We start from the raw sequence: 65,466 nt of genomic DNA on the forward strand, positions 1-65,466 counted from the left end.
TCAAAACATTAGAAAAAGAAAAGATTTTTTAAAAGATCCAATAATGGCCTTGATAACCAGAATTGGGTTCGGGGTTCGGTTACGTGTAAGGAAGGTATTAAGCACCCTTACAACGCCCTAAATTGGTACCCTATGATGAAGTTAATGCGATAAGAAATAATAAATTAAATATTATGTCCCCTTTTATCGATGATTATTTACATGATTTAAAATTTAAATTAAACAATTGACTCTAAAATATCTACATGATTGCTCTTATTATAAACAATATTTATCAAATATAAGAAATAAAAGAGAGAGAAGAAAATTGATTAAAATACCTCGTAGCAAGCTTTGTTAGATCTTCCAATATGGAAATTGTAGGCACTTTATGGCAACCTTTCACACTACACAAATGCCTCACAATACTCAAGAAATATAATGGGAGAGAGAGAGAGAAAAAGTGAGAGATTTCGAGCTCTAGAGAGTGCTGCACAAAATTTTCTGGTCCTCAGAAATGAACCCCCAACTGTCTATTTATAGACTTCGGGGAGGGGGTCCAGAACGGCCCGTTTCAAAATCGGAACGGCCGTTTTGGATATGGCCGTTGTGGGTTAATTTGGACCCTGGAACGACCCGTTCTGAAACTGAAACGGCCCATTCCGAGGAACCAGAACGACCCGTTCTGATTTCAGACGGCCTGTTCTGGGGGCCAAATTAAGCCCACATGGTTGGTCTGGAACGGCCCGTTCCAGATTTAGGAACAGCCCGTTCCAGCCCCGTTCCAGTTAAACCTTTAACCCTTTTTGGAGGAGTTTGGAATGGTCCATTCCGATTTTGGAACGGCCCGTTCCAATTTGGGTTTTGTGGCCCCTTTAAAATACTTGGAACGGCCCGTTCCAAATCTAGAACGGCCCGTTCCGGACCTTGGAACGGCCCGTTCCGAGTTTAGAACGGCCCGTTCTGGGCCAATAAAAATTTTGAGCCTTTTTTAAAGCCTTGTCTTCTTGTTGGCATGCTTCGGGAGCTCCTTCCCTTCACAACAGAGGTCCATATCCTTGTTTGTATGCCCCCCGGACGAAATTGGGTGTCTACAGCTGCCCCTCTTTACTTGTCCTTTGGAATAGTAATGTGTTGCTTTTCCAAAGGCAAGGAAAGACGTAGACGTTTCTTCCGGGTTTTCTCTTCGTCTCTTTGGTGCTTTTGCATCGTTTCCCTTGTGATGGTGAGGTGAAAATTTGGATCTTCACTCTTGTTTTGACGATATATTCCTTCACGTTATTTCCTTCAGGTAGACGGTGTTCCATATATCCTTGCCCCTTGGAGCAACTGAGTGTTGGATTGTATGCTCTATTGGGTGTCAGGGATGGTGAACCGAAACATCTAGGCTTCAAGATCTATGTGAATGCCCTATGTCACTTGTTATGTTTGAATCTTCTCCTTTACTTCAGCAGTGTAGATGCCCCCACGTCATTTCCTTCGGGTAGATGGTGTTTACTTGTATCCTTGTCCCTAAGAGCGACTGAGTGTTGGTTTATATGCTCCGTCGGGTGATAAGGATGCTAAACCGAAACATCTAGGCTTCTGGTCTTGATGTAGATGCTTCCTACTGCTTCTGCTTGTCTCATGGTAGTGTGTCTCTTTATTTGTGGCTTGTTAAAAAGGAAGTATATTTTGAGCTCAGCCTCTCCAAGCTGGACTGATATTTAGGGCTTCAGCCGACCCACTGCTAGTTTTAGGGTCTAGCAACCCTTACCGATCTTGTACTAGTTTTAGGGATCTATCAACCCTTACTGATCTTGTACTAGTTTTAGGGATCTAGCAACCCTTACTGATCTTGTACTAGTTTTAGGGATCTAGCAACCCTTACTGATCTTGTACTAGTTTTGAGGATCTAGCAACCTTTACTGATCTTGTACTAGTTTTAGGGATCTAGCAACCCTTACTGATCTTGTACTAGTTTTAGGGATCTAGCAACCCTTACTGATCTTGTACTAGTTTTAGGGATCTAGCAACCCTTACTGATCTTGTACTAGTTTTGAGGATCTAGCAACCTTTACTGATCTTGTACTAGTTTTAGGGATCTAGCAACCCTTACTGGTCTTGTACTTGATATCTTCTTGTTGGTGATGTGAGATGAAAGACTGCCCCCAGGTTGATGGGCAGGAGATGTTTGATGTGCCCCTGTGTTGGTGGGCAGAGAAGTGGATGACTGGCAGAGATTCCAATGTTGCTCTTGCCGCTTGAGTATTGTGATGCCTCTCCAGACACTTCTTGTTGTAGGTTTTTTTTCATTTCTTTGTTTAGCTTCGGCTTTTTCACATTTAAAGCTTGCCTTTTTCTGCTATATATATATTTTTTTAAATGCTTCGGCTTTTCAACATGTACGAAGCTTGCCTTTTTTTGTCTATGGCTGGTCATTGTAAAGGATTTACTTGACCCTGTCTGATCTTTTGTCGTGAAGGAAGAGTTTTGCCCCTTCACACGTGGCTCCTTTCTTGATTGCTTTCTTCAGAGATTTTATTCATGATGCATGCATGGATCGAAAATGTTTGTAACCTACTGCCTTTTTGGATAATTCCCTTTTAATGTGAAAAGTTGTTTATTTCAAGTGCGCGCTTTTCTGTATGCCATACATATACATTTAAGCTTTTTAGAAATCTATTGGTATCAAGTGGCTTCTCTTTACCCCCCCCCCCCCGTTTTTTTTTTTTGAAGATTTGCACATAACTTTTGCTTGCTTTAGAGGCCCGTATAGGATTGTCTCATCTATTTAACTGCCTTTTTGCTTGGTTATTTTGATTTTTCTCTTTTATACCAAAATATGTCATTTAAAGATAAAGGTTGAAAGAGCTGAGAAAAATGGTATTTTATTACCATTTAGAAAATTTTAAGGAGGGTTACAAGAGGAGGTTTTGAAACACTGACAGAGGTTGGCCGGTGTCTGGGCTTGAGTGATCATGACTTTCAGAAACGAAGCTTGGCATCCTCCTAGTCGTCTGATTAGCACTACCTCAAGTAATTTCTTGACTTCTATAGAGGGTGATAGGGCTTCTAGGCCATCAGTTCGTCTTGCTTTAACGCCCTTTTTTTTTTTGCGCTTAAGCATAGAACTTCTTCACGGCATCAGAGTTTACTGGGTAAGCGAGTTCTTCACCATCCATGCTAATAAGGATCAATGCTCCTCTAGAAAAGGCTCGCTTGACCACGTATGGGCCTTCCATTTCCCTATCTTATCCTTCTGTGCTGGTAGAAGTTTCCTGAGTACTAGGTCCCCCTCTTCAAATGGTCGCGGTTGGACTCTCTTGTCGAAGGCTCTCTTGATTCTCCTTTGATATGTTTTCCCGTGACAAATGGCGTCTAACCTTTTCTCTTCTATGAGATTTAGTTGGTCAAATTTGGTTTGAACCCATTCAGTTTCTGGGAGCTTTGCCTCCGTGAGTAATCTCAAAGAAGGAATTTCCACCTCGATAGGCAAGACTGCTTCCATCCCGTATACTAAGGAAAAAAGGGTAGCGCCCGTCGATGTGCGAACGGATGTTCTGTACCCATGCAATGCGTAAGGTAGCATCTCATGCCAATCTTTATGTGTAACGACCATTTTTTGAATGATCTTTTTGATATTCTTGTTGGCTGCCTCAACTGCCCCATTCATTTTTGGCCTATAAGGGGAGGAGTTATGATGTTGAATCTTGAAAGAGTCACATAATTCAGTCATCATCTTGTTGTTGAGGTTAGACCCATTGTCTGTTATAATTTTTTCAGGTATTCCATAACGACATATTATGTTTTTTCTGACAAAATTGACCACCACTTTACGGGTTACATGTGCGTATGACGTGGCTTCAACCCATTTGGTGAAGTAATCAATAGCCACTAGAATGAATCTATGTCCGTTTGAGGCCTTGGGTTCAATAGGTCCAATGACATCCATGCCCCACATCAAGAAAGGCTAGGGTGAGGCCATTACATTGAGCTCACTTGGTGGGACTTGGATATTATCAGCATATATTTGGCATTTGTGGCACCTCCTAGCATATATGATGCAATCCTTCTCCATAGTGGACCAAAAGTATCCTGCCCTCATGATCTTTTTGGCCATGACCTGTCCAGCTATATGGGTACCGAAGGTTCTTTCGTGGACTTCTTTCATTAATGATTGAGACTACTTCTGACCAATACATCTTAACAAGATGGAATCAAAACTCTTCTTGTACAGGATGTTCTCATGTAATACGAATCCGACAACCCTTCGTCTGATTGTTTTCTTGTCATTGTCAGATGCCCCGACTAGGTATTTCCCTTCTTTGATGTATTGATGGATGTCAAAATACCAAGGATGGCCATCTTCCTCTTCTTCCAGTGTGCAACAATGAGCTTGTGTCTCATGTCATCTGATTCTGATGACTGGTATTTCACATCCCTCTTTTATAGCAAACATGGAAGCCAGTGTGACCAGCGCATCTGCTAACTGATTCCCTTCTCTTGGGGTATGCTCAAAGTTAATGGATTCAAATTGAGACATCAAATCCTGAACGTATGCACGATAGGGGATTAATTTGTAGTCCTTCGTTTCCCATTCATCTCGTAGCTAGTATATCACCAGAGCTGAATCGCCGTAGACTTCTAGTTCGGTGACTTCGTTACCGAGCGCAGCCTGTAGACCCAGTATACAAGCTTCATATTCAGCCATGTTGTTGGTGCATTCAAAGTCCAACCTTGCCGTCACCGGGATATGTTTTCCTTGGGACGATATCAGTATGGCTCCTATTCCGTGCCCCATTATATTGGAGGCGCCGTCGAAGAACATCGACTAGGATTCATTTTGACTTTGCTTTTTTGGCTCATCCTTCAAGGTCAATATTTCTTCATCGGGGAATTCCTCCTTGACCATGTATTCGTCCTTGATCGGTCCGTTTGCTAAATGATCGACCAAGACACTACCTTTGATTGCTTTTGCGAGACATATACAATATCATATTCTAATAGCAGGACTTGCCATCTGGCAATTCTCCTAACCAGAACAGACTTTTCAAGTAGGTACTTGATAGAATCCATTTTGGATATCAGCTGGGTGGTATGTCTCAGCACGTACTGTCTTAGCCGCCGGGTGGCACACACCAAGGTGCAACATGTTTTTTCTAAAGGAGAATACCGAGCTTCGTAATCAGTAAATTTCTTGCTCAAGTAATAGATAGCTCTCTTTTGGTTATCAGTCTTGTTTAATTGTCCTAGCATACATCCCATGGAATCTTCCAAGATCGTGAGGTATAGGATGAGAGGTTCTCCTTTAATAGGAGGCATCAATATTGGTGGATTGATGAGACATTGCTTAATCTTATCGAAAGCGATTTGGCATTCCTCATTCCATTCCACGGGTTGATTCTTTCGGAGCAGCTTAAAGATAGGAGCACATGTGTCAGTCAACTGAGATATGAAACGAGCTATATAATTCACCCTACCAAGAAATCCCCTGACTTCCTTTTCTGTCCTAGGGGGCGGCATTTCGATTGTGGCTCTGGCTTTGTCTGGATCCACTTCTATCACTTTTTCACTAACGATGAACCCAAGGAGTTTTCCTGATCGGACTCCAAAAGTACATTTGGTAGGATTTAGCTTCAATTTGTATTTACGAAGCCGATTGAACAGTTTTCTTAGGTGGATAAGATGATCATTTTCATCTTTCGACTTAGCAATCATGTCATCTACATACACCTCTACCTCCTTGTGGATCATGTCATGGAATAGGGTTACCATTGCTCTTTGAAAGGTTGCCCCTGCGTTTCTCAAACCGAAAGGCATCACCCGGTAACAGAAGGTGCCCCAAGGGGTGATGAAAGAAGTTTTCTCTTGATCTTCGATGGCCATCTTGATCTGGTTGTATCCCGAATATCCGTCCATAAATGAGAAAATAGTGTTCGTAGATGTGTTGTCTACGAGCACGTCAATGTGTGGTAGTGGGAAGTCATCTTTGGGACTGGCTCGATTTAGATCTCGATAGTCTACACAAACTCGTATCTTCCCGTTCTTCTTTAGTACATGCACTATGTTCGCAAGCCATTCAGGATACCAAGATACAACCAAAAACCCAGCGTCTAGTTGTTTTTAAACTTCTTCCTTTATTTTGAGGGACCACTCAGGTTTAATCCTTCGAAGTTTTTGCTTTACCGGAGGAATTTTGTTTTTTATGGGCAATTTGTGTTCAACGATTTCGTAGTCTAATCCTGGCATGTCGTGATAAGACCAAGCGAAAACATCAACATATTCCTTCAAGAGGTCGATCAATTGATGACTCCTGACCTCCTTTGCCATCCTCGTGCCGATTGATATTTCCTTCCTATCTTCTTCTTGCCCTAGATTAATCTGTTCAACTTCTTCTTGGTAGGGTTGGATTATACGATTCTCTTGGTCCATCAACCTTTGTATTTCGGGGGATAGATTCTCTTCATGCTCAAGCGATACATCACACGAGTTTAGATTTTGCTCAACTTCGTTTCCTTCGGCCATGTTCACTAGGTTCTGTATTTAGGTTTATAATTTTATTGCATGGATGGCAAAAAAAGAAGAAAATAAAGAGAGAAAATAGGATAGACACAACTTCTAAATGACGTATTTTATTATAAAAGAAAATTCATTACACCCTTTATTGTAGAAACTCACAACCTTGGGCAGAGTTATGAGTTAGAAACAGTGAAATAATAAAACTCATGATGAAGAAAACATGAATCCCTAATGGACATCCCTATTCAGGCGGTCTTCCAACAACACCGTTTCACTGGTCTTAATCTTCATGCTTGGGAAGCGGCTGCTTGTCGATACTAGGTGTGTCCGTGTCAAACTTTAACCACCCGGCGTCAATTAGGCCTTGGACTCGAAGCTTGAGGGCGCTGCATCGTTCCACATAATGCCCCGGGGAACTGGAGTGATAATCACATCGCTCTTCGGGGTTGTACCATGTAGGAAAGGGGGGATTGAATCTTTTTAGCGGCGGAAGTCGTACAAGCATCGAGGCTTCCAAGAGTTTAGGAAGTAGTTCGGTATAGGTGGTAGGAATCTTATCCACTGCCTTCTCTTTCCACGGTTCAGATTGGGATGTGCCTCTATTGTTGGAGGTGCCAGTAGTTATGGTAACAGCGTTAACTCCTTCTTCCTTTTTATTCCCGTAGGACTTCTTAGGATCGTGGCTCGTCGGTGTCCTTCCTATTCTCTGACTCTTCAAGCCTTACTCGACCCTTTCACCTATGGTGACTATGTCAGCGAAAAGGGTCAAGGTATTCCCTATCATCTTATCATAATAGGGGCCGGTTAAAGAGTTGATGAACAAGGTCACCATTTCCTTGTCGGACAGCGAGGGCTCTACTTGTGCTGCCAGCTCTCTCCACCTCTGCGCATAAGCTTTGAAAGGTTCATCCCCCTTCTTGCTTAACCCTTGTAAGTTAGATCTGTCGGGGACAAGGTCAATATTGTATTTGTACCATTGCAAGAAGGCGTTAGCGAGCTGCTTCCATGTTTGGATCCTACCTTCCTCCAGCTGTATGTACCAGTTGAGGGCCGTATCCGATAAGCTTTCTTGAAAATAGTGTATCAGGAGCTTCTCATTGTTCACATGGGCGGCCATCTTCCGGCAGTACATTGTCAGATGCCTTTTGGGGGAACTGGATCCCGTATACTTTTGGAAGTCGGGACTTTAAAACTTGGGCAGAAATTGGATATCCTGTACCAAGCACATTTCAGCGGCCTCCTGAATGTCAAAGCTCTGACCTTCCACCGCTCTTAACCTCTCTTCTAAAGCATTTAGGTGGTCCTTGGATGCGTCTCCTACGTGACTAGCACTGTGGTCCTCATGTTGGAGCTTGCTCATAGTTTCGCACATTCGAGCCATTTGCTCCCTAAGCTGCTTAAGCTCTTCATCCAGCTCGCGGTTCCTTTCCGTTAGTGCCTCCATAGCTTGTATTTTTTGGGTCCTCGTGAGTACGGAGTACTGAGAAGCCACCTTCGAGGGATAACAATAGATTTCTATTATGCTTGTTTATAGATCTATTGAAGGAGATTACTGACAGGATGACTCTTGCCCTTATGAAGGTAGGTGTCCCTTTTCGTAATATTTTACGATATGACAAAGGTTACACCACACCTTAGAAGGTCAGTCATCATCGGTGCCCGTCGAGTATTCCTACTAGTTCTAACATATGTATAGCATATAAGCGCTTCATTATATTTTTTGTTCATATTTTTAGACAAAAGAAAGGGATTATGACAAAAGGCAGACGAACTATTTTATTAATATTTTTTATACAAACAACTATGCAACAATCATATGCTCAATCAATTATACATCCATGAGCGGTATAAATCGATGGTCTGTGGTTCCTGTCGAGAAAAGTGCATTGTATAGGACGGTTCTAATCTCACTGGTCTTAAGGCCCCCAAGGTGCCCCCTTTATAGGGACCCAGTATCTCTGTCGCCGTCACCTAGCAAACTCTAAGGTCTGTCGCAGTATTTCAGGCTAGAGTAACCGGTTATCACCTTGAGTGTGATTTTTGACAAGGCTCGCAGGCTCTAAGGCCAAACTTGGGCCGGTCGTACGTCAACCACTCCCTATGTGTATTACCCTCATGCCCCCGGGTGTAGGGGGAACTGTTGTGTGCAAAGGATTGTGTACAATTTTTATTCCAACCAAGTACCTAATTTAAACAAGCAAACAAATATAAAAGCCAAACAAATAAAACAAACAAGGTAAAGGGAAAAATATTTAAATTATTATTTTTATTTTGTTAACTTCATCAATTAAATGGGCCTGACCCTCTTAAAACGTCCCTAGTGGAGTCGCCATCTGTCGCAACCCAAAAATTTCCGATCTCGCGACTAATGGTTTAGACATCCTTTAAAAGTCTCATCAATTAAGGAATGTCCGGACACCAAACTAATCCTTAATCAATGGTTTTGAAAATGAGTTCTATGGAGTCGCCACCAATGTTTTACTGAAAACATTGGAAAAAGAAAAGATTTTTTAAAAGATCCAATAATGGCCTTGATAACCAGAATTGGGTTCGGGGGTCGGTTACGTGTAAGGGAGGTATTAAGCACCCTTACAACCCCCTAAATTGGTACCCTATGATGAAGTTAATGCGATAAGAAAAAATAAATTAAATATTATATCCCCTTTTATCGATGATTATTTACATGATTTAAAATTTAAATTAAACAATTGACTCTAAAATATCTACATGATTGCTCTTATTATAAATAATATTTATCAAATATAAGAAATAAAAGAGAGAGAAGAAAATTGATTAAAATACCTCGTAGCAAACTTTGTTAGATCTTCCAATATAGAAATTGTAGGCGCTTTATGGCAACCTTTCACACTACACAAATGCCTCACAATACTCAAGAAATACAATGGGAGAGAGAGAGAAAAAAAGTGAGAGATTTCGAGCTCTAGAGAGTGCTGAACGAAATTTTTCGGTCCTCAAAAATGAGCCCCCAGCTATCTATTTATAAACTTCGGGGAGGGGGTCCAGAACGGCCCGTTCCAAAATCGGAACGGTCGTTCTGGATATGGCCGTTGTGGGTTAGTTTGGACCCTGGAACGACCCATTCTAAAACCAGAACGGCCCGTTCCGGGGAACCAGAACGACCCGTTCTGATTTCAGAACGGCCCGTTCTGGGAGCCAAATTAAGCCCACATGGTTGGTCTAGAACAACCTTAGAACGAGCCGTTCCAGATTTAGGAACGGCCCGTTCCAGCCCCGTTCCAGTTAAACCTTTAATCCTTTTTGGAGGAGCTTGAAACGGTCCGTTCTGATTTTGGAACGACCTGTTCCAATTTGGGTTTTGTGCCCCCTTTAAAAGACTTGGAACGGCCTGTTCCAAATCTAGAACGGCCCGTTCTGGACCTTGGAACGGCCCGTTCTGGGTCAATAAAAATTTTGAGCCTTTTTTAAAGCCCTATCTTCTTGTTGGCATGCTTCAGGAGCTCCTTCCCTTCACAACAGAGGTCCATGTCCTTGTTTGTATGCCCCCTGGACAAATTTGGGTGTCTACACTACACTTGGCAAAATCACAATTTAGACTTAAACCACCTGAAATCCTTTTCCAATCCAACATGCAACTCACGAAACAACACAATATAATATAAGCAACTCAAATGTTTAGAAAATTTCAACATGCAACCAACAAGAATTCACAAATCACTAACTTCCTCTCACTTACCAAAAACAACAAAAGAATCAAAACACCGCGGTTTCCACCTCTTGATTCAACAACACAACCACAATTTCATGAATTTAGGTAATCTACAACTCATGCAACACAGGATCAATTTTACAAGCTTCCCTTACCTTGATTGCTCTTAAAAACAAGGAGGAAGGGACAAAAATTCGAGAAACTCCAAAACTCCCGTATGACAACTTCTCCTTCTAATGCTTAACTCCTTAGTTTGAATCTTAACATAACAACTCAATCTAAGCTTCAAGGAAGGATCATTTTTGAATCTAAACATAGCAACTCAATATAAGTTTTAGGGAAAGGTTAGAGCTCTACTATAGAGTGAGAAGGAACTAAGATCACTAATGGCTCTTGTAACATCCTATTTTTTAGAAAATATTATTATTATTAATATTATATTTTTCTTATATTTTTGGGGTTAGAAATATTTAATTATTATTATTAAAGGAAACATATTTTTCTATTATTATTTATATATATTTTATTAAATTATTTTGAGAAAAAGGAGAAGCAGGCCAGGAAAGGTAATGAGTTGGGTTGACTTGACCCGAGGGAATGTAAAGAAAGGGTTAGTAGATTAACCCTCATTAGTCTTATTTTTTTGGCATTATGAAGAATAAGGAAAGGGAAGAGGAGAAATAAGAACTCTGAGGAGGAGTGCTCAAGAAGTGATTAGGGATGATCTTTATTGCATCAAGAGTATTCTGATTAATGAAACTAGGTGTGGGGAAAAATGGATCTTTGTATGTGAAATCACATGAAGGAATAGGTAGAGGGAAAGTTCCCTAGGATTTTAGTAATTCTATACTTGTTTCTGTTTGGACGTTTGATGGTTCAAATATTTTTTGTATGAGATTATGATTGTATTTTTGGTTATGATTGTTGAAAATGGATGTCAGAGGTGTGAGATTGAATTGTTGAAATGTGCTTGTGAGTTAGGGTTCGTAAGGGAAGCTAGAACATTGGATTTTGATAGAATCATTAAACTATTGAATGAATTAAAAGCTTATTATTGATACAATCTCTGAAATTTGTAGTTATGGGGATGGATTCAAGGGGTTGCATGTTGAATTTTCTGAGTTTTAGGTGTGGAGGTAAAAAAAATCTAGTGAAGAACATGGATGCCCTCTATCATCAAACGGTTAAGTCATTTGAAAAGGTTGAGCCCTTTGGGGGCTGCATAACAAGGGAGGATCCCTGGAGGAAAAGGGTAAGCCATTGGAAATGGTTGAATGCTTTTGAAAGGGCTGAGCCCTTCGGGGGTCGCATGATAGGGGGAGAATCCCTGGAGGTAAAGCACTGAACGCTTTGGGAAGCGCTGAGCGGTCTGGTACTTTCCGAATTAGACTTTGTTGTGTTCATAAAAGTTGTAGCATTGGATGTCAGCTTTCCAATGGCATTAGAATCACCTAAAAAGGAGATCTAGAACTCTAGTTATGGCTATTTTAGTGAACAGGGGTCAAGTTGTCAGCATGGATTATATCTATTTCGTTTTTGGAAATTTTTAACTAAGTAGATATTTTTTTAGAATTTCATGTCTTCACAAGAGTTATAGATTATCCTCTTATATTTCTTTTGAGATAGGTTTGAGTTTATTTGGATGAGTATAACTCTCTGTATGTTGTTTTCTTTGACAGTTGTCGAAGGGAGATGCATATTATTTTGATGTTCTAAGGTGTTATCATGTGGATTGAAAAAATGTTTAAAGTAGTATGATACTATATTGTAAAGTTGGTCCGTATATGTATGATATATGATGTAAATTGGTGCTTGATTCATATGTATGCTTTGTAATGATATTGATGTGTATTAGGATGTAGTGCAAGTTTTGTGTATGATCCATTAGTTTATGTGGAAATGTTGGTTGTGTAAGTGGTATTGAGTTTGATTGAGAAATGTAGTGTGATACTTTGGCATAGTTATGTGTGTGACACGATGCTAGACGTGAGATGCATTAGCATAGGCATGTGCGTGATACGGTGCTAGCTATGTGATTATTTTGTTCACGGTCGTATGCGTGACACGGTACTGGATGTGTAATGCATCGATACAGTCGTGTGCATGATACGATGCTAGTAGTGGAATGCATTGGCACAATTGTGTGCGTGGCACGATGCTAGATGTGTGATACGTCAGCATGGGCGTGTGCGTGATACGGTGCTAGATGTGTGACACGTATAGTGTATATATAAATTTGTGATGTGGAAGTAGAATGGATTAACTTTAGAGTTAATGATGTTAAATATATTAGATTCGGATATGAGTGACATTCAAGGTGTAAATAATTGAGTCATGAGATTACTCTAATAGTGTGACATCGGGTTAGAGTGCGACGTCGGGGCAAGGGATTTTAGAACGTTGATTTCATTGTTATTGGAGTTTATGCTACTTTAGTTAAATTTATGAACTTATATTTAATAAATATTTGTTTTAAATCATTTGGCAGAAGCACTCTAAGTAAAAAAAAAACTCATTGAAAGCTTGATTAAGAGATCTTTGGTCCAATTGGCAATGATTTCATAGTTTCTATAGTCTAAGAGCCTTTCTTGAGTGATTGAGAGGTTCTTGTAGAGTGAGGAGTTTGCCGGAAAGCACCTTCAGTTTTCTTTTTCTATAAAAGCTTGCTTTAGAGGTTATGAAATCTCTCTCTTTCTATTTATGGCTTTAATTTATCACTTTCCTAAGATTAGAGCATAATGTAGCTAGTTCATTATTGTGTATACATAATTATGGGGTAAAAATATTAATCTTTGCTTTGCTTTATTGATAAATACGTCATAGGGTACTAATTTTAGGCATTGTGGGTTGCCTAACACCTTCTCCACACGTAATCAACTCCCTTACTCAACTCTAATTTCGAAAACCATTTCTTTTTTTAATGTCTTAAGCAAAATATCGGTGACAACTCCAAGAACCATTTTCAAAACCATTGACGGAGGTTTAGTTAGGTTATCAGACATTCCAATGTCAATGAGATTTAAAAAGGGAAGTTAAACAAGCCATCTAAAAGAACAAAATTAAATTAAAAAAATTTAGGTCGGGTTCCGACAATGCTAGGGTAAACTCACAATAATAAACATCATAAAATAAGCATAAACTTAATACCACATTTCATCTTTCAACATCAACTACAAGCAACAACTTTATCAACACATGCAACATAATATACAACTGAAATGCAACAACATAGACAACATCCATGCAACATCAACTAATGTGTCATCATGCATATACAACTAGGAGATCTCTAACAACTGAGGTTGAGCAGTCTAGATGGCATACCTACCGAATCTAGCATTAGTTCTATCTCAACCAGGTCAGTTATAGGGCATTGTTAGGAACTCTAAAGAGAACCAGGTATAGACAATAATTGTTGATTTCTCAAGTGTGCCACTCAGACTCAAAGGTCTAGTACTACTATTAGGACATAAGGGTTTAGGTGTGGGCCTACCACGACCTTGGCTTGCATCACCAATCCACATATGGAGTTAGCCCACCCACTACCCTCCAAGTACCACGCACCCTCCAGTACCTAGTCAAAGACTACATCTCTAACTAGCTAGATACCTTACTCAAATTGGTCAATCAACTAGAACATGGATCGACTACTTCCATGTCGCCCACACATTACTAAGGGATTCAACTTTTAGAAAACAACTTTTAACTTATCATGTTAGTACTATGTATCTCAACACAGGACATATATCTTAATCATATGTCCCCAACTTAACAACTATACAACAATAGGCATCTTAACAACTTTACAACAATAGACATCTTAATATAACTTGAGTAAACAACTTGAGCAACTATAAGCATCATATTACCACTTCAACAACTATAGGCAACTTAACAACTTTGATCAACTTAACAACATATAACCAACTTGAATTTTCAACTTGATCAACTGTTATCAGCACAATATCAATAGTACAATAATAAGCAACTTTCAACATTTCAACATATTCATCATACAACTTTACATCTTTTAAACAACTTACAAAAACATTTAATCAACTTTCATAAACAACTGAAACAACTTATAATTATCTCTACAATACAACACCCTCATCAATAATAGTCAACATGTATACAACTTATTCTACATTATACAATTCGTGCCCGGCACAAGCAAGCACATGCCCAGCACTAGGGAAATAGGGCATTCCCTGGTACTTACACGCCTAGTGCAACTACCCCTGCACCTGGTGCACCCCAAGTTAGGGACTCCTCTAGGGGTCCCACACCTGATGCACCACAACCCGCGCCCGATGCCACTAAGTCAGAGACTTACCCTCTGAATTGCGCTCAAAAAAATTAGAATTTCGCTTGAAGTATTCCAATATGAGGTTTTCTACCTTAACCGCACCCAGCGTGGGCTTCCCACGCTCAACGCAAAAAGAGAGTGAGACTCTCTACCAAGGTTGCACCCGATGCATCCTCCACTATGCCTGGCGTGACCTCAACAGAGAGTTCATATTACAATTTACTAATATCGTGCCTGACGTGTCTCATCCCGTGCCCGGTGCCCTTCAGCCAAAGACTCAATTTCAAGTTCCCGCCTGACGTGACTAACCTTGCCCCAACATGAACTAGGAAATTGCCTATTTGCCAAAGGCTCGCCCAGCGCCATGAATGCGCGCCCGGTGCATGCTCAAAAACCAGCAAAAACCCAACTTCAATTTTTCATCCAAACCTGAAATCCAACAAATCCTAAAGCATGCAACAAGTTCCAAACACTTACTATTATACTAAACAGCTAAAAATAATGTAAAACATCAACATGCATCTATAATCCTTCCCACACTTTAGCAAGTTCACCACAACATCAAAAACCCAACTCCTCCCTTCTCAACAACTCAGTAATCACACACACCCAATTCACCTTAACAACTGACCTACACAAGCACAATTGTAAACTTCCCTATCCTAATTAAAGCTCAAGATGAGAATGTGAGGAGAGTGAAGAACTAGATTCAATTTCGACTCTAAGGATTTTTCGCTTCACTAGTGTTCAACCTTAGAGAATGAGAGGGAAAATTGTTCAGAATTTGTAAAAGAGGAAGTGAAAGTGAGGGTGGAAAAAGAAAAGGAAAAGTTTGGGGCATCACAAGAATCATTTGAATCAGTGACTTGATTTACATTGGGAGTGGATTTCTTGTAACCTCTAGGGTATCCATGCTTTTTATAACATTTGTTTTCTGTTTGGCCAAGCATTTTATAGTAGCTGCATTTGGGTCTTTCCTTTTTGTTTGATCCAGATTGGTGAGGTTTAGAGTTGGATCGAGGAACAACAAAAGCAATTGGTGATGGTTGCTATGTGGCAATGCCAACTTGTTGTCTTTTTTCTTCTTAAACCTCAAGGGAAAAAACTTGACTTGTTGAAGGAATAAGATCCATTAGTAAGATCTGACAACTGATCTGAGAATAGTTTTCATTGAGACCCATTAAAAAAGACATCATATACTTAAAATGAAGGTACTCAAGCAAAAGATTTACTCCCTCACATGTGCAAGAGTGAGGTGGTTGAAAACCACTCAATCCTTCCCAAAAACTCTTGATCTTGGCAAAATACTAGCTGACAGACATTGAACCTTTATTGCAAGAAAAGATTGCTTTCTTCAATTGGAAAACCTGAGGCCCATTTTGTTTCCTATATTTGGAGTTTAAATCTTCCCAAAAGATTGCGACTGTGATGGTGTAAATGACACTCGTAGTAATGTTTTTGTTAACTAAATTGAGAAGCCAAGATCTTACAATGCTATTATTTCTTTTCCACAAAGAAATTTTAGTTGGATTAGTTGGCTTCGGGATTGAACCATCAGCAAATCCCATCTTGTTCTTGGATTCAAGTGCGATAACAACAACACATCTCTAAGAATCGAAATTGTCACCGTTCAAAGGTGTGGACACGATGCTTTTACTTAGATGATCAGCATGGTGAATGAAAAGAGGATCATGTTGATCAATCTGAATTGGAAAAGCATCAACCATGGTGATCACAAGAAAAAAAAATCAGAATCAAAGTATGCAGAAGGGGATCAAAAATCTTCTGATACCATATCAAAGTTTCTTCAATGGTGAAGGATATGAGCGAAGAACAAAGAGAAAGAAAGAAATATACTGAATGAAATATTACTCATTGATGACAAAAGAAGAAATACAAAGCTATATATATATATATATATATATATATATATATATAACCTAAGGATAAAATAGAACAAGAAACAAACTAACGTACACAAGTTACCTGTTAAACTAGTTTACACTAACAACTTAAATAAAATAACAATTAATAAAAGGAGAATGGAATATTGTAATAGTGTAGGATGCATATAAAAGAAGTGAAATTGTTGCTGTTGAGGGAATTGATTCTGAAACTGAAAATTGCCTGGAGCATCATAATTGGGATCAAAACGATGATAGCAATTGGTAGCAATGTGGCCAATTTTATTGCATACTTGACATTGAACATTGCTATGACCATCATGGCCACCTCTTCGGCCAAAGCAACCTCGTTTACCATTGCCACCGTGACCAAATTGAGTGCACACTTTAGGAGAGGTCGACCTAACAACACATACACTTTCATCATCACTAGAAACAATTTCATTCTTATTTGATGTTTGGTAGTGCTCCATGTGTTCATCTATTGCTTCGTATATGAGATAAACTGTTATCTTTTTCACAATTAATTTGCTCTCATAAACAACAACAATTTCCACTTCGTTTTTAGGATCTATATTTGATAGTACTTTTTGCCACTTCTCATTGTCACAGAAAAGTAATGCATCTCTCTTAAAAACTTGAATGGTGGTCTTTGTGTGATTTATCACCAGTAAGTTTTTCAAGCCGGTTGATTTTATATTGTTTGGTGAAGAATAATGAACATGACACATCATTGTCTTCAAGTTGTGTCCATTTACTTCAGGGACTTCAAAAATCACAGAAGAACCTTGGTTGTCAAATGTTAACCATTCTGGATAATTATCACCAGGGAGCACATAATTGCAATCACCAGTACTTTTATTCTGTAAAATGAAAATAGATATGCTTAAAGTTTTTATTTTAGGTAACGGGATAAAAGAATATATGCTTAAAAGTTTATTGAACAATACGTTAATAACCTTCACAATTAATTCAACAGTTGAAGATATAAAAAGATTATAACTCATTCTCATCAACAAAAGTAATCTTTTGAGTACCGAAAAAGTATAATGAATGAATATAGCTTGATAAAAATATTAATGTTGTGAATACAATATTTGCTCATATTAGATAAACAAAGATTGTTAGTCCAACAAAAAAATTCCATACCTCAAAAAAATGAAAATGTGACAATACTTTTAATTTAAAATTTGATTTTATATAGTGACAAGCTATTTATAATAGAAACACATAATAAAAAAAATGGTCAAGCAACACTCTTAAAAAATATTTTCTCTTTCCTCTAGTGTTCTATGTGGAAAAATTGAGATATGAAAATAATTAAAAATAAACAAGAAAAAAAAAATAGAAAAGAGGTTTTGCTGGAGTGTTCAAAACCCTTATAATATACAAATTCGGGGTTTTCCAATCATATGTTATCACATGCAACATCAACGTAATTTCTTATATGCTAAAAAAAAACAAAACTCTTCTAATACTAATTACTTATTTGGAATATATATATATATATATATATATATATATAGAGAGAGAGAGAGAGAGAGATCCATTTACTCTAGGAATAGTCTACCTAGACTTACTTCGTTCAATAACTTATGCTCTATATTAAATCTAAACGATCCAACTGTTAAATTTAAAATTTTTAATGCACAGATCGATTACGCAATTTTTTTAAAAATCTAAAAATTATTTGATAGATCGTTTAATTAATTCAAATTGACGGATAACATGTTTTTATGATTATCCGTCAATTTGAATTAACGAAACAAAGTATCAAATAATTTTTAAATTTTTAAAAAAAATTGCATATTTGATGTATGTATTAAGAACTTTAAATTCAATGGTATATATATATATATATATATATATATATATATATATATATATATAAGGAGGGATCCGTTTACGCTAGGAGTAAGTCTACCTACACTTACTACGTTCAATAACCCATGCTCTATATCAAACCAAAAGGATTAAACCATTGAATTTAAAGTTCTTAATATATATATATATATATATATATATATATATATATATATATATATATATATATATATATATATATATATATATATATATATATATATATATATATATATATATATATATATATATATATATATATATATATATATATATATATATATATATATATAGGGAGCATATCAAGTGAGCGAGAATTTATTATGAGAGATGAGATGGTTAAAATATAACCCTTAGATTAACATTCTCTCACTTGATTAAACCCCAAATTTTCTCTCACTTGATTAATCTAAGGGTTATATTTTAACCCTCTCATCTCTCATAATAAATTCTCTCTCACTTGATATGCTCCCTATATATATAAATATATATATATGAGGAGGGATTAAATGAATTCAAGAGTAACTCTCGCTTAAGTTATTTCATTCAATAACTCATGATCTATGTTGAATTTCAATAATTCGACTGTTAAATCAATGTATAAAATATTTTTATGATTATTTGCCAATTTGAATTAAAAAAAATGAAGTATCAAATAATTTTCAAAAAAAGTTTAAAACTTTTAGAATTGATCTATGCATTAAGAACTTTTAATTTAATAGTTGGTTCATTGAAATTCAATATAAATCATGAATTATTGAGTGAAGTAACTTAAGCAAGAGTCACTCTTGGAGTCATTTGATCCCAATCTCTCTCTCTCTCTCTCTCTCTATATATATATATATATATATATATATATATATATATATATATATATAAGAAGTCTGGAAAATATCAAGTAAGTAAACCTAGACCCAAATTCTCTAAATTTAGGCCTAGACAAACCAATAACCAACATAATAGGCCACCTATTACTAAACCTACGCCTCAGGGTCCGAATCCTAGTAACAGGCCTAGAGAAACTAGGACTTGTTTCAAATGTGGCCGCCAAGGTCATTTAGCAAAATTCTGTAGGGTCTCCTCTAAGGTTAGAGAACTCAACCTTGATCCTACTATCCTTGACCAGCTCAATAATCTTTTTATCAATTCTTCTGATAGTGATGAAGATGATAAACAATCGTCTGATGATGACGTCCAAGCTGATGATGACCTCTCCTCTTCAGATGATGGCTCTGAATCTCCTATTATCAATGTTATTCACAATGATGAGCAAAATCTTCTCCTTGACGCTTTAAAATCCATTCAAGATCCTCATGAACGGAATGAGTATCTTGAGAAGCTCAAGCAACTCCTTCACAAACCTAAGTCTACTCATCCTGATAACAGGTTTGTCAATAATAAGTTTGATCTCACTCAGACTCTCAAACGTCTTAAAAAATCTACGGCTAAGCCTGTTACCATTCATGACCTTCAAACAGAAATTAGTTTTCTCAAATCTGAGATTCGTGATCTCAAACAAAAGCAACAGTTACATGAGATCTTTATCTCTCAAATAACTGAAGCTTTTTCTGATGAAAATATTCATGATAATCAGGACAATCTCAGTTATCATTCCGATCAAAATGAGGACGATGAACTTTTTACCGCCCTTATCAATCAGTGTAACATTCAAAAATTCTATGTTGATGTTACCATCCTTATCGACAATTTTGTCTTAAAAACTGTCGCCCTCTTTGACACCGGAGCTGACTCTAATTGTATCTTGGAAGGTCTTATACCAACCAAATACTTCCACAAAACTTATGAAAAGCTCAGAACCGCTAGTGGTTCCCGCCTTGAGATAAGGTATAAGCTCCCTTCGGCCACCATCAAAAACGATAGTCTCCAGGTTGAAACCCCTTTTCTTTTGGTTAAAAATCTGAAGAATGATGTTATTCTTGGAACTCCATTCATTAAATCTATCTTTCCAATCCATATCTCCAATGATGGTATCTCTACTCAGCACCTAGGGAAAACCATTACATTCAAATTCTTGAATAAATCTCTTGTTCGGAATATCAACCAGATTGATTATAAGCTTAATCAAATCAATTTCCTCAAAGAAGAAATTTCTTTTAAACATATCGAAAGCCAACTTTTTCAAACTCATATTAAGAATCGTATTACCAATCTTCATGATCGATTTCAAAATGTTATCTGTTCTGACCTTCCCAATGCCTTTTGGGATCGTAAAAAACATATGGTTAATCTTCCCTATGAGAAGGACTTCACTGATCGTCAAATCCCGACCAAAGCTCGACCCATCCAAATGAGTCATGAACTCGTTATCCATTGTCAAAATGAAGTCAAGGACCTCCTTTCTAAAGGTTTAATCAGAAAGAGTAAGAGCCCGTGGTCTTGCGCTGCTTTATATGTCAACAAAGCTTCCGAAATTGAGCGTGGTGCTCCTCGGCTAGTTATCAATTACAAACCTCTTTTGGCAAATCCAAATCAATCCTATTGATCGCTACAAAACAGCATTCACTGTTCCGTTTGGGCAATACGAATGGAACGTAATGCCTTTCGGTCTTAAAAATGCTCCTTCGGAGTTTCAAAATATCATGAATGATATTTTCAAACCCCTTAGTCTTAACAAGACAAGGAAATTTTACGAATTCATACTGGTGGATTCTAAATCTGTTTCTATTAAACATAATTTTGATAGAAATGATAATCAGCTTATTACGCATTCAACTATTCAAATCCTCAAAATTTTAACTTTTAAAGATTTTGATAATAAACCAAATCAAGTCAGAAAATTCTCTCAGCCATTTGACCCAATCGGGTACAATTACTGGGATTATATCAGTGCCTGGACAAATGTTTTTTGGTTTCAAAACAAACACCATAGGCACTCCTGGCTAATCTATTTTAAACAAAATGTTCGATATTTCTTTCCACAATGGTTCGCCGAGTGGTGGGAGTATTTCGGGCCAATCCTGAGTATTCTTCCTTCAGACATCAAAAAAGGATATAATCAGTTCAAATCAAGATTTGAAGAAGGGACTAGCCAGTTCCATACATCTCTTCATTTCTTCTCAAAATTTTCTTTGTCATGGATTTTTGCCTGGCAACATCAGTTTAAGAAGACCTCCAAGCTTCTTCCAATCTTAGGTAAACAAGCCTCTGTCAAATGGTGGGATCAGTTTGATGCATCCCGAGCCAACACACAAGGGGTAGCACTTTGGTTCCAAAAGAATCTAAAGAGCCTTAAGGCTGCTGATCCAGAAACCTGCCAGTTTCTTAATCGGAAGTCTAAAATCGCAGCAGTTCTTGCAGCATCTACAAACGATGAAGTTTTAGCAGCAAATCTTCATCAGATTCTTGACCTCCTGCAGTCGGACTCAGAATCTAGCTCGTCTAAAGGAAAAGCCAAGAAAGAAGTCTCTTCTCCATCCTCTTCATCTGGGTCATATTTCCAGAATGAAGATGATTGCTTCGGAATTAACCTGGAAGAAGCATCTGAAGAAGAAAACTAATCGCTGTTGAAGCATTATTCCAGCTCTGAATATTGATGGCATTCTGACATCACCCTGACGAAAGAAGTCAACAACCCAGAGTCACTAATCACTGCTCATTTTGCGGAAGAGAACTGTTCACTATAGCGGAAGCGGAAGTGTACTGTTCACTGTAGCTGAAAACTTCATTTTACTGTTGTAATAGTAACTTTAAAGTTTTCTATAAATTTGTATCCTGCCCACAATGTGAGGCAGAACTTAGAAGCATACGAGAGTTAGTGTGAGAACCTCCTCCTTCTCTCTAGCCTTTGTATCTTTTCAATCAATCAATACAGCAATTTTGTATTAAAGTTACTCTTCTCTTCTCATCTCTTCCGCCCTCTTCGTCTGGCTTTGCCGCATTTGGGCTTTAACGTTTATATGCTTTGAATTAACTTTCTGTTTATTTACTTTTGCATATTTATCGTTTTATTTCTGGTTTTGCATGGTAGTCAGTCTACTGCCGAATCCTAGTAACAGGCCTAGAGAAACTAGGACTTGTTTCAAATGTGGCCGCCAAGGTCATTTAGCAAAATTCTGTAGGGTCTCCTCTAAGGTTAGAGAACTCAACCTTGATCCTACTATCCTTGACCAGCTCAATAATCTTTTTATCAATTCTTCTGATAGTGATGAAGATGATAAACAATCGTCTGATGATGACGTCCAAGCTGATGATGACCTTCCTAATCAGATTCTTGAGAAAACACAACTTCAAAGATTCTTAGGTTGTTTAAATTATGTTTCTGATTTCTTTCCTCAACTCAGTAACATAATTAAACCCCTTCATGAAAGACTCAAGAATTCTCCCCCACCATGGACTGATGTCCATACCAATATCGTCAAACAAATCAAACAACAAGTTGATCTTCCTTAGATACCTCTGGTATCAGAGCCAGATGGGGAAGTAGGAATTTATGGCTGGATCTAAGTTTCTTTTAATATTAAAATCATGATGTAAGGTTATTATGCTCTGGATTTCTGAACTATGTGTTACCCTTTACTGCTTCTTTTAAATTCTATTTTATATATTTTATTTTGGTTCTGTTAATAGATCCAACAAAATTATTCTACTGTAAAAAAAGAAGTTTTCGCCATCGTTCTGAGTATTTCGAAATTTCAATCTGATTTATTAAATAAAAAATTTAGTTCGGGTTGACTGTAAATCAGCCAAAGATATTTTACAAAAAGATGTTAAGAATCTAGCATCAAAACAAATCTTTGCCCGATGGCAAGCAATTTTAAGTGTTTTTGATTTCGATATTGAATATATCAAAGGCACCTCAAACACTTTACCTGACTATCTTACCCGTGAATTCCTACAGGGCAAGACAGAATGCGATGACGCCTAAATTGAGGCCGCGATCAGCCTCTTCCAGGGGAAGGGGAAAAGGAATCATTTTGGGCAAACCAAGTCGCCCAGCAAAATCTTCATCTTCAATCGAGGATGACAAATCAACCAAGGTTTCCTCTGAAACCTCCAAAATAGGGTCATCAACCCAAGCTGGGTCATCTCAGCAAACTGCTGGGCCATCTCAGCAACCCAAATCTAAAGCTGGGTCATCTACTCAGCAAACCAAGCCATCAGACTATGCTATGGCACTCCCAACCCTTCAAGCCCTTCAGGATTGTGGGATGACTAAACTCCCTTCCAAATCCTGGAAACAGATTTTTTCAGAAGAACCAAATGATCTCTTCTGGGATCAAAACCTGAAATCAATTATTTCAGAAATTTCCAAATCTAAAATAACCTTACATCCAAAAGAATTAGTTGACCAGCCTCAACCCCTTACCCAAAAACAACCTCCCAAGGCTTGGAAACAAATTCTTTCAGAAGAACCTGATCAATATCTGAAATCAATTATTTCAAAAATTGCTAAAACAGAAGCATTGGTTGAGCAGCCTCAGCCAGTTGCCCAAAAACAACCATCTTCCTATCTACCAAAAGAAGGAAGATTTCAACCTACAATCCAAATGGAACCCAAGTTCTGGGATCCAAATCCAAATAAAATTTGCGAAAAAATCTTTCCACCAGGCTTTCTTTTCAAACCCCTTAGTCTTAACAAGACAAGGAAATTTTACGAATTCATACTGGTGGATTCTAAATCTGTTTCTATTAAACATAATTTTGATAGAAATGATAATCAGCTTATTACGCATTCAACTATTCAAATCCTCAAAATTTTAACTTTTAAAGATTTTGATAATAAACCAAATCAAGTCAGAAAATTCTCTCAGCCATTTGACCCAATCGGGTACAATTACTGGGATTATATCAGTGCCTGGACAAATGTTTTTTGGTTTCAAAACAAACACCATAGGCACTCCTGGCTAATCTATTTTAAACAAAATGTTCGATATTTCTTTCCACAATGGTTCGCCGAGTGGTGGGAGTATTTCGGGCCAATCCTGAGTATTCTTCCTTCAGACATCAAAGAAGGATATAATCAGTTCAAATCAAGATTTGAAGAAGGGACTAGCCAGTTCCATACATCTCTTCATTTCTTCTCAAAATTTTCTTTGTCATGGATTTTTGCCTGGCAACATCAGTTTAAGAAGACCTCCAAGCTTCTTCCAATCTTAGGTAAACAAGCCTCTGTCAAATGGTGGGATCAGTTTGATGCATCCCGAGCCAACACACAAGGGGTAGCACTTTGGTTCCAAAAGAATCTAAAGAGCCTTAAGGCTGCTGATCCAGAAACCTGCCAGTTTCTTAATCGGAAGACTAAAATCGCAGCAGTTCTTGCAGCATCTATAAACGATGAAGTTTTAGCAGCAAATCTTCATCAGATTCTTGACCTCCTGCAGTCGGACTCAGAATCCAGCTCGTCTAAAGGAAAAGCCAAGAAAGAAGTCTCTTCTCCATCCTCTTCATCTGGGTCATATTTCCAGAATGAAGATGATTGCTTCGGAATTAACCTGGAAGAAGCATCTGAAGAAGAAAATTAATCGCTGTTGAAGCATTATTCCAGCTCTGAATATTGATGGCATTCTGACATCACCCTGACGAAAGAAGTCAACAACCCAGAGTCACTAATCACTGCTCATTTTGCGGAAGAGAACTGTTCACTGTAGCGGAAGCGGAAGTGTACTGTTCACTGTAGCGGAAAACTTCATTTTACTGTTGTAATAGTAACTTTAAAGTTTTCTATAAATTTGTATCCTGCCCACAATGTAAGGCAGAACTTAGAAGCATACGAGAGTTAGTGTGAGAACCTCCTCCTTCTCTCTAGCCTTTGTATCTTTTCAATCAATCAATACAGCAATTTTGTATTAAAGTTACTCTTCTCTTCTCATCTCTTCCGCCCTCTTCGTCTGGCTTTGCCGCATTTGGGCTTTAACGTTTATATGCTTTGAATTAACTTTCTGTTTATTTACTTTTGCATATTTATCGTTTTATTTCTGGTTTTGCATGGTAGTCAGTCTACTGCCTACTTCTCTCCGCCTTCTCCCGTGATCCTCCCTGATCTTCCTTAGATACCTCAGTCTACTCATCCTGATAACAGGTTTGTCAATAATAAGTTTGATCTCACTCAGACTCTCAAACGTCTTGAAAAATCTACGGCTAAGCCTGTTACCATTCATGACCTTCAAACAGAAATTAGTTTTCTCAAATCTGAGATTCTCAATCAAGCTCTTCAATGGATCCGTTATCCTATTCCTAATAAAAAGGATCTTCTTGCTCGTTTACATTCTGCAAAGATCTTTTCAAAATTTGATATGAAATCTGGATTTTGGCAAATCCAAATCAATCCTATTGATCGCTACAAAACAGCATTCACTGTTCCGTTTGGGCAATACGAATGGAACGTAATGCCTTTCGGTCTTAAAAATGCTCCTTCGGAGTTTCAAAATATCATGAATGATATTTTCAATCCATACTCAAAGTTCTCCAGAGGTATCTAAGGAAGATCAGGGAGGATCACGGGAGAAGGCGGAGAGAAGTAGGCAGTAGACTGACTACCATGCAAAACCAGAAATAAAACGATAAATATGCAAAAGTAAATAAACAGAAAGTTAATTCAAAGCATATAAACGTTAAAGCCCAAATGCGGCAAAGCCAGACGAAGAGGGCGGAAGAGATGAGAAGAGAAGAGTAACTTTAATACAAAATTGTTGTATTGATTGATTGAAAAGATACAAAGGCTAGAGAGAAGGAGGAGGTTCTCACACTAACTCTCGTATGCTTCTAAGTTCTGCCTTACATTGTGGGCAGGATACAAATTTATAGAAAACTTTAAAGTTACTATTACAACAGTAAAATGAAGTTTTCCGCTACAATGAACAGTACACTTCTGCTTCTGCTACAGTGAACAGTTCTCTTCCGCAAAATGAGCAGTGATTAGTGACTCTGGGTTGTTGACTTCTTTCGTCAGGGTGATGTCAAAATGCCATCAATATTCAGAGCTGGAATAATGCTTCAACAGCGATTAGTTTTCTTCTTCAGATGCTTCTTCCAGGTTAATTCCGAAGCAATCATCTTCATTCTGGAAATATGACCAACCTTTAGAAAGGAGGTCCTTGACTTCATTTTGACAATGGATAACGAGTTCATGACTCATTTGGATGGGTCGAGCTTTGGTCGGGATTTGACGATCAGTGAAGTCCTTCTCATAGGGAAGATTAACCATGTTTTTTACGATCCCAAAAGGCATTGGGAAGGTCAGAACAGATAACATTTTGAAATCGATCATGAAGATTGGTAATACGATTCTTAATATGAGTTTGAAAAAGTTGGCTTTCGATATGTTTAAAAGAAATTTCTTCTTTGAGGAAATTGATTTGATTAAGCTTATAATCAATCTGGTTGATATTCCGAACAAGAGATTTATTCAAGAATTTGAATGTAATGGTTTTCCCTAGGTGCTGAGTAGAGATACCATCATTGGAGATATGGATTGGAAAGATAGATTTAATGAATGGAGTTCCAAGAATAACATCATTCTTCAGATTTTTAACCAAAAGAAAAGGGGTTTCAACCTGGAGACTATCGTTTTTGATGGTGGCCGAAGGGAGCTTATACCTTATCTCAAGGCGGGAACCACTAGCGGTTCTGAGCTTTTCATAAGTTTTGTGGAAGTATTTGGTTGGTATAAGACCTTCCAAGATACAATTAGAGTCAGCTCCGGTGTCAAAGAGGGCGACAGTTTTTAAGACAAAATTGTCGATAAGGATGGTAACATCAACATAGAATTTTTGAATGTTACACTGATTGATAAGGGCGGTAAAAAGTTCATCGTCCTCATTTTGATCGGAATGATAACTGAGATTGTCCTGATTATCATGAATATTTTCATCAGAAAAAGCTTCAGTTATTTGAGAGATAAAGATCTCATGTAACTGTTGCTTTTGTTTGAGATCACGAATATATATATATATATATATATATATATATATATATATATATATATATATATATATATATATATATAAGGAGAGATTTGTTCACTCGTAGATTTACTTTATTCAATAACTTATATTCTACATTAAATTTCAACGATTTAACCGTTGAATTTAAAGTTTTTAGTGTATAGATCAAGTTTGCAAATTTTAAAATAATTTGAAATCATTTGATATTTCATTTCATTATTTCAAATTGATGGATAATCATAAAAGTATTTTAAACACTGATTTGAATTAAAGAAATGAAGTATTAAATAATTTCAAATTTTTTAAACATTTACAGACTTACTCTAATATAATGCAAATTGAATACCGATGAAATCATTAAATTATATGATATTATACTTAAGATCATGTATATCAAATTTTACATAATTCAAAAATTATTTAACAATTCATCACATTACTTATTTTAACATATAATATAATATTTAAATAATATGTAAATATCTATTATTGGATAATACATATAGAAAAGTCCAAATCATATTAAATTTGATATACATGATTGTGACTACAAAATCACATAATTCAGTAATTAGATTTGTTAAATTTGCATTATTAAAAAAACTATTGAAATTATATAAGATTTCGTATAGATTTTAAAACTTACATTAAGTATTAACGCATCTTATATCTATATATATATATATATATATATATATATATATATATATATATATATAGAGAGAGAGAGAGAGAGAGAGAGAAAAGGGTTATAATTACACTAGTGTAACTTTTACCAAATATTACACCACTCAATAACTATATATTAAATGTAAATTTTGTAAATTCAACCGTTAGATTGAAAGTTCTTTACTCTTAGATCATATATACAAAATTTTATATTAATCCAAAATGAATTAATACTTCATTTTTATCAAACAAAATTGACGTAATATATTTATTTCAAAATATAATAAAATATGAACATTTTGATTACCTTCAAGTTGTTCTTCAATTTTAACAAAATTTGATATACATATATAAAGTGATATGATTTTTGAATCTAACGGTTGGATTTACAAAATTTACATTTAATATAGAGTTATTGAGTGGTGTAATACTTGGTAAAAATTACACCGATATAATTATACCTCCCCTCATAAATATATCCCAAACTTTTTCACTACTAACATTTTAGTCTCTACCATCAAGTACCATTAAGTAATGACATGATAATCATGTTGTTAGCCACATCAGTTGCCACATCATCAACTAATTTAATACTGTAGTCATATGGAAACTTCTTTTGTTTTTGTTGTAAATTATGTTTATAGATTTTCAATATTTTGATTAGGGATGAAATGGAATTAGAAGGAAACAACTAGTGAATAAAAACATATTCATCTCTTAAAATTATGACAGTTAGATAAATATCATAGAGAAAGAGGGTGAAACCTGTAAAATGCTTTGTCTCAGAATATAAGTGACTCGGCAACTTGTTCCCATTTGAATTAAATGACATGCCAACAATTTTTGTGACCCTGAAGTGTGTGCATGTTTGTTGCATTCAATTAATGTAGAAGCATCAATGTCTGGCATTTCTAAGGGAGTTGTAGTTGATTCTAAATCCTCAGAATTTGTGGCATATAAGGCATCTATAATATTTTTTGCTTCTTGAGTTAGTTGAAGTTTTGAGTCGCACTCTATGCAAAGACTTTCAAGCTTTGGAAGGTTCTCTAAAATATATGATAGATGATGAGAACTGCTATTTGGCACATCTAAAGAAACAAGAGATGACTTTCCCACAGATGTTTGAATGCAGGATGAGAGACTATTGGTTGGTGACATCCAAGACCAAATGATAGAAGGAAACACATCACGCGAGAATCCTTCATAACCACATAAAGAAATATATCCAATGCTTTTTGACCTTACAATTGAAAACGGAATTCTTTTTATTGCAGTCTTATCTGCAACGAGGATTGTCAAAGACTCCATTTGTTCCAAGTCTTCTTCCAACTTGTCAATCTTTGAACATCCTGAAAGAATGAGTGTTTTAAGGGTTTTCAATTTATAAATACTCCTTGGAAGGTTATGAAGACTAATACAATCTTGCAAATTTATTCGAAGAATTCGATTGAGATGTCCAATGGTATGAGAAATCTTAGACAATTTTGGACAATCTATGAGTTCTAACTTTTCAAGACTAGGCAATTTTGAAAAGTCTGGAGTCTGTGTTAAAGAATGAGAATGACTAAGATTGAGAATTTTAAGTTTCTCCATCCGCTGCAAGAAAACAAATACCATATAAAAAAAATTAGCAATAAAATTTTAAAAAATAAATGGAAATAATTATAATTGTATATTCTTTTTTCTTTGGTAATGAAGGAGGCTAATAACCCAAAAACACAAAATCAAGCAATGACCGCACTGTCTGCAATTAACAAAGAATGTAACAATTATATGTTATAAAGCTTACAAGTTAGAATGTAGTATTCATTTTTCTATTGCGCGCAGGAACACATATTTATGATTAATTTTACTTTTGCTTCTCAAATAGTCATATTTATGTACATACATTAGACTTATAAACACATACTAGTATTTAATTATAAGTCTTGTAATATTGTGTAAGTCATATCTATAGGAAAAAAATGTATACACATAATAAATTATTAAAAGTTGTTTATGGAAATTTTATATAAAGTTTAATATTTTTTTTTGGAGGATATATATGTTTACATAATAACATTCATATATTAAAGTCGATGCACAAAACTCTATGTTTTGTGTGTTTGGAGCTAAAAAAGATATTTCTTGTATATTCAATACAAATAAAATTTATTGGATTATATAATATACAGTAAATTAAATTTTGACTTATAATCTCTGCAAAACTTTAGATAAGATCTTTTATTAAAATAAATAAATTTTGCTTTAGTTAACCTTTATTAACATCACCTAAAATGCAAAATTGACACTAGATGTTCACTACAGGGCTCTTAGTGATTCAACATTAACAACAATAAAATATCATTTTTTTAGTTATTTATGAATAAATTTCACATTCATAGTGAATCAAGTTTAAACATTTTTTTCTTATAGACTAAATTTTTTGGCAAAAGATGTTAATTATATTCTTAATTTTAGAAGTTATGGCATATTCATGACAACTTGATTATAAGGTAAAGTTAATTAAATATATTTGCAATGTAAAAAATGGAAAAAGCACATATGAAGTTTATGTCTAAAAGTATGAAATAGTAAAATAGTTTTTTACTATTTTAGAAAATTTAATTTGTAACAATAAATAAGGGTGAAAACTGCTCATGAAATATAGAAAGGAAAGAAAAAAAGAAATTAATACCTGAGCTTCTTTCCACACAAGTTGAACATTACTGTTTTGTAACTCAATTGAAATAAGATTTCTTTGATAAAAGTTTGTTGGTATGTATTTTAAAGGAAATCCATGCCAACACAGCCATCTAAGATCTTTGGAAAGATATTTAAAATCTCCATCAAGTCTTACACCAGCAAGTTGAAGCAACCTAAGTTTCTCCATGTTTTTAAAAGCTTTAGTGCTCAAACATGTTGCATTATTTATTGATAACCTCAAAGCCAGTCCCTCAATAGCTTCTGTTCCCTATGAAATAAAATGGAATAAAAGGTAAAAATATACATAGCTTAAATATATGTGCTAGCTAAAGCTTTCATGAAAAAATGCATCAATTGTTTTAAGAGCTAGGAAGAAAAAACAATTCACATCTAAACTACTTTTCAACTCAATTTGTCTTTTTTCTTCCTTTAGCTATAGATACATTAAATCCAAAATAATAAATAAACATCTTACCGTTTCTTTTGCTAATACATCAAGCGCATCCTCATGAAACCATAACCTGCTACGCTTCTCAAGAACCTTTAGTGAATTTGCACGAACGATTTCCCTTCCCATGTCCCTTATCAAATCATGCATTCGAAGCTTGTTTTTATTATCAATTGTTACAAGGCTTCGCTCTACAAGGACACGTATTCCATTTTCTGCGAAAAGCCCACAACCATTTAATATATGTATAACATCATTCCGATCCATGCCAATAAAGAAACAAGCTATATCGAGGAATATATCTCTCTCAGTATCATCATTTAAACCATCATAGCTTATTTTTAACTTCTTTTGTACTTGATGATTAGGAATTCTCTTAAGTTTCTCCAATACATTCTCCCACTCTGCTACCTTCATATCAAACAAATAACACCCAAGCACTTCAAGGGCTAGTGGCAATCCCCCGGAATACGTAATTACATTTCTAGAAAGTTGGGTAAAATTTTCTTTAGGACTTGCTTGCTTGAATGCGTGCCAACTAAAAAGCTCAATGGATTCACCTTCATCCATGCCTTTCATTGTATATACTATGTCAACTCTCCCTCTGAGTATATCTTGATCTCTAGTGGTAATGATTATTCTACTACCTGGACCAAACCATTTGTAACTTCCACATAAAGCATTTAGTTGGTCCAATTCATTCACATCATCCAATACAAGAAGTACCTTTTTATAGCAAAGTATTTTTTTTAATATATTTTTTCCTGATTCAGCATTATGTATCGTTATTTTTGTTTCTTTGTTGATATCAGACAGAAGTTGTTCTTGTAAATTGACTTGGCCAACGTCTTGCCTCCAAACTTCCCTGATATTTGCAAGGAAGCTCCTTCCCTCAAAATTGCGGCCAATCTTATTGTAAATGGCTTTAGCAATGGTTGTTTTACCAATGCCTCCCATCCCCCACATCCCTAATAGTAGGACATCATTTGATGATTTTTGGAGTAGCAATTGACTCATTGCTTGTACTCGAGGTTCTACTCCCACTGGATTATTGGCAACAAATAACTCTGTCTTGTCTAACAAATGTGCAACATTTTCAACAATATTTTTTATAGTCTCCCTTTCATTTCTATAACAAAAAACAAAGAGAAGGTGAACAAATACATGCATCAAATTCTGTAAGAAATTTGAGTAAAAAAATTATAGTCGGATAGAAACACGTTACTCCATTAGGTTACTTATTGCCATTTCATTAATTTCTTAAAAAGTAATTATATGATAGAAAGGATACATATATTATAATTTTTAGAGTTTGTTTGATTGAGTTTTTTAATTTTTTTCTTTATTAAATTTTGTAGAACACGTCTCAATTACTAATTTTTAGAAGTGGCGGGTGAAAGTAAGAGAAGAGAAGAGAAGAGGATGGAGTAACACAAAGATTCTTATGAGTAATAAAAGCTGAAGGTGAAAAATCAAAATAACATACATATATTCTGTTTATTTATTTTAAAAACCAAAATAGATAGTATTATTTAAAATAATATTCAGAAACTACATTTATCAAAAATAGATTTTTTTTTAAAATGGAGATAATAATGATGAAGAAAAAATTGTGAGAAAGAAAGAAGTGTGAATCGAGTTACCTGGAGTTGAGTACTACAACACCTGACATGCCAGCGGCCTCACGAAGTGCCTTCCTACAATTCGGGAACATGACCTTCAATCGGGAATCCATCACTTCCGATTTGTCACCAATCCCACGCACCAATTGCGGAAACTCCTCATTCACGTAGCTTAAAATCCTCTCCTGAAGTTTTTCGAGTGCTTTTCCAAACTCGCCTTTTTGATGGCGCACTTCGGAGGGATAAACATCATAGAACACCGGGAGAACTTTGTGCCCTATGGTTCTGTGGCACTCCATTATTTTCCCTAACTCATTCAAGCACCACGGAGACCCTGCATAATTTGTTGAGAACACAACAACACTAATTTCAGACTCTTCAATTGCTCGCAGCAGTGAGTCTGAAATGTGATCTCCCCTACGGAGCGACTCATCATCCTTGAAAACATCGATTCCAGCATTCTGAAGAGAGGCAGAGAGATGCGAAACGAAAGAAGCACGTGTGTCTTCACCTCTGAAGCTCAAGAACACTTCATGGATTCTCCCATATGCTCCACTATCTTCCGGAGTCTCAGGCATACACCCGCCGACGGCCTCGTTGACCTCAAAGTCGGGAATGTTAAAAGAGTAACCGGGGGCAAAAATGGAAGACATGCGCAACGCTCATCAACAACAAACAAGACAAGGAGAATGGAGCGTCAAGAGTTGTTGAGGCCAAAACACCAAATAAATTAATTAATTAATTATTGGGAGCATTTGAATGGAATTTTTATTTTTATTTTTTATTTTTTTAGACTGTCTCATATATTAAATCATGAGAGTTGCTAAGCTATCCTCAAAGATCGAGGGGTTTTAATATATTTTTTTATATAAATTTATAAAAATTTTAAAAAAATTAATTTAATTATAAAATAAATTATCTAAATTATACTTATAAAATAAAAAGTAAAATAAAATTATAGAAATTAAAATTATAAGATTTTAATAATATTATAAAATATTAAAAAAAGAAAAAAAGTAATAAATAGTAAAAATAAAAAATTATTAAAATTATAATATAGAAATTCAAAAATTTAAGATAAAAAGATAAAAAATATACCTAAAAAATTATTAAAATTAAAATATAGAAATTCAAAAATTTTAAGTGATAATATAAAAATATACTTAAAAATTATTAAAATTAAATTATTTAAATATATAATAATATTATTACAAATAAATTATAATATATAAAATAAAAATAAAATAAGTAAATAATTTAAAAATTGAAAGAATAAAATATTATAAAAATTATTTAAATAAATTATTAAAAATATAAAATATAAAAAACTGTACCAGTACCCTTTTAAATAAGATGGGTACCATAAAATTTGTCTTAAATCTTTTGTCAGCTATACATTTTCTTTCATGTAGGCCAACGCGCTTTCTGATTTGTGGTTTTCTACACATTTTCAACATACAGGAAACATACCGTGTATTTCCTTTAAAGAAAATAATTACAAAAAGACAAAAACATAACAGGCGGCTAGCTCGAACGCGTTTCGGCCCTTTCTCTTTATTTTTTTTAGGGTTTAATTTTTTTTAAGTATGTATAAATTTAAATTTAAATATTTATTATAAATTAGCTTTAAAAATTAAGTAATATTAATTTATAATTAATAAATTATTTAAAATTAAATAAAAAATAATAAAGCATTTTTTAAGGACATTACTCTTGTATGATATAGTAGAAATAACAAAAAAAATTGGTTAGAGTGAGAAGAAATGCATAAAAAATAAAATTAGAGTATCGTTCTGCTCGTATGAATTGTACTGTGTGAGAAATAAAAAAGTCACTCAATACACGAAAATAGAGTAGACAAATTATTGTGAATACATTTTGTTGTTAATAATTGTAGGTAGTACCACTCACAAATACACGTCAACATTTTTTGTTTAATTTTTTTTATAACATGTTAAAGGTAAATCAATGTTGTTTAATTTTGAAAACTAAAAAGACCAAATTAGTAACTAAAATATCGAGAATCAAAATTATAAATTTATGAAATTATAGAAATGAAAAGTAAATATAAGGATTTGACTTTTATAAAGAAAGGAAGTGAACTTTAGAGGATAAAGTGCATTTATAATTGTTGATTATAAAATCGATTAAGAATTATGATATAATAAATTCTTACAAAATAAAACTTAAAATTAAATATAATATTGATCATTGATTTTTTAATCAATGGTTATTATTGCATTTTATTCTCTAGAGTACAATTCCTTTACTTTAGAGTAGGTAGATCCTAAATTTAGCCTTTTTTTTTAATGGTTTCTTGTTTATCCATTTTCATTTTTATCCTAAATTTAATCCTTATTTTCATTTTTAATAAGACTAAGAGTCTCTCTCTAAATCACGTTTAACATTATCAATCTCATGTTCGACATCACCAAGATAAATAACCTTTACCTTACCCATGATTGACGCTATTCAACCCACATTTGGCATTATCAAGGCAAAGAGTCACTCACTTGATCACACTCAATACCACTCATTATGTGCCTTGCATTACTAAGTCAAAAAACTCCTAATATAATGCTTAGTGCCTTTTAACCCTCGTCCAATATAGCTAAGTCAAAGAGCTTTTAACTAAATCAGGTTCGACACTACTCAACTTGTGTATGCATTAATGAGGCTAGAGCCTCTAACTTGCATCATGCTTGGTGTCATGAAGTTGCACCTAACACAAAGATGATTTATGTACTTCTTAGAACCACAATTTAGATTAAACCACCTAAAATCCTTTTCTAATCCAATATGCAACTCACCAAACAACACAATATAATATAAGCAACTCAAATGTCTAGAAAAATTCAACATGTAACCAACAAGAATTCACAAATCACTAACTTCCTCTCACTTACCAAAAACAACAAAAGAATCAAAACACCAAGGCTTCCATCTCTTCGTTCAACAACATAGCCACAATTTGATGAATTAAGGTAATCTACAACTCATGCAACACAATATCAATTTTACAAGCTTCCTTTATCTCAATTGCTCTTAAAAACAAGGAAAAAGAGAATAAACTCTAAACTCTCGCATGACTACTTCTCTTTCTAATTCTCAATTCCTCAGTTTCGAATCTAAATATAACAACTCAATCTAAGCTTTAAGGAAGGATTAGTTTTGAATCTCAACATAGCAACTCAATCTAAGCTTCAAGGAAGGATGATAGCTCTACTATAGAGTTAGAAGGAAGTAGGATCACTAATAGCTTTAATGTTTATCTCTCTAACTTCTTTCTAAAAAAATTTAAAAAAATGAACTTGTAAAGTTTAAATCTTAAAAAAATCTTAGATACCTTTTTCTTAACTTGGTCAATTTTGACATCAACTCAAAACAACTATGTAACAACTAAACTTTTTAGGATTCTTTAATCCTAAAAGTTTTATAGATTAAACCAACATATCAACAATTATTCAATTAAATAACAAAATTTACAATACAATGTTACATAGGATTCACCATAGAATTGTAAAAATAAAATTAATTTAACAGTAAATGTTAATAGTCCACCATAAACCACCTAATTCCCTTCCCCACCCTAGCCTCCATGGTACTTGCAACCTTTTTACAAATTATGAATAATTAAAAGTTAATTTTCATAACACCAATTTATTTTATACATTTGTCCTGCACTTCAAATTTGTAGGCCTATAGAGGTCATGCAGAAATACTCACCCCTTTGTAAGCCTGGATAGGCCACATAGAAATACTAATCAATCAACAGGAACCGCCAATCCTTGTTCAGCTTAGAGAGGTTGAGCTCAAGGAATACTCAAACCTTCAATAAGCTTGGAGAGGTCGCATAGAAATACTCAATGGTCAGCAAGAATCACTAATCCTTGTGCAGCTTGGAGAGGTTGAGCTCAAGGAATACTCAACTTTATAGGCCCAGAGAGGTTGCATAGAAATACTTAACATCCTGAGTGATCTTGGAGAAGATCGATAAAGATGAACTCAATTGCTCAAGCTGCAGGATAATAGTCGATCTTGTAGAGCAACAACATCTACACCTAACCTAAAGAGGTTGCACATAATAATACTCAACCTTCAGAGACCTATTTATGTATGTAGCAGTCAAAATACAATCTCCCCAAAAATCTATTGGCACTTTGGACTGAAGCATCAAGGATCATGCCACATTTAAAAGATGTTGATGTTTCCTCTCAGCTACTGAATCCTGATATGGTGTGTAAGGACATGAAAACTGATGCAATGTTCCTTCATTAGCTAAAAAACCAATTAATAAAAATTCCTTGGCATTATCACTCCTCAAACATTTTATAGATTATCAAACTGAGTTTTAACAAGTTTGAAAAAAATTTGTATACAAACAGAAGTTTGATCTTTGGATTTCAAGAGAAAAATCCTTGTAAATCTACTATGATCATCAACAAAAGTGAGAAAGAACTTGTGATTGTCATAAGTGGCAATATGAAAAAGTCCCCAAATGTCACAATGATCTAAGTCAAAACAATCATCAGCCAAGTTGTTATTGTTATGAAAAGGAAGGCATTTTTGCTTAGCTAAAAGACATATACAACAATCTTTGCATGAAAAATTACTAGGCAAGTGCAAACTCTTATTAGCATGAATCATTCTTAGTACATCATCAAATAAATGGCCTAATTTGTAGTACCATTTGTTTACAGTAGTAGTCGTATCAATGTTATTACTAATAGTTGCAACAATATGATTTGGTGAATGCAAAAAACAAAAAAAAACTAGAAGACTTAATGTTTGGAATTTTGAGAATGTAGAGGCCATCTAGGATGTTACCATTGCCAATCAGCCTTGAATCCTAGTGATCCTGTATGGCAAAAGAAGAATGATCAAAAAGAATATTGTTCCTAGTAAACTGAGTTAGGGAAATTACGAATATAAGATTGACTTTAAAGTCTAGTATAAACAAGACTTTGTGGAGAATGAAATTGTTACTCAATTTAATAGTGTCAATGGCTTTTACTTTAATAGCACTTCCAATGGGAAGGTAAACAAATTGATGGTCTAATTTGCTATAGCAAACACAATTATCCATAGAACATGTAATATGTGTAATAACCCCAGAGTCTACTATCTAGAGTGAGGAATTTCCTTTGTTTGGATATGTAGTGAAGGCCAAGTTCTTGAAAAAAGAAAAACTCAACTTACCATTTTTTGGTGAGTTTAAGGAGTTATACTACTATAATATTCCAGTAGGTGCAACCTGACTTTGAAAAAGGTTTAGAAGGTGATCATATTGAGCCTTTGTCAACTGCATTGGGTTATCTCCTGTGTTGGAATCATTTGAATTAGTGACGATTTACATTTGGAGTGGATTTTTTGTAACTTGCAGGATATCTATGCTTCTTATAAAATTTGTTTTCTTTATGGCCAAGCATTTTACAGTAGATGCATTTGGGTCTTTCCTTTTTGTTTGATCCAGATTGCTAAGATTTAGAGTTGGACTGAGGAACAACAAAAACAACTAGTGATGGTTGTTGTGTGGGAATGCCAACTTCTTGTCTTTTCTCTTATTGAACCACAAGGTAAAAAACTTGATTTATTGAAGGAATAGGATCCATTAGCAAGATCTAGCCACTAATCTAAGAATAGTTTTTATTGAGACCTATTAAAAAATACATCACATGCTCAGAATGAAGGTACTCAAGCAAAGACTTCACTCCCTCACATGTGTAAGAGTAAGGTGGTTGAAAATCACTCAATTCTTCCCAAAGACTCTTGATCTTGGAAAAATATTGGTTGACAGACATTGAACCTTGATTGCAAGAAAAGATTGTTTTCTTCAATTAGAAAACTTGAGGCCTATTTTTTTGCCTATACCAAGAGTTTAAATCTTCCCACAAGATCGCGGCTGTGGAGGAGTAAATGACACTCGTAGCAATGTCTTTGTTGACTGGATTGAGAAGCCAAGATCTTATGATGCTATCATTTCTTTTCCACAAAGAAAGTTTAGTTGGATTAGTTGGCTTTAGGATTGAACCATCAGCAAATCCCATCTTGTTCTTGGATTCAAGTGCGATAGCAACACTTCTCCAAGAACCGAAGTTGTCACTGTTCAAAGGTGTGGACACAGGGCTTTGACTTGGATGATAAACATGGTGAATGAAAAGAGGATCATGTTGATCAATTTGAATTGGAGAAGCATCAACCATGGTGATCGCAAGAAAAAAATTGGAAGCAAAGTATGCGAAAGGGGATCAAAAATCTTCTAATGTGACACCCTCTATCCCGCATACCATAACACATAATATAAGCAAATATAAAATAAAAGAGTAAATAAAATCATTTGTATTTAAATCAACACCTCAAGTAACATGTGGGTAAAAAGGTTCACATTCATAAACGTAAATTATAACTCAAATGCGAAAATTACAAATAAATAAAATTAATTTTTTACAAAATGAAATAATAGAAATAAAGTCCTAAACTAGTCTTATTTATGCCCTGATGTCACATGCCCTATCAGAGCATTCCCAATATGGAAGCCTAAGCTTTATCACCAACATCCTCATGCTAATGATTATTTGCAAACATAATTAGAAACATATACCAATCAGACAAAGGAGTGAGAAACCTCTCACTCGATTTCAGGTGTAAAAACAATTGTCAGATAACACACACACACATAAAGCAATCACAAACAAGGCACACATACAAGCCATACAGAAAATAGTAACACATGCACAATCGCTTATCATGTAATGATCCCATGGACTCGACTCATAAATGCAAGCATGTGGCACCAACCACATATCTCATCACATATCATGCGGTATCACTACTACAAGATGCATATTCTACATCGGTTCTCTAAAGTAACCTACATCGGTTCTAAAACTGATGTAGAATAGAGCGATGTAAAAAATGTATACATTTTTACATTGGTTCTGAAAAACTGATGTAGATTTAAGCATAAATCTACATCGGTTCTCCTGAGAACCGATGTAGATTGCATTTTTTTTATAAAAAAAAATGCTTGTTTTTGGATTCTTTTTTTTCTATATATAATGGACAAATATTGCAACTTCCACCCATCTCTTCACAACAACAACATTCCATGTTGCCACACACAAGTGCAGTGGTCTGCCACACCAGAGTAAAAACGTATGATGAATTGATTATATATACAGGTGAAACAAAAAATCAATTTAACATGAATGAAATAATTAACAATATCTATAGATTAATTATATAGAAGATAACACACTAAAAGAATTTCCTTTATCGTAATTGTGGACCAGAACCAAATAGCTACCAAATGTTTACTTTCTTAGAACCCAAAAATAATTCTTCAAAATAATAATTAGCTCATAAAACCATATACAGGTGCAGATAAGATAGGCCCTAGGCCCTGATAACTATTAACTAGCTATCTAAAATGAGGAATAACATTAGACAAAAGAACCAGAATAAACACAAAATGAAGTATAAATGGACCAAGATCTAAATCTTGCAATCTTTATTGTTCACAACAAAAGAACCAACAGGATGCAATAATAATTTTTTTTCCATATGAATATATGATGGAGAGAAACAGTAACCTTAAGCTACATGAAATAATGAAATACCAAGGATAAATAATATCTCAACATTATAATATAAATGATAAATGATATCAACAAGAGAAAAAAATATTATTGATAAAGGTCAATATCTTCAACATTGACTAAAGCACCATTGATAGCCATTAAAGACTTGCTAGGTGGAATCATCCGCTGATTTGCCATTATTTCATCTCGAACAGAGTGATCAAGCTGTTGCACATCATAGTTCCATAAGAACAATACATGATTACTTGGGTGGAAAGTGTCTTATGTTTAAGCATCCAAAAAAAGTAACAAAATTATTTACCTTCATGTGAGGCAAAGAAGAAACTATGTTAGGGAAATTTTAATTGATATCATGCATTGACTGCAGAGGATCAGAGGCATAGACTGTTCTCTGTACAGTTTGGTGCCCTAAATCTGTTACCATTAAAATATATATCACATCACAGTTTATTAAACCCAACTAAAATGCTAATGGTACTAAACGTCCAACTAAATGCTTCTTCAATATTATTGATAAATTTTTCAGAACAGAGCACATAATAATGGTTTCCTTGTTGATTTATCACAAAGTTTATTATATTCATCAGATTTAGAGCAATGCATATTAGACAATGCAGTTTTGGTCACTAGGTGTTTACCTTCAGTTTTTTTTTTTTTTTAAGGTTTGAGTAATGACAATCAGTTGACAGTGGCACACCGAATTAGACTAAGAAAATACTTGTACAACCAAAGGTGGTCAAACTTCTCGGTCTTACACTGTACTAGAGTTCTTTGTCGGTCAAATGCTAAAGACAAGACATTTTGAGGGTGAAGTGAGTATTTGCAAGTGATCAAATAAAGATCCTGATAACAAGTGACATAATAGACTAGATAAAAATTACAATGACACATAAATGTGTATGAACTTAACTCAACTTTACATAAAGGATGAAAATAACTCCAACTTATATACTATATCTCAGCCATATCACTTCAGTTGTGGATTTGGATCTAGGATTCTTTATGATATAAAACGGTTGTATAATAGTTTGTTGCAACATAAAGTAAGTAAGCAACTACAATGTGAGTGTTTGATGTTTAGCTCTTACCAGGCACATCAATGGTTGTAGAATGATACCTGCAGAACTCTTCTCTACCCTTGGGCGCGCGATTTCTAATAGAAACAACAAAAGCTGAACCACGCGTATAGCCACCCACAAATGCTTCTGGAAACACCACAAGCTAGGATCCATAGCCCGCAACTTCATCCAAGAACCTCTTAGCTTTATCTGTACACAAAGTGACAAAACCATCATCACCAATCAATAGAGACACTTACCCTAGATGGATTTTTGAAGGCGAAAAGAGAAAAAGAAGAGAAAATTGAGAGCATAGGGGAAAAGGGTAAGTGGAGAAAAGAGAAAGGTAGAAAATTGGACCTAAAGTGGCTGGAGTGTCGTGGAAGATGGTGGAGGCTTGAACAACGGTGGCTCGAACAGTGGGGGCGTTGAAATCGGAACCCATGTCAACCTCAGCGAACAGAGGCCCCTTGTTCATGGTTGGGTTTGTTGTTACGAGTGCCATGTCTTTCGCAACTTCACTCTCCTCTGACCTTGATGGCCTTTCTGACCTCTTCAACAGAGGAAACAGCTACGCCTCTTAGAATGTTGATTCCGTGTTTGTTCATCAATTCGGCGCCTTGGTTTCCATAATCAACACTCGTCAATCAACCAAAATCAAAAGAGTTTCGACAAATAAACATCCACAGTTCCACAAAATATACATTCAAGGAACTCCATATTCATCATCCACAAAAATGATTTATTATTATTATTATTAAAAAGAGATACACGAACGGAAGAGTGAAATGAATCAACAGATTCCGTAGAAATTGGAATCGATTCGTAAATTGCAATGATAAGAACAAGAGTGGGGAACGCAGAGAGACCTGGTACTCATTGATGTTGAGGCGGCGGAGCTGGTTGTGCTGCCACTTTCCAACGATGGAGAGGGAGCGAGAGACGAGCTTGTTGAGCAATCCTCTCACCATAGTTGTTAAGGATTTGGAGATTGGAGAGTGACGCTATCTGAATGAATTTTGAATCGATTCTACGATGCGAACCTATCTCTGCCTTTAAACTCCTTCAATTCGACATTCAAACACTGTGCAGCCTAAGGCAGGAGCGAAGACCAGACCCTAGAAACACCCCTATAATGGGAAGCGGTGCGGGCGTCGTCAGGGCTTAACTTCTCGCCTCTCTTAAGGGTCTTGACTTGGCCCATGACGAGGTTCGTGTCGGCGCCCTTCACCACCATGCCTGAGGGTGAGAACGATTGGGGCTAGGGTTAGGGGCTTTGCGTCGTGACCGTGAAAACAATCGTGGGAGCGAAAAACAGAGATTAGGGTCTCAATTCTACATCGGTTGTAACGAAAACCGATGTAGAACAATTCCTAGATTTCATTACTACATCGGTTATTCATAAACCCGATGTAAAATTTCTCATATTTACATCATTTCTCCTCTCAACCGATATAAATATGTTTGTATTTTCTATTTATTTACAAGTTTGCCACCGCATTTATAATTTACATCGATTCTACTAGAACCAATGTAAATATGGCGATGTTAAAGAGTGTTTTTGTAGTAGTGTATGCTACTGAAGCAACATAACTAGAGTAGTGTAGGAGTACATGCAGGGCCCAACCCATGCACTCTCAACTAGAAGGATGTACTACTAGGGTCTCATCAGGATAGTGAACCCGCGCGTAAGATATGTCACATGCACACAAACGGGTAGAATTAGGTCTTCCAAATTGCGTTATCCCTTATGACTCCTCCAAGATGTTTCACAAGGAAAGCTTTCCTTGATGATGTACTCCATATCCTACCCCATCACATAAAATATGGTCACATTCACAATGTCAAGGACTCTTCACTTTACTTGTCACGATATTTCATGTCTTATCTCATTTCATCACGTTTAACATTCTCATAGTCATAATCATATGGTCACATACAATTAGTTCTCAAATTCATAGTATTCACAACAACACATACTTCACATTAGATCAGTAGTTATACATTACACAATCAATTAACCATTTATAAGCATATAAAACATGTAAAACATCAATTGGGGTCACACCTGACACGTCCCAACTAATGCTCAATGAATTAAATATGGCACAAAAAAGCAGAGCAGCAAGCCTGACACACCCAGAGCGCGCTCAGCGAATTTAATGGAATGCCTAAAGTGGGGAAACTCACCCAACGCAGCTTCACACGTGCCCGGCTAGACTTCCTATGCCTGAGCAACTTTGCTATGCCCGGTTCAACTTTCCTACTCCTGATACGAAGAACCGCACCCCTGGCACCCCAATGCGAACCTACAAAACTAGACTTTACAATCACGCGATTTTTCACATATAAGCACATATTTACACAATTTATTCAGTACAAATACTTCAAAGAACGTCCAAAACACAAATCCATACTGAATTTCACATTAAATACCTTAATTCTTTTCAAATGATCATGTCCCTAATTATTTCTCATAGGGTTTCCTAAAGGAACCTATAAACCATTCTAATCTATATCAAAACATATCCAATTTCAAAATTAAACACACATTCATGCTCAACATTCATCAAGGAACACAACTGAAGCACCAAACATTCAAACTGTGACACCCTTACTACCCCAACACATATATTGTAATAATGTCAATAAACTAAGGAAATAAATTTTTCAACATTGGTAAAAGGGTTCACATAAAAATCTTTACAAATGTTCTTCAATATCCAAAAATGAATAAAAATTGAAAAATAAAACATAAGAGTTTACAAATAAGTACAACTCTAAATCCATATAAAAATTCCATGTCCTAGAAATTCTCTGGCCCGATGTCACAACATCAGAGCATACCCATAATTCAACTGTTGGAATTCTAGATGCCGCTCATAGCCGGATCTTCCTCACCTAAAACATCCACAAATTATACGGTGAGAAAAGAAAACATCTATATGTAAAGCACACAAGAAAAATCCACAACATCGTCTCATCATAACTCATTACTTAATGGAATATTTACAAGCATTTTTATATATCCTAATTCTATTAATCATGCATCATTCACATCACAATTCACAATCACACCAATCCATCACAAATCTTGCAATTAACACTAGGTCAAGGTCATGCCTGTAGCATCTCTTGCCTAAGGTCGTGCCACCCCCGACATAAGTATTAATTGCCTCAAACATCTCACATTATGCCAAGGTCACGCCTGTAGCATCTCTTTCCCACGGTCGTGCCACCCCTAACATAAGCATGAGAAATCACACATCCTACACTATGTCGAGGTCACGCCTGTAGCATCTCTTGCCCAAGGTCGTGCCACCCCCGACATAAGTGTGAGGAATCACAATCACATCACATTCACATTCCACACAACATACACAAAATAGATAAGTCCACACAAAGTAGTGGTTCACATACTCCTCAAGCAATTCACCATGAATCCACATTTAGATCATCAACTTTTACCATATAATATAACAATAACATTTATAAATTAATATAATACTCAATTGAATCACCAATTTAATAGAATCTTAACTCAACTAGTAAAACCTCCAATTTTTCCAAAACCTAACTCATAGACACTTTTCTACAATTTCGCTCTCTCCCCCATATCATTATTTTTACAAATTAATCATATATTCATAATCCTAAATGTCGCCACCGGCCCGAAACGGGCTTTCGGCATTCGCGAAGGATGGTTGGACTCTTTTATTTCTTTAAAAATATGGATTGCTAGAATGACTTATTCTCAAACTGAGACCTCGTCAAACGAGCAATTTTATTAAAAGGCTCACCAATCCATGTTAATCCCAAGCGGGACCCTCCATGGATTAGCGGTTTTCATAAAAAGGAAGGGTTCATGGAGTCGCCACCAATGTTTTACTCAAAACATTGGAAAAAGAGATTTAAGGCAATCGATTCAAAAATCGACTTCGGCCATTACAACCAGAGTCGGGTAAGGGAGTCGGTTACGCGTGGGGAAGGTGTTAGCACCCCACAGCGCCCCTTTCGGGTTCCCTATGACAGATTATTTAAAAATAATAGTGCGAAATTACTAAATTACCCCTATTTATTCTAAGCAATTATGAATTAACTATCTACATGATGACAGTTTAAATATGTACACACAGAAAGCGATAAAAGAAGGGACTTTTAAAGAGATAAACCTTTGAAGCGTGCTTTCTTATATATCTTGACAGAAATTGGGAAGCGTTTTGGCGTTCCCTCCCTCTACAAGACCGCTCGCTCCCTCCTATCAAATTTTAACTATGGAAATCCGGAGGATTTCCTTTCGACTAGGTTCGAGACTCAAGCAAATGGCTCGTGACTCAAGAACTTCGTCGGATCAACTCTCCGAGTGATTTCTAGGCGGAGCACTGCTCAAAAAAACTCAGAATACTCAAGGAGAGGGTTAAAACTCAGTCCAAAAAAGTCCCCAATGACGTCCAAATGACGTCTTATTTATAGGGAACAGGCGCAATACGGGCCCTGGAGTCAATACGGTCCGTATTGAAGTTTTGAACTTCAATACGGCCGTATTGAGTTCAATGCGGCCGTATTGAAGTTCAGAAACTTCAATACGGCCGTATTGAGTTCAGTGCGGCCGTATTGAAGTTCAGAAACTTCAATACGGCCGTATTGAGTTCAGTGCGGCCGTATTGTAGTTCAAAATGTTCAATACGGCCGTACTGAACTTTTGGGAGGTCGTATTGGGCTTCATTCCCTCCACTTCCTTATTTTAAGCTACTCTAAGACTTCTAAACCTATGAATAATCATCCTAGGGTCTTCCAGGGTCTTCCAGGAGTCCTTCCGGCTGACTTTCCTTTGGTCTTCGAGAGTCTTCGAGTCTTATTTCCGACCCGGACAATTTTAGGGGTCTACAACTGCCCCCCCTTTACTTAGTCGGACGGCCTTTTGGTGTACCGGCTGACAAGTAAAGGAGTTGACCCAATTGTCCGGGTGATGTGCCAACCTTCTGACTTGTAGCGTCTTCCGGTGGAAAATTGTTGAGTATCCTCTCCAGGTTGTTGCATACCTCGGCGCTTCTGACAACCTCGGTAGCTAAGTTTACCCTCTCCAGGGTCAACTTCACTCGACGCCCGAGCCAGAAGTTGAACACCAATGTGCCTCTGACGACGCTGATGGTTGAGTACTGTCTCTCCAGACCTTGAGTATCGTCTCTCCAGGCCTTGAGTACCGTCTCTCCAGACTTTGAGTACCGTCTCTCCAGACTTTGTTTGAGTACCGTCTCTCCAGACTTTGTTTGAGTACCGTCTCTCCAGACCTTGTTTGAGTACCGTCTCTCCAGACCTTGTTTGAGTACCGTCTCTCCAGACCTTGTTTGAGTACCGTCTCTCCAGACCTTGAGTACCGTCTCTCCAGACTTTGAGTACCGTCTCTCCAGACTTTGTTTGAGTACCGTCTCTCCAGACCTTGTTTGAGTACCGTCTCTCCAGACCTTGTTTGAGTACCGTCTCTCCAGACTTTGTTTGAGTACCGTCTCTCCAGACCTTGTTTGAGTACCGTCTCTCCAGACTTTGTTTGAGTACCGTCTCTCCAGACTTTGTTTGAGTACCGTCTCTCCAGACCTTGTTTGAGTACCGTCTCTCCAGACCTTGTTTGAGTACCGTCTCTCCAGACTTTGTTTGAGTACCGTCTCTCCAGACCTTGTTTGAGTACCGTCTCTCTGGACCTTGTTTGAGTACCGTCTCTCCAGACCTGTGCATACCTCGGTGTTCTCGACAACTGGGTAGCGTGAGTTTTCCCTCTCCAGGGATTTGTGATGATTTTGTCTCCACAGTCCACGATGCTGCTTCGACGATTATTTTTGATTTTTGTGCCACTGAGGGCTGGATAACGCAGGGATCCGTCTAGGGGATGTGCAGTCATTCATAGGTTCTTGTGCCCCAACTTGCATTTGCATAGTTGGTACCCATGGGGAATTTTTGACTCCTTGGGGTGTAGACACAGATGCTCTTCTTGAATTGAGCGATGCCTTATGTTTGGCTGACGTCCTTTGACGTTGGTGGAGTATCCCGATTATCCTTATTCGAGTGTCTCTCTTTGATTTTCTGATTTTGTAGCCTCTATGTAGGCTATTATCCACTGGGGGTTCTGGATGTTGATTTTGATTTTGTCTCCACAGTCCACGATGCTGCTTTGACGATTGTTTTTGATTTTTGTGCCACTGAGGGCTGGATAACGCAGGGATCCGTCTAGGGGATGTGCAGTTACTCATAGGTTCTTGTGTCCCAACTTTCCTTTGCATAGTTGGTGCCCATTGAGGAATTTCTGTTTCCCTGGGGTGTAGACACGAAGATGCTCTTTCTGAGATGAGCGGTGCCTTATGATTGGCTGACGTCCTTTCGACGTTGGTGGAGTATCCCGGTTATCCTTATTCGGGTGACTCTTTTTGTTTTTCTGGTTTTGTCGCCTCTGTGTAGGCTGTTATCCGCTGGGGGATTTTGTCATTGATTGTGATTAGCCTCTTTTGTTAGGCAGATCATCTTGACGCTTGATGTTTGGCCAAGAGCCGGATTCCATTTGGGGAATGATTATTGATCTTTTGATTTTTTTTTCCTTTTTGTAGGAATGCCTCTTGAGTAGGCGACTGGGGATTTGGGGATCTTATGTATCCCAGAGTATTATTTAGGAAGCCTCTACAGGCTTAGACTCACTAAACGCCTAAGTTGGAGAGCTATCTTCCACTGAGGAAGTTTTAAGTCCTTTGACTAGATATACTGCTTGGGTGATCGTGCTTCCATTGGGAATTTTGTCGATCTTGCTTTGATAGCTCTCGCTGGGGATTTGTTCCGTGAGCTTGAGTTGGGGTTTCTCTGGGGAGTATTATTTCTGCGAGCCTCTCCAGGCTCAATTATTCTGATGAGAGTATTATTTCGGCAAGCCTCTCCAGGCTCAGTTATTCTGCGAGAGTATTATTTCGGCAAGCCTCTCCAGGCTCAATTATTCTGAAGGAGTATTATTTCGGCAAGCCTCTCCAGGCTCAGTTATTTCTGTATGAGTATTATTTCGGCAAGCCTCTCCAGGCTCAGTTATTCTGTACGATGAGTTGCTTTTCAGCCCAAGAATGCAAGCTGAGATGTCTTTTGGAGAGTATTATTTTGGCAAGCCTCTCCAGGCTCAGTTATTCTGTATAATTTGTTGGATTTTCTGTATTTTGCCATTTTGTTGATTTTGGCTTTTTCTGTGTTTTTGATTTTGGCTTTTTCTGTGTTTTTGCCTTTTTTGTTGATTTCGGCTTTTTCTGTATTTTTTGTTGATTTTGGCTTTTTCTGTATTTTTGCCTTTTTTGTTGGTTTTGGCTTTTTCTATACAGAAATGTCTCTGAGGAGTATTATTTTGGCAAGCCTCTTCAGGCTCAGTTATTCTGAGAGAGTATTATTTCGGCGAGCCTCTCCAGGCTTAATTATTTTGTGGGAGTATTATTTCGGCAAGCCTCTCCAGGCTCAATTATTCTGAGGGAGTATTATTTCGGCGAGCCTCTCCAGGCTCAGTTATTCTGAGAGAGTATTATTTCGGCGAGCCTCTCCAGGCTCAGTTATTCTGAAGGAGTATTATTTCGGCAAGCCTCTCCATGCTCAGTTATTCTGAAGGAGTATTATTTCGGCAAGCCTCTCCAGGCTCAATTATTCTGTGGGAGTATTATTTCGGCAAGCCTCTTCAGGCTCGGTTATTCTGTATGGTGAGAGAGTATTGTTTCTGCAAGCCTCTCCAGGCTTAATTATTCTGAGGAAGTATTTTTTCAGCAAGCCTCTCCAGGCTCAATTATTCTGTACAAACTGAGGAGTATTGTTTGTATCCTTGCCTTTTTTCGTTTTCGGCTTTTCTTGACTGCTGTCATACACAAGCAATTTTCCTATTTTTCTATTTTATGCAATTGCCTCATGAAGAGGTCTTTGAAAATTTCTTTATGGCCAATACGGCCGTATCCATTTCAGTATGCCCGTATTGAATTGAAAATTTGTTCATAACCCTAATTTTGGTACGGGCGTACTGAACATGATACGGGCGTATTGTTTTTCTGAAGTTTATATTTTTTGTTTTTTTCAATAAACAGAGAATAAGTGATCTTCCATTACACCTATCATCTGTATGCATGTATGCAGTATGATGCACCTAATTCTATTTGATTCACTTTTCAAAAGAATTAACCGATGCGTTTTTTGCTGTTTGGATTTTTGTCATTCCTCTAGACGGGCTGTGTGCTGCCGATTTCTGTAACCGAGGAATGATGCATGTTATATTGAGATTTTGGTGTCATCAACCAAATGATTTTCCTTTCCTTTAGAAGATGTGTCAACCCTCCTATTGACTACTATATCTCCATGTTTCCACTAGATTATTCAAAAATCGTTTGGGACAAGAGAGAAAAGAAGGAAAGGATATATTTTTTTCGAAAGTTTGTGTTTTAGAGGGGATTATTTATTTTTTGAAAAATGGATTTTGTAAGAATGGCTTGGCCAATGGTAGGCTTAAGTGTTTAGGCTTGTTTGATTAAACACTTATGAAGTTAAGCACGTCTTGGTTATTAACATTTGTGATTTGACAACTTGGATAGCTTTTCTTGAGCCCCTTTGTTGAATTCAGTTGGTGGTACCATCATGGATTTATTCTGTTTTTCGATTGCCCTAACTTTTGCCTAAAACACCCATTTGTGGAGTTTTAGCGGGCTTTTGTTTTTGTTCATTATTTTGTAACCCTAATTTTTGCCTAGGTCACCCTCTTGTGGGATTCCTAGCGGGTCTTTTGCTCTTATTTTTACGCAGTCCCCTTTTTGGGTTTCCTGCCGAGCTTTCTTTTATTTTTAGGATTTTTGTCCCGAATGGATTTCTTTTTATCCATGACGGCACTTATTGAGGCCAAGGAAAGGTGCTCCAAGTTGTCACACACTTCCACATAAAAAAGATGCGGGTTTATTTTTATTAAGACGATTTTAACCTCATTTATGTTTATTCAAACAGGGTTAAATATTGCGGTTTAGAATTTTATTGTAAGCAAGAAAAGAAGCAATAAGAAATAATGAAGAATGATTTTATTATAATCATAGTGGAAACATGTGCCCTATCGAGGCTCGGGGGTCGGGCTGTCCCCGAGGAGTAATCTCTAACAGTCATCGAGTTTATACATCCCTATCAGAAGAAGAAAAACACTTGATGACGACAGCCGGCCTTGATATTTGTGAACCAGCCTTCCTAAAGATCTGGCTTAAAGAACGTCGAGGAGGATCTTGATTCCTCTTCGTCCTTTGATCTTTAACAGGGTTGTATCCTAACCCTTGTTTCCCCGGATTATCCTTGATGATGGGTAGCTCCGGGATTCCTTGGGAGTCCTTGCCTAATCCTTGTCCTGGCAAGTATCCGTTCTTAGTGAGCATATGGGCTACCTTCTTCATTTCTCGGGGAAACGTCTCAACATTGGCAATTTCCAATGCTTGGAAGGCGGTTTCCAAAGCTTCCTCTGCTGCATCCACATAAGGTATGTTGGATGGCTTGCTGATGAGTATGTCATCTTCAGCTTGAACAGTCACCAGTTTGTCACCCACTATGAACTTGACTTTCTGGTGGAGCGTAGAGGGAACAGCTTTCGCATCATGAATCCAAGGTCGGCCGAGGAGACAGCTGTATGCGGGAGTAATGTCCATCACTTGAAATTCGACGTTGAAGATGGTGGGTCCAATTTGGATTGGAAGATTGATCTCTCCCACCACTTCTCTTTTAGAACCATCGAAGGCTCGAACGATCATGTTGCTCGGGCGCATTTGGACTCCCTTGATTGCCACTTGATCAAGAGTTCTTTTTGGCATCACGTTCAAGGAAGATCCATTGTCTACCAAGACTTTTGCGATGTGATACTCCTTGCACTTTACGGAGATGTGCAAGGGCTTGTTGTGATTGGGTCCCTCGGCGGGGATCTCTTCATCGGTGAAAGTGAGGTGATCATTAGCCGTGATGTGACTAACAATCCCCTCAAACTTGTCTTGGGAGTGTAGACCCCTAAAATTGTCCGGGTCGGAAATAAGACTCGAAGACTCTCGAAGACTGAAGGAAAGTCAGCCAAAAGGACTCCTAGAAGACCCTGGAAGACTTTAGGATGATTGTCTGTAGGTTTAGAGGTCTTAGAGTAGCTTAAAATAAGAATGTGGGAGGATTGAAGATCAATACGGCCTCCTAGAGGTTCAGTACGGCCGTACTGAACATTTTGAACTACAATACGGCCGTACTGAACTCAATACGGCCGTATTGAAGTTTTTGAACTTCAGTACGGCCGTACCAAATTCAATACGGCCGTACCGTAGTTCAAAATTTTGGTACGGGCCGTATTGATGTCAGAGGCCGTATTGCGCCTCACTCCTATATATAGGACGTCATTTGGACGTTCCTCCACACTTTCATACTCAGTTTTGACTCCCTCCTTGAGTATTCTAGGGTTTTTGAGCAGTGTTCTGCCCTAGAAATCTCTCTGGGAGTCGATCCGACGAAGTTCTGGAATTCCGAGCACTGAGCTTGGAGATTCGAACCTAGTCGAAGGGAAATCCTCCGGATTTCCATAGTCAAAAGTTTTTAGGAAGGAGCGAGCGAGCTTGTAGAGCGAGGGAACGCCAAAAAGCTTCCCAGTTTTACTCAATATATAAAAGCACGCTTCAAGAGGTTTCTTCTTAAATCCTTCCTTTTACTGCTTTCTGTGTGCATATTTAAACTGTCATCATGTAGATAGTCAATTCATAATTGTTTAGAATAAATAGGGGTAATTTAGTAATTTTACGCTGTTATTTTAGAAAATAATCTGTCATAGGGAACCCGAAAGGGGCGCTGTGGGGTGCTAACACCTTCCCCACGCGTAACCGACTCCCTTACCCAACTCTGGTTGTAGTGGCCAAAGTTGATTTTTAAATCAATTGCCTTATCCCTTTTTCCAATGTTTTGAGTAAAACATTGGTGGCGACTCCACGAACCCTCCTTTTATGAAAACCTCTAATCCATGGAGGGTCCCGCTTGGGATTAATATGGATTAGTGAGCCTTTTAATAAAATTGCTCGTTTGACGAGGTCTCAGTTTGAGAATAAGTCATTCTAGCAATCCACTATTTTTAAACAAATAAACGAGTCCAACCATCCTTCGCGAATGCCGAAAGCCCGTTTCGGGCCGGTGGCGACAGATGGCGACTCCACTGGGGAAGCTTCGAGAGTCAGTCCCATTTAGTGACAGATTATTTTTAATAAATAATAGTTGAAATTACTTCATTACCCCTCGCTTGTATTATAACATGCTTTATTACATGGCTTTAATAACTGTTGTTTGTTTAAATTCCGCAATTGTTTGAAATACAAACTGTACACAAACCTTTGCACACAACAGTTCCCTCTATACCCGGGGGCATGAGTGGTAATCCATAGGGAGTGGATGTTAGTACGGCCGGTTGATGGGTTTATAGGAGCCTATGAGACCGTTGTCGGAAAAACATCACTCAAGGTGATAACCATGAACTCGAGTCCGACAGTGCGTTGGAGCTTTCCATCGGCTTACGACGAGAGGAATTGGGTCCCTATAATGGGGGCACCTTGGGGGCCTTTGACCAAGTGAGAACAGTTAGATCCTCCTTGAATATGCACTTTTCTGCAGGAGACCCCTACCTCGTGATTCGCTCGTGACTGTTCGTGGATGAGTGAATTGTTTGTGCATTGATTATGTGACATTGTATGAGCATACATTGCATTATTTAAACATACAACATTCCTTTTTTTTAAATAAGAATAAATGGGAATAAGAATCTTCCATTACATGGTGTTAACATCTACCTTCATCACATTCACATAGGTAGTTTCCCTTTTCACCCAAAAAATAAATATAAAAAAAAAAAATACAAAATACCCAAAAAAGAAAAAGGGTTATTTATCCAAACCAAGCAATATCATGCATCATCTTAGGGACATCCCGAAAACATGATAATGCTTAGTTCAATAAACACAATGCATGCATATTCATCGCCATCATCTCATATCATGCATATAGATCATGGAGGGATCTAGGAGTCATTCATACATCTCTCCTAGTAATCCATTAATAAACATTAATAAAAAGAAAGGATTAGTCGATGCGTATGTTCAAAGAATGGATCGCACGCCGTTCGTGTAAGCCAACAACCGTGCCAATCGAGCGCACATCAACTCCGTTGTTGGTAATCAAGACGAATAAAGGGGAAGGTCCGACACCATTAAGGATCACAGTCCCAAGGCCTTTCCCTTACAAATCAAATAAGGCTGTGCCGTGGATATACGACACCCACTCTTCTGTCGACAGCGATATCTCCAACATCGCTGGACTTGGGGGCATGACTAGGAGTGGCAGGATCTACACTCCCGAAGATCTTCATGACAAAACTCCCAAGAATAAAAGGAAAGAAAAAGAGGAAAAAACCGAGGAAAATAAGGAATCCGAGGAGGAGACAGACAAGCTGTTAAAATTTATCCGACAAAGCGAGTATTCCATCATGGATCAACTTCATAAGACGCCAGCAAAGATTACTCTGTTGTCGTTGATCCTATGCTCCGAACCGCATCGGCAAGCTCTGTTGAAAGTCTTGAACGAGGCATATATGTCGCACACTATCTCCCAAGACGAGTTTGAGGGGATTGTTAGTCACATCAAGGCTAATGATCACCTCACCTTCATCGATGAAGAAATCCCCGCCGAGGGATCAAACCACAACAAGCCCTTGCACGTCTCTATAAAGTGCAAGGAGTATCACATCACTAAAGTCTTGGTAGATAATGGATCTTCCTTGAACGTAATGCCAAAAAGAGCGCTCGAGCAAGTGGCAATCAAGGGAATCCAAATGTGCCCGAGCAACATGATCGTTCGAGCCTTCGATGGATCTAAAAGAAAAGTGGTGGGAGAGATCAATCTTCCAATCCAAATTGGACCCACTATCTTCAACGTCGAATTTCAAGTGATGGATATCACTCCCGCATACAGCTGTCTCCTCGGCCGACCTTGGATTCATGATGCGAAAGCTATTCCTTCTACGCTCCACCAGAAAGTCAAGTTCATAGTGGGTGACAAACTGGTGACTGTACAAGCTAAAGATGACATACTCATCAGCAAGCCATCCAACATACTTTATGTGGATGCAGCAGAGGAAGCTTTAGAAACCGCCTTCCAAGCATTGGAGATCGCCAATGTTGAAACATTTCCCCGAGAAATGAAGAAGGTAGCTCATACGCTCACAAAGAACGGATACTTGCCAAGACAAGAATTAGGCAAGGACTCCCAAGGAATCCCGGAGCTACCCATTATCAAAGACAATCCGGGGAAACAAGGGTTAAGATACAACCCTAACAAAGATCAAAGGACGAAGAGGAACCAAGATCCTTCTCGACGTTCTTTAAGCCAGATCTTTAGGAAGGCCGGTTCACAATCGTCAAGGCCGGTTGTCGTCATCGAGTGTCCTTGTCCTTCTAATAGGGATGTATAAATTCGGTGACTATTAGAGATCACTCCTCGGGGACAGCCCGACCCCCGAGCCTCGATAGGGCACATGTTTCCACTATGATTATAATAAAATCATTCTTCATTATTTCTTATTGCTTCTTTTCTTGCTCGCAATAAAATTCTAAACCACGTCATTTAACCCTGTTTGAATAAACATAAGTGAGGTTAAAATCGTCTTAATAATCAATAAACCCGCATCATTTTTATGTGGAAATGTGCATGACAGCTTGGAGCACCTTTTCTTGGCCTCAATAAGTGCCATCATGGATAAAGAAATCCTAAAGATAATAAGCTCGGCAGGAAACCCAAAAAGGGGGCTGCACAAAAATAAGAGCAAAAGACCCGCTAGGAATCCCACAAAAGGGTGACCTAGGCAAAAATTAGGGTTACAAAATAATGAACAAAAACAAAAGCCCGCTAAGACATCACAAATGGGTGTTTTAGGCAAAAGTTAGGGCCGTCAAAAAAAGAAAAAAACAAAATAAATCCATGATGGTACCATCAATTGAATTCAACAAGGGGCTCAAGAAAAGCTATCCAAGTTGTCAAAACACAATCATTAATAACAAAGATGTGCTTAACCTCATAAGTGTTTAATCGAACAAGCCTAAACACATAAGCCTACCATGGCCAGCCATTCTTACAAAAACCATTTTTCAAAAATAAAATAATCCCCTCTAAAACACAAACTTTTGAAAATATATCTTTTCCTTCTTTTCTCTCTTGTCCCAACGATTTTTGAATAATCTAGTGGAAACATGGAGATATAGTGGTCAATAGGAGGGTTGACACATCTTCTAAAGAAAGGGAAGAATCATTTGGTTGATGACACCAAAATCAAATATGCATCATTCCTCGGTAACAGAAATCGGCAGAGCACAGTCCGTCTGGAGGAATGGCAAAATCCAAACACAAAAACGCATCGGTTAATTCTTTTGAAAAAAGAATCAAATAGAATTAGGTGCATCATACTGCATACATGCATACAGATGATAGGTGTACTGGAAGATCACTTATTCTCTGTTTATTGAAAAAACAAAAAAATATATAAACTTCAGAAAAACAATACGCCCGTATCGTGTTCAGTATGCCCGTACCAAAATTAGGGTTATGAACAAATTTTCAATTCAATACGGGCATACTGAAATGAATAACGGTCGTATTGGCAATAACAGAAATCCTCCCTCACATCAATGACAAAATTCCTCCAAGAAGAAGAGGATAGGGGAAGCCATTCATTTTTTCCAAAAAATAAAATAAATTAAACTTGCATTTTGTGCATCGCGCACAATTAATTGCACATTCAAAGACCTCATCATGAGGCAATTGCATAAAAAAGAAAAAATAGAAAAATTGCTTGTGTATGACAGCAGCAAACAAAATGCAAAGATTCAGAAAATCAACAGCGTCATACAGAATAACTGAGCCTGGAGAGGCTTGCCGAAAAAATACTCTCAGAATAACTGAGCCTGGAGAGGCTTGCCGAAAGAATACTCTCAAAATAACTGAGCCTGGAGAGGCTTGCCGAAACAATACTCCCACAGAATAATTGAGCCTGGAGAGGCTTGTCGAAATAATACTCCTTCAGAATAATTGAGCCTGGAGAGGCTTGTCGAAATAATACTCCTTCAGAATAATTGAGCCTGGAGAGGCTTGTCGAAATAATACTCCTTCAGAATAACTGAGCCTGGAGAGGCTTGCCGAAATAATACTCCTGCAAAATAACTGAGCCTGGAGAGGCTTGCCGAAATAATACTCTCTCATAATAACTGAATTTAATTTCTTTAGCACTTTTAATTTCTGTACAGCAAAAGCCAAAAACATAAAAAAGGCAAAATACAGAAAAAGCCAAATCAGAAGAAAAGGCAAAATACAGAAAAAGCCGAAAATGAAAAAAGGCAAGGATATAGAAAATCCAACAAACAGTTTGAACCGAATAACTAAGCCTGGAGAGGCTTACCAAAATAATACTCCACATCTTTCACAGTATGCAGAATAACTGAGCCTGGAGAGGCTCGCAGAAAGAATACTCCCTCAGAATAATTGAGCCTGGAGAGGCTCGCAGAAAGAATACTCCCTTCAGAATAATTGAGCCTGGAGAGGCTCACAGAAATAATACTCCTTCAGAATAATTGAGCCTGGAGAGGCTCGCAGAAAGAATACTCCCTCAGAATAATTGAGCCTGGAGAGGCTCGCAGAAACAATACTCTTCCTTCAGAATAGTTGAGCCTAGAAAGGCTCGATTCCCCAGAGATATCTCAAGCTTACACTCACGGGCCAAATTCCCCAGTGAAAGCTATCAGAATGCGATCAGCGAAATCCCCAAAGGAGGCCTGATCATCCAAGAAAAATGTCTAAGGACTTTAAACTTCCCCAATGGAGGATAGCTTTCCAACTCAAAAGCGATGAGTGAAGCTAAGCCTGAAGAGGCATCTCTTCAAAAGGAAGACCAATAAACTATTCCCCAAGTGGAATTTGGCTCTCAGCCTAACAAATGAACGTCAAGATGATCTGCCTAACAAAAGAGGCCAATCAACATCAATCACCAGTGGATGATCGCCTATCCAAGAGGCATCCCCACAAAAGGGGAAGAAAATCAAAAAGATTAATAAAATTCCCCAAGCGGAATTTGGCATCCCGCCAAAACATCGAACATCAAGACTATCTGCCTAACAGAAGAGGCTAATCAAAATCAACGACGAAATCCCCCAGCGGATAACAGCCTACACAGAGGCAAAAATCAGAAAATCAAAAAGAGATACCCGAATAAGGATGAACCGGGATACTCCACCAACGTCAAAGGACGTCAGCCAAACATAAGGCATCGCTCAACTCAGAGAGAAAGAGCATCTGTGTCTACACCCCAAGGAGTCAGAAATTCCCCATGGGTACCAACAATGCAATGCAAGTTGGGGCACAGGAACCTGTGAATGACTGCACATCCCCTAGACGGATCCCTGCGTTATCCAGCCCTCAGTGGCACAAAATCAGAAAAAACCGTCGAAGCAGCATCGTGGACTGTGGAGACAAAATCATCTCAAAGCCTAAAAGGCAATACTCAGCTACCCAGTTGTCGAGAGCACCGAGGTATGCACAAGTCTGGAGAGACAGTACTCAAACAAGGTCTGGAGAGACAGTACTCAAACAAGGTCTGGAGAGACGGTACTCAAACAAGGTCTGGAGAGACAGTACTCAAACAAGGTCTGGAGAGACAGTACTCAAACAAGGTCTGGAGAGACGGTACTCAAACAAGGTCTGGAGAGACAGTACTCAAACAAGGTCTGGAGAGACGGTACTCAAACAAGGTCTGGAGAGACGGTACTCAAACAAGGTCTGGAGAGACGGTACTCAAACAAGGTCTGGAGAGACAGTACTCAAACAAGGTCTGGAGAGACAATACTCAAACAAGGTCTGGAGAGACGGTACTTAAGGTCTGGAGAGACAATACTCAAACGAAGTCTGGAGAGACAGTACTCAAACAAGGTCTGGAGAGACGGTACTCGAACAAAGTCTGGAGAGACAATACTCAAACAAAGTCTGGAGAGACAGTACTCGAGGTCTGGAGAGACAATACTCAAGGTCTGGAGAGACAATACTCAGCCATCAGCGTCGTCAGAGGCACGTTGGTGTTAAACTTAGCTACCGAGGTTGTCAGAAGCGCCAAGGTATGCAACAACCTGGAGAGGCTACTCAACAATTTTCCACCGGAAGACATTACAAGTCAGAAGGTCGGCACATCACCCGGACAATTGGGTCAACTCCTTTACTTGTCAGCCGGTACACCAAAAGACCGTTTGACTAAGTAAAGGGGGGGCAGCTGTAGACCCCTAAAATTGTCCGGGTTGGAAATAAGACTCGAAGACTCTCGAAGACTGAAGGAAAGTCAGCCAAAAGGACTCCTAGAAGACCCTGGAAGACTTTAGGATGATTGTCTGTAGGTTTAGAGGTCTTAGAGTAGCTTAAAATAAGAATGTGGGAGGATTGAAGATCAATACAGCCTCCTAGAGGTTCAGTACGGCCGTACTGAACATTTTGAACTACAATACGGCCGTACTGAACTCAATACGGCCGTATTGAAGTTTTTGAACTTCAGTACGGCCGTACCAAATTCAATACGGCCGTACCGTAGTTCAAAATTTTGGTACGGGCCGTATTGATGTCAGAGGCCGTATTGCGCCTCACTCCTATATATAGGACGTCATTTGGACGTTCCTCCACACTTTCATACTCAGTTTTGACTCCCTCCTTGAGTATTCTAGGGTTTTTGAGCAGTGTTCTGCCCTAGAAATCTCTCTGGGAGTCGATCCGACGAAGTTCTGGAATTCCGAGCACTGAGCTTGGAGATTCGAACCTAGTCGAAGGGAAATCCTCCGGATTTCCATAGTCAAAAGTTTTTAGGAAGGAGCGAGCGAGCTTGTAGAGCGAGGGAACGCCAAAAAGCTTCCCAGTTTTACTCAATATATAAAAGCACGCTTCAAGAGGTTTCTTCTTAAATCCTTCCTTTTACTGCTTTCTGTGTGCATATTTAAACTGTCATCATGTAGATAGTCAATTCATAATTGTTTAGAATAAATAGGGGTAATTTAGTAATTTTACGCTGTTATTTTAGAAAATAATCTGTCATAGGGAACCCGAAAGGGGCGCTGTGGGGTGCTAACACCTTCCCCACGCGTAACCGACTCCCTTACCCAACTCTGGTTGTAGTGGCCAAAGTTGATTTTTAAATCAATTGCCTTATCCCTTTTTCCAATGTTTTGAGTAAAACATTGGTGGCGACTCCACGAACCCTCCTTTTATGAAAACCTCTAATCCATGGAGGGTCCCGCTTGGGATTAATATGGATTAGTGAGCCTTTTAATAAAATTGCTCGTTTGACGAGGTCTCAGTTTGAGAATAAGTCATTCTAGCAATCCACTATTTTTAAACAAATAAACGAGTCCAACCATCCTTCGCGAATGCCGAAAGCCCGTTTCGGGCCGGTGGCGACAGGGAGATACTGTGCGACACGTATGCCTCGTTCAAGACTTTCAACAGAGCTTGCCGATTCGGTTCGGAGCATAGGATCAACGACAACAGAGTAATCTTTGCTGGCGTCTTATGAAGTTGATCCATGATGGAGTACTCGCTCTGTCGGATAAACTTTAACAGCTCGTCTGTCTCCTCCTCGGATTCTTTTTCCTCGGTTTTCTCCTTTTCTTTTCCTTTATTCTTGGGAGCTTTATCGCGAAGATCTTCGGGAGTGTAGATCCTGCCACTCCTAGTCATGCCCCCAAGTCCAGCGATGTTAGAGATATCGCTGTCGGCAGAAGAATGGATGTCGTATATCCACGGCACAGCCTTATTTGATTCGTAGGGAAGAGGCCTTGGAGTAGTGATCCTTAATGGTGTTGGACCTTCCCCCTTGTTTGTCTTGATTACCAACAACGGAGTTGACGTGTGTTCGCTTGGCGCGGTTGTTGGCTTACACTTGATAACGAATGGCGTGCGATCCATCTTGAACATACGCATCGATTTAATCCTTTCTTTTTATTTATGTTTATTAATGGATTACTAGGAGAGATGTGTGAAATGAATGACTCCTAGATCTCTCCATGATCTATATGCATGATATGAGATGATGGAGATGAATATGCATGCATAGTGTTTATTCAACTGAGCATTATCATGTTTTTAGGATGTCCCTAAGATGATGCATGATATTGCTTGGTTTTGGATAAATAACCCTTTTTTTTTTCTTTTGGGTATTTTGTTTTTTTTGTATTTTTTTTGGGTGAAAAGGGAAACTACCTATATGAATGTGATGAAGGTAGATGTTAACACCATGCAATGGAAGATTCTTATTCCTATTTATTCTTTTTTTTTAAAAAGGAATGTTGTATGTTTAAAGAAATGCAATGTATGCTCAAACAATTTCACATAAACAATGCACAAACAATTCACTCATCCACGAACAGTCACGAGCGAATCACGAGGTAGGGGTATCCTGCAGAAAAGTGCATATTCAAGGTGGTTCTAACTGTTCTCACCGGTCTGAGGCCCCCAAGGTGCCCCCATTATAGGGACCCCAATTCCTCTCGTCGTAAGTCGATGGAAAGCTCCAACGCACTGTCGGACTCGAGTTCATGGTTATCACCTTGAGTGATGCTTTCCGACAACGGTCTGCGGGCACCTATAGACCCATTCGACAACCGGCCGTACTAACATCCACTCCCTATGGCTTACCACTCATGCCCCCGGGTATAGAGGGAACTGTTGTGTGCAAAGGTTTGTGTGCAGTTTTTATTTCAAACAATTGCGTAAAATTAAACATACAACAGTTATTTAAAGCCAAATAGATAAAACATATTATCATACAATCAAGGGGTAATGAAGTAATTTTAACTATCATTTGTTAAAAATAATCTGTCACTAAATGGGACTGACTCTCGAGGCTTCCCCAGTGGAGTCGCCATCTGTCGCCACCACCGGCCCGAAACGGGCTTTCGGCATTCGCGAAGGATGGTTGGACTCTTTTATTTCTTTAAAAATATGGATTGCTAGAATGACTTATTCTCAAACTGAGACCTCGTCAAACGAGCAATTTTATTAAAAGGCTCACCAATCCATGTTAATCCCAAGCGGGACCCTCCATGGATTAGCGGTTTTCATAAAAAGGAAGGGTTCATGGAGTCGCCACCAATGTTTTACTCAAAACATTGGAAAAAGAGATTTAAGGCAATCGATTCAAAAATCGACTTCGGCCATTACAACCAGAGTCGGGTAAGGGAGTCGGTTACGCGTGGGGAAGGTGTTAGCACCCCACAGCGCCCCTTTCGGGTTCCCTATGACAGATTATTTAAAAATAATAGTGCGAAATTACTAAATTACCCCTATTTATTCTAAGCAATTATGAATTAACTATCTACATGATGACAGTTTAAATATGTACACACAGAAAGCGATAAAAGAAGGGACTTTTAAAGAGATAAACCTTTGAAGCGTGCTTTCTTATATATCTTGACAGAAATTGGGAAGCGTTTTGGCGTTCCCTCCCTCTACAAGACCGCTCGCTCCCTCCTATCAAATTTTAACTATGGAAATCCGGAGGATTTCCTTTCGACTAGGTTCGAGACTCAAGCAAATGGCTCGTGACTCAAGAACTTCGTCGGATCAACTCTCCGAGTGATTTCTAGGCGGAAGCACTGCTCAAAAAAACCCAGAATACTCAAGGAGAGGGTTAAAACTCAGTCCAAAAAAGTCCCCAATGACGTCCAAATGACGTCTTATTTATAGGGAACAGGCGCAATACGGGCCCTGGAGTCAATACGGTCCGTATTGAAGTTTTGAACTTCAATACGGCCGTATTGAGTTCAATGCGGCCGTATTGAAGTTCAGAAACTTCAATACGGCCGTATTGAGTTCAGTGCGGCCGTATTGTAGTTCAAAATGTTCAATACGGCCGTACTGAACTTTTGGGAGGCCGTATTGGGCTTCATTCCCTCCACTTTCCTTATTTTAAGCTACTCTAAGACTTCTAAACCTATGAATAATCATCCTAGGGTCTTCCAGGGTCTTCCAGGAGGTCCTTCCGGCTGACTTTCCTTTGGTCTTCGAGAGTCTTCGAGTCTTATTTCCGACCCGGGAACAATTTTAGGGGTCTACACTAAACACCCACAGAATCTCATAATATCAATAATTCTCCAAACAAAAATAATTATAAAATTATCCATAATCCTACGGAATTCCTCCTCTACCCAATTCCCTCATGTAACTTTGCATACAAATAATTCCTTTTTCCCTCGTACCTTGATAAATAGTAGCTGAAACTAAAGCAGGATCTGGTTGATCTCCTCCTCTAGGTTCCCTTCGATCTTCAGAGAGTGTAGAAGGAAAAGAAGTCAAGAGTGAAAAGTGTGAATTTGGGAGTGCCAGAGCGTGCTATTTATAGGCATTAGGAGTGGCCAGAATGGCCCGTTTCAAATCTGGAACGGCCTGTTCTGGACTCATTCATCATGTGTAAAGTTTTCACATCTAGAACGGCCTGTTCTAAAACCAGAACGACTCGTTCTAGGGTTACATTTTAACCCATAACGGCCATGTTTAGAATAGCTTGTTCTTAAACCAGAACGACCCGTTTCCAACTAGGGTTACAAGCCTTTTTGGTGATTTGGAACGCCCCATTCTCAACTAAGATTTGTAGAAATTTTATTATTTTGGAACGACCCGTTCCAATTTGAGAACGACCCATTCTAGGCTACTAATCACCCTTATTGGGCTTTGGACCTTCATATAATTTCTGAAAATTGGGGGTGTTACACAAACAAAAAACTTTAACAATTTGTTTGTTCTTATAAGCATACATTAGACAAGAAATTTGGGACCAATCCTGCTATCCAACAGATATTCCCGCACCTCCGAGCGAGGTTTCTCACTCCTTCTTACCTTGATGAGTCAAAGATGAAGCATGTGTGGTTTCCTGATGACCTCTTCCTCTTGGTTCTATTGAGTCTTTAGAGCGTGTAGAAAGAAATGAGAGTAAATTAAGGAGAATAAGAAGTATGAAAAGTAACTCCTGACAAATTCTTTTTACTTAAAATAATAATAACAACAACAACAAAACTACCACTACATCCTCCCTTCTACCTTTATAAAACAATTAAAATACATTTTCTCTTTTTTAATTAAAATAACATATACTTAACTTTAATAAAATACATTTCATAAAAAACTTGTCTCATATCAAATAATTGAATATTAATTAAAAATCATGTTTTATATTAAAATAGAGCTCACATAAAATAGATAACTAATATAAAATATACTTCTCCTTTTTAGTAAAAATAACATATGTTTTTATATAAAAATAAAAAAGTCATATCAAATAGTTAAATAATATTAAAAATCCTTCTAATAAACACATTAAGACATTAAAATAAATACTACATATTATTAATATAATTTTATGAAAATCGGGTTTGTTACATTTGATACCATATCAAAGTTCTTTCAATGGTGAAGGAGATGAGCAAAGAACAGGGAGAAAGAAAGAAAGAAATATACTGAATGAAATATTATTCATTGATGACAAAATAAATAAAAAGCTATATATATATATATATATATATATATATATATAACCCTAGGATAAAACAGAAAAAAGAAAACAAACTAACTTACACAGGCTACCGGTTTAAACTGGTTTAAACTAAAAACTAAAAAAATAAGAAACTAATTAACAACTTAAATAAAATAACAATTATATAAAAGGGCAATGGAATATTGTAATACTTGTGTAGGATGCATATAAGAGAAGTGAAATTGTTGCCAATGATTTGGAAGATAACCACTTTGAGAGGGTTGAAAGTTAGGTTGTTGTTGAGGGAATTGATTCTGAAACTGAAAATTGCCTTGAGCAACATAAATGGGATCAAAATGATGATAGCAATTAGTAGCAATGTGGCCAAATTTATTGCATACTTGATATTAAACATTGTTATGACCACCATGGCCACCTCTTTGGCCAAAGCAACCTAGCTCGTCTACCATGGCCACCACCATGACCAAATTGAGTGCACAACTTCAGGAGAGGTTCGACCTAGCAACACATACATTTTCATCATCACTAGAAACAATTTCATTCTTATTTGATGTTTGGTAGTGCTCCATTTCTTTAGCTATTGCTTCGTATATAGAGATAAACTGTTGTCTTTTTTACAATTAATTTTCTCTCATACACAACAACAATTTCCACTTCATTCCCAGGATCTATATTTGATAGTACCTTTTGCCACTTCTCATTGTCACAGAAGAGTAATGCATCTCTCTTGTAAACTTGAATGGTGGTTCTTTGTGTGATTTATCACCAGTAAGTTTTTCAGGCTTGTTGATTTAATATTGTTTGGTGAAGAATAATGAACATGACATATCATTGTCTTCAAGTTACGTCCATTTACTTGAGGGACTTTACAAATCACAGAAGAACCTTGGCTGTCAAAAAGTTAACCATTCTGGATAATTATCATCAGGGAGCACAGAACTGCAATCACTAGTACTTTTATTCTGTAAAATGAAAATATATATGTTTAACATTTTTTTTGGGTAACTGGATAAAAGAATATATGCTTAAAAGTTTATTGAAGAATACATTAATAAGATTCATAATTAATTCAACAGTTGAAGATATAAGAAGATTATAACTCTTATTATCATTAATAAAAGTAGTCTTTTGAGTACCGAAAAAACTATAATTAATGAATATAGCTTGATAAAGATATTAATATTGTGAATATAATATTTACTCATATTAGATAAACAAAGATTGTTGGTCCAACAAAAAAAAGAATTCATACCTCAAAAAAAATGAAAAAGTGAGAGAATATTTTGAATTTAAAATTTCATTTTATATCACAACATATTTATAATACAAAATCATGAAAAAAATACTCAAGCAGTACTCTTAAAAAATATTTTATCTTCCTTCTAGTGGTCTATGTGGAAAATATGACACGTACTTTTATTAATCTTTATTTATTCTTTTTACCTTTCACTCTACAACAACCTCACAATTTTTTAATTTGGGAATATTATATATTTAAGTCCCAAAAGGTTAGTATACAACAGTGTACGATGTATTAACGAATATACGATTTTTTTGTTTTGGGAATATTATGAATAACGAATAAACCTTATATATATATATATATATATATATATATATATCTATCTCTCTCTCTCTCTCTCTC

At 37.2% G+C, this 65,466-nt stretch overlaps 4 protein-coding genes and 1 long non-coding RNA gene across 9 annotated transcripts in view; all 5 read right to left on the minus strand.

The window, feature by feature from the left end:
• Positions 1-4,369: 4,369 nt before the first annotated feature.
• On the minus strand, positions 4,370-4,789 carry LOC145956046 (uncharacterized). Its single transcript, XM_083071602.1, has 2 exons — positions 4,583-4,789; positions 4,370-4,510 (listed from the first exon to the last, which is right to left on the minus strand). The coding sequence occupies exons 1-2, from the start codon at positions 4,787-4,789 to the stop codon at positions 4,370-4,372; spliced, it is 348 nt and encodes a 115-aa protein (XP_082927728.1).
• Positions 4,790-6,760: 1,971 nt separating this feature from the next.
• Positions 6,761-7,597, minus strand: LOC145949272 (uncharacterized). Its single transcript, XM_083071603.1, has 2 exons — positions 7,206-7,597; positions 6,761-7,079 (listed from the first exon to the last, which is right to left on the minus strand). Exons 1-2 carry the CDS (start codon positions 7,595-7,597, stop codon positions 6,761-6,763), a joined length of 711 nt encoding a protein of 236 aa, XP_082927729.1.
• A 5,677-nt stretch (positions 7,598-13,274) lies between these two features.
• On the minus strand, positions 13,275-33,293 carry LOC109804040 (disease resistance protein RUN1). Of its 5 annotated transcripts, none has more exons than XM_083070378.1 (5): positions 32,593-33,291; positions 30,977-32,078; positions 30,494-30,769; positions 28,582-29,412; positions 13,275-14,906 (listed from the first exon to the last, which is right to left on the minus strand). In XM_083070378.1, the coding sequence occupies exons 1-5, from the start codon at positions 33,222-33,224 to the stop codon at positions 14,889-14,891; spliced, it is 2,859 nt and encodes a 952-aa protein (XP_082926504.1). In that variant the 5' UTR covers positions 33,225-33,291; the 3' UTR covers positions 13,275-14,888. The 5 variants fall into 5 exon arrangements, with proteins under 5 accessions (XP_082926504.1, XP_020221372.1, XP_020221373.1 ...); XM_020365783.3 differs by having other exon boundaries at positions 13,275-17,244; XM_029272391.2 differs by lacking the exon at positions 13,275-14,906 and adding an exon at positions 19,112-19,620.
• A 1,666-nt stretch (positions 33,294-34,959) lies between these two features.
• Positions 34,960-42,072, minus strand: LOC109803754 (uncharacterized). The gene is made up of 3 exons (XR_014432171.1): positions 41,591-42,072; positions 40,474-41,440; positions 34,960-40,376 (listed from the first exon to the last, which is right to left on the minus strand). It is a non-coding gene; the product is annotated as an uncharacterized LOC109803754 (long non-coding RNA).
• A 22,248-nt stretch (positions 42,073-64,320) lies between these two features.
• Positions 64,321-65,466, minus strand: part of LOC109789411 (disease resistance protein RUN1) — a 7,264-nt gene continuing 6,118 nt past the window's right edge. Inside the window, 3 exon segments of the mRNA XM_083070385.1 lie at positions 64,321-64,568; positions 64,570-64,719; positions 64,721-64,783. Coding sequence (XP_082926511.1) covers positions 64,395-64,568; positions 64,570-64,719; positions 64,721-64,783 — 387 coding nt within the window. The 3' untranslated portion in view covers positions 64,321-64,394.

This window comes from Cajanus cajan, chromosome 3 (assembly GCF_000230855.2).
Source record: "Cajanus cajan strain Asha chromosome 3, NIPB_CcT2T_4, whole genome shotgun sequence".
NCBI classification, from domain to species: domain Eukaryota; kingdom Viridiplantae; phylum Streptophyta; class Magnoliopsida; order Fabales; family Fabaceae; genus Cajanus; species Cajanus cajan.

Bases quoted from the DNA above. Each gene is read 5' to 3' on its own strand.
- LOC145956046 (XM_083071602.1), bottom strand. From the start codon at position 4,789: ATGTTCTTCGACGGCGCCTCCAATATAATGGGGCACGGAATAGGAGCC. The intron at 4,511-4,582 runs GTGATATACTAG...GCATACGTTCAG, and splicing joins TCTACGGCGATTCAGCTCTG to GATTTGATGTCTCAATTTGA.
- LOC145949272 (XM_083071603.1), bottom strand. From the start codon at position 7,597: ATGGCCGCCCATGTGAACAATGAGAAGCTCCTGATACACTATTTTCAA. The intron at 7,080-7,205 runs GTAAGGCTTGAA...CTCCAACAATAG, and splicing joins ACCATAGGTGAAAGGGTCGA to AGGCACATCCCAATCTGAAC.
- LOC109804040 (XM_020365783.3), bottom strand. From the start codon at position 33,224: ATGTCTTCCATTTTTGCCCCCGGTTACTCTTTTAACATTCCCGACTTT. The intron at 29,413-30,493 runs GTATTAATTTCT...GTTTTCTTGCAG, and splicing joins TTGTGTGGAAAGAAGCTCAG to CGGATGGAGAAACTTAAAAT. The intron at 17,245-28,581 runs GTTTCACCCTCT...TTCATTTTACAG, and splicing joins TGAGACAAAGCATTTTACAG to AATAAAAGTACTGGTGATTG.